Source organism: Cebidichthys violaceus, unplaced genomic scaffold (genome assembly GCF_023349555.1).
Source record: "Cebidichthys violaceus isolate CVI_PGR_0920_01 unplaced genomic scaffold, fCebVio1.0.p SCAF_31, whole genome shotgun sequence".
In the NCBI taxonomy this organism is placed as follows: Eukaryota; Metazoa; Chordata; class Actinopteri; order Perciformes; family Stichaeidae; genus Cebidichthys; species Cebidichthys violaceus.
This window is the reverse complement of record NW_027176495.1, coordinates 260,162-332,250: the sequence shown is the minus strand read 5'-3', so window position 1 is coordinate 332,250 and position 72,089 is coordinate 260,162. Positions and strand designations below refer to the sequence as shown.

Below are 72,089 nucleotides of genomic sequence, written 5' to 3'. Positions count from 1 at the left end.
TTGAAATGTCCTCCAACAGTGAGTTAACCCAGCAGCGACCCCATCACCATGAATCATGCAACTATGCAGTAATCACCCTGAGGACAAAATCAAAGGCAAAAAAAAAACTAAACAAACCAATTGATCTTTCACACAATAAGGATTCTGAGTCAGGCAGATTACATGTTTTTCTCCCTTGGTTAAAGTAATGTAGCAGTGGATGGATGAACTAGATCTGAGCTCAAAATCTCTACACCCCAAATAATATCCCACTGGTTTAATTAGTCGATGGATAACGACGAGAAAAAGAGATGAAACGAGGAAGCGTCTGCAGGACAAATGTATTCATGTTCTTAAGTGAAATAGGACGTCTAGCATTGGTTGACAGGTTCACTGTGTCGACAATTATTCTTTTACTTCTGTTCATTGATGTTGTGGTAAATAAATAAAAGTAAACAAAGATGCCTACTACATCTCTACTGAACACTAAATAACTGCATGAGAATGGATTCAATCTTCTCATCTGTGTCTATGCAAGAAAGCAAAGAAGTGTATTTCCCAAAATGAAGAACTATTTTTCTGAAGGGTTCCTCAATCCGGCACAATTTGAGATAATTTGCATAATTTGCATTAACATGGAAGCTGTACTTCTTCCACCTCCCAACTACCCTGCCAGATATACATCCAAATCACACACATGTCATGTATCACATTAGAAACATACAGACACCAATACACAAATAAACCTCTCAAGAGAAATAGACACAAGTGGAGAGGGAGATTTAGCTCGCATCGATGAACCTGCACACAGTTTTAAGTGCAGATATGTGTTCATGCACAAACAGCCAGACACACATACACACCTGATAATCCACTGGGCGTCCAGAGCTCGGCTCCATCTTAATATCTGGCTTTGATCTTAAGATACACAACACAATCAAGGATTACGTTCTCCTGTGCTCCAACATCGAAAATTGAGGTGGCACATCATTAAAACCGAGGCAGATCTCTCTACCGTGTGTGTGTGTGTGTGTGTGTGTGTGTGTGTGTGTGTGTGTGTGTGTGTGTGCGTGTGCGTGCGTGTCTCAAAGCAAAAATGAGACCTCTTATTGGAGACGTTGGTGGTGACGGCGGTGACGGAGGCCAGAGAGATGGTGTCTGGGTCCAGGGCTCCAGCAAGACGCATCGCCTTCCTATCCAGGTCCTCCATGTCCAAAACCGCCGGCTCATCTGAACGACAACATCACAATCGGTGACATCGGCAGAATCAACCACAAATGCTTTGATGGTAGGACCACAGCTGAAACTAGGTCAAGTCTTCGCTATTTTCTGTGAAAGTTGGGGGGGAAGTTAACGTTATGCAATTAAAAATACTTGGTGGATAGTTAATAGCCTAATTCCAGTATATTTTTTTATCTTAAGTGGGAAATGGGCTTCAACATGTACTTTGCCTCCAGCTAACTTGCTTGATTGCAGTATAACAGAAAGTGAAAGGATTCATTTCGGGTTGCTTTACCTCCCTTCTTGTGATCGTCCCTCGAGCTCTTGATCTTGCCGAGTTTCATGGCTGAGAAAACGCCCTTCCCTGCTCTGGTGGAGGAGACAGAGACAGCAGATGGGAGGAGAAGGAAAAGGGAATTTATACAGTATATGTAAAGTAAACTTTCTCATTCTTGTTTCATGAAGTTCGATCTCCATCAGAAGACGTCAGAGAAATTGATTCCTACTGAACTTGACTTAAGCAGAAAACTCCAAGGCTCGCTTGCGGCTATAATCAAAATGCAACCCAACACCAGACCTTATATCATGGACATCTATGTAACTCAGCTACACACTTAATTCCAATGGATTTAATCCCCCCCCCCCCTCGCTCCACACCACCAAACCCTCAATCACAAAACAAGAGTATCCAGTGTCTCCGCATTGATATTATCTGGATTAAATGTCACCACAACAACAAAGAGCTTGTGATGTCATCAGCGGGACGACAAATGAGGGGCCTTAATAATTAAAAATGAGTGTGACCGTCCAATTTGCTGCGGATATGGATACATGTCAACAAATGAATGAATAGGAAGGTTTTCCTTTTGTTTCCTCAAGCATTCAGAGTCGAGTGCATCGGAGTTCAATTTCTGCTTTGATCTTTCCCCGGTTATTCTAAAAGGCAGCCTTCAACCTCATTTGATGGAATATGGACAGCTGGCTGAGCGCCAACAGTTGTTTAAAAGTAAAAGCCTGGAGGCATGTGAATGGCAATAAAAAGAAGGACAGAGGAATCGCTCATCAATAAAAGGGGAAACGCTTTACCAGTCAAATCAAATCACGGCCAATCACACGTGAAAATGTGGTCTTTGTGTTCTCAGCCTGTGTCATGTCTACTATTGCATTATCAGCTTGGAAATACCTTTAGATGTAACATCTGTTAATTGTAACTGAAACGCTTCAGTTACAGAAACAATTCAATAATTAATTTTGTCAATCCACAGAATTTTAAAGCAATTAAAAAAGGGCGTCGGACTCTGAGATTTCATAGACTAGACAATTAAACTAACTGATTGAAAAACAATTTAGAGATAATCTAATTATAGTGAGTTGCAGCCATGGTTCGTCGCAAAATCGGATGTTTCAGTAATACAGCCCACCTCCTTGTCTTATTAAATCTATGATTCAGCAATAAGCTACCAAAACAAAAAGACACACCTGCGACAAAGTGTGAAATAATGTGTTTCATACGTACCACATGTAAGAGCCCACTGATCCTACTCAACTCCACAAAGAAGTCAGATCACCATAAATCGGCCCCAACAAAAATTCCTCCCAGAGCTTCTTTCTATTCTGAACTATATGTCCATAGTCTTCACCTGTCAGGTGCAGATCATCCAGACCAGCCAAGCAGGCAGGAAAGCAGTTCGCCAGATATATGAGAGAGAGAGAGAGAGAGAGAGAGAGAGAGAGAGAGAGAGAGAGCTGGAGATAAGAGGAGGAAGAGGGGAAGGGTGGAGTGGGTTGGGCTCTATAAACCACCAAAGAAGATAGAGTTCATGACAAACTCACTTGAACGTCATGTTATATTGATGTCAACTGATTAAAAAAACTATGAATCTTAATGGCACCAACTCGGCGTTTGGAAATATGCAAATGCAGTGAGTAACACTGCTACCAGAGTAGAACAAAGTTACCTTTAAATTAGATCAAATGGGGGAAAAAAGAAAACATTTCATTTTGTACAACAAGCAGTGCTGACGGAGTCGACAGTGTTAACAACGTTATGTATGAGCGCACTGCTGAGCGGCGGACATTAGCTAACCAGTGGGTCGCAACAGAAAGACAGCACGGCTAGCTATGTAAATAAAGCACAGCGAAGCTCGAACTACAACACACAGTGAGGCCCCAGTCCCTGCTCAGGTAGCCGTTACTTTGAAGTCTTGTTAAGTTTGTGTCACTAAAGCTATTTGGTTAAAGAAACGATCCCGGTTTAAAGGAAACCGACGTTGTATGGAGTCTTCTGTGTCAAAGTCAGTCACAGTACAAGTTTCTGGCACTATAATAATGTCGTGTTACCTCTGCCTCTTTGCTTCTGAGAGAGATTAACTACACAAGGTCACAGTAAGATGTCAGGAAAGCGTGAACAGTGATTGATGACCGGTTGTCGGCAGAAGGCCATGACGTTATGGCAGGTAAAGACAGCAGTAACAAGTACCTCTTTGGCAAAAGAACCGTGACTTTCAACCAAAAGGAGAGAGGAGATTCATAAGACAATTCAAAGTAAAAAAAAAAAACAATTGAGCCATCCGATGTTTTACTTACTTTTCTTTCTTTCACTTTCTTTTCCTTCACTTTGCTGAGCCGAATTAAGAGTGAATGCAAGGACAAACATCAGACGAGTTTAAAATGTCAGCGAGAAGGCAAAGAGAGTTTCCAATTAGAGTAATGGGAATATGCAAATTCACACAAGTTTGCGAGGTAAAAGTCACAAAATGTCAACCTTTGAAAGAAAATTTAGAGAAAAGTGAACTTGATGAGAAGCTGAAGTAGAGACTTAAAGAGGTTCTTATACCCATTGTTTTCTCTTTCCTTCTTTTCCTCTGATCTGGAATAAAAACCATAAACGCATCAGTGACTATCATATGAACAGCAACATCTCAGCGCTGCGCTTTAACCAAACACACAAACACTCAAACACCTTGAATGAGACGTGAAGATCAGAGATAATAAGCTCACTATCGTTTGCAAAGCAAGCTATTGCATATTTAAAAGAAATCTCAGGCAGCATATGTACATTTGTTCTTAAAGCTGAGAATGAGCTGTACTGTATCTGGGGGGGGGGGGGGGTTGTGTGAGAATCAATGATTTATGAGACCACGAACACATTGCCTGATTACACGTGTAAATCGCACACAGATGAATTATCAAACCGAAGCAGATTTACTCCCAAGGATATTCAGCCGGTACCTGGCAACTTAGTTTCCATCTCGTCCATAAAACTGTGCATGAAACACATTCCCCACAGTTATGAATTAATTTCTAATGTGCATGTCGAGCAGCGGGGTGCGGTGTGTAGAGGACGGGCGTGTAAATTGCAGTTAACTCCACAGACCTGGCTTTGAACTTCCTGCAGGAACATGGTCAAACGTGGACGTGTCTGTATGTGTGAAGAACTGATGTGAACTTTTACAAGAGGTCACTGTTCTGCCATCGTCAGTTGGTTTCAGCTCAATGTTGTGTTGCTGCTGTTTAGCTGACACGGTCACATCCACCATTTACCACTGCTGTAACCAAACAAGTATTGATTTTGTGACTGTTGCTCAAGATATTAAATTACAGCAAGTTTTTATTTTTATTTTTTTGCTGTCCGAGACCAATGCGCTGCTAATGCTGCATTCAGACAACATCAGAACAACAGAGCAGGGAGACAGGAACACCTTCTGTTATTCTGAATATTCACTGATTATTCCCACTGTTAGCCTGGTAGCCCCAACATTAAAAATAGCCTTAATTATCTACTTATTTTGTCACATATTTGGAGTGGTACATTAACAAGTAAACAAAAAAGTGCATAGCTCTTAAGATTGTAAATCAACAGAATCTATTCCATTACTATTGGATTAATGTTGGAATATATTTAGATGCCAGGAATGGTTTGTTGACACTCCTGTAGTTTCTTTCCGGAACGTCTCAGATCCGCAGACTCTGTTGATTGTTATGACGTGTACTCAGCACTATATAATATTATAGCATTATTACTGTTACGTATTGAATTCTTATTTGAACTTGTAATCATGTAGACTGTGTATCTTTGCCAGAAAAACGAATGTGTTCTACTTTAAATTTCATTGGTGTTTTCACTTTCACAACTGCTTGCAGTAAAAACTTTAATGTAAAACTCCGGTCTTCAACTTTGTCCTCTTAGCTGGCTTGTGTTTTGTCCTTTTGCATGCCTTTTCATAAGTATGGAAGATAAAATATAACCCACCGGCGATCAATAATTCATTGACATATACCGCCTGTGCGTTCTGCTCTAGGGGCTCTGCTTAATGGAGCTCAGTGAGATATCCTACACATGGTCATTCTGTTCCTTCTCTCCCGCTCATAGACATAGATTAGATGCATATATTTATTTACATACAGACAAGGATCGGTTTTACCTGATGACACAGTTGGGGCATGAAAACATTCACTAAAGCAGAACCCTCTGTGCTGAAACCTCATCGAATGCTCTGCAGTCACTCTCAACGCTTTCTTTCGTTGGCAGATTTCTTCCTCTGCTGCTCAAGGCATCAAGTGATGTTTTTCTAACTTTCCACTTCGACAACTTCTACGTGACCACAACAGATAAAACGGAACATCAACATTCTATATCCCTGTTATATTGGCATTTCTTCTCGAGTGCTTTTGTGTAGCTCAGGGGTATTCAATTAAAATTTCAAAAGGTCCAGATTGAGACATTCTGATGTAGCATTTCAAAATAAAAGATTATATTTTAGAGGAAATGGTGCATAGTTACAAAATCATTTCACCTCAGGTTGATAGCAGACCACCTCAAGGTGTCGCTCAGAGAGAACCAGGACATTCTGATGTAGCATTTCAAAATAAAAGATTATATTTTAGAGGAAATGGTGCATAGTTACAAAATAATTTCACCTCAGGTTGATAGGAGACCACCTCAAGGTGTCGCTCAGAGAGAACCAGGACATTCTGATGTAGCATTTCAAAATTAAAGCCCTTCAAAATCGCATGAATGAGACAATTTGTGATTTGAAGTTAGCTCATGCATGCGATTTTGAAGGGCTTTTATTTTGAAATGCTACATCAGAATGTCCTGTTTCTCTCTGAGCGACACCTTGAGGTGGTCTGCTATCAGTGACCCCTGGTGTAGATGCTTAATTTGCCTACAAAATAAGTTTACTGATACAGTAATTGATATTCTTGCCTGTGTGTGTGTGTGTGCTCATCACTCTACCCTCAGTACTGTCACATAGTTAGGAGCTAATGCAAGTTTAATGCTCTCACACCTACAAATACGAGTGCTTTGAGCTTCCATGGCCTACATAGTGCCAATAAAACATTTGAAGAAATCTTTGGGCTGATTTTGATTTTGTGTATGCGCGCATAAATAAACCTCCACATCGTTTTATGGTGCATTTGTGTGGAAAAATTCACTTTCATTCACACTACTTTAAAAGGCTTTCAGAGACAAAGTGTTCTTCTCCACATTCTTGATTGTGTCTAAAGGATTCCAAAGACATTTCCTTTTATGTAATCTCATAAATAATCATCTCTCATAAGAAGTTCAGCTCCTAACTCGCATCTGCAAAAAAAAAAAAAAACCCACAGGTGATGCAGAAACAGGGATTTATCCCAAGAGGCATGTCCTCATGTCGTCATCGACTGCTCCCACATCAGGGCTTGGAACAGAAAAATAACAAGAGAGGAGAGCTTACACACTCGTCTGCTGCGCTCAAATTTACACGCCGTACTATCATGCAGGCTGAGAATGACAACCACTGCAAACCGCAGCGAACACACAAAGAGAGAGGAGCTGACAGACACAGAGCAGTCTCTCAAGAGAATACAGCTATACGAGAAGAGACAAGGAATGTCAAAAACTCAGAAGAGATCTGCTTCAACCCAGCCTCTGCAGAAGGAAACAAAGCAGAGGAACAAATGACCAACACATCCTTTAGATAATTCACAACCTAGCACGAAGGAATGATGATGAAATTACATTTCTATTTGTGTCAGCAATGTGTCGACTCACTGATCTTAAGATCTTGAATTTGCTGACAAGGGACGTGCTGTAGCGTACATTTGAAAGCTGACAGCTATCCAAACAATAACAAATGGCACAAAATCTATATTTAAAATGCATATTTTCATACTGTACAAGAATGGCATGCTTCTGTACTAGCCGACACATCTGTTGTTATGAACGTTTCCACGGGGAGTCAGTGCTGCAGTGAGCAGACTCACTGAGACAAAGGCGAGTGAGATAAAAGGCCCGGCAGCAACACCTGCGCCACGGCGCCGAGTGAAGGCGCAGCGTCCACATGTGACGCCACAGCTGTCTTTGAAGACACAGCTATTTACGCTGACGGACAAGTGAATCGCACACTTGGCACGAAAAATCATAATAAATAAATGAACGCGTGTTTCAGTAAACGATCCTTTCAACAGAAGCGGAGTTGTCTCCTTTGAGGGCCTATTTGATGTTATGCAAATGAATCATGCATATTGAAAAGGTTTGAATAAACACAATGACTATTTACAGCAATATGTCTCAGTGAGGCAAAGCAGAAATAATTCATGAATGGTTTTCACAACGTTAGCCTGTTGCACCAGTGTTAAAGTAGGATCGCAGTCCAATGCGCGACCGCATTTCATCTCATTGTTTGTCTGTTTTTCCCAGTATTTGATGTCCACATGACAATCCTTTCTCTTCACGTCTGGCTCATTTGCTCTCCTGCATGCACACTATTCAGAAGATCCGCTTCACTGGCAGTAAAACTAGGTAGGGAGTGATTTATTTATTAGGAATAATAAAACCCCTGCAAAGCCGGCTCATTGTGGTATCGTAGATAACACAGAATGCTTCACAGGCACCGCCGTAAATCATCCTGCAGGACCAGAGACGACGTAGAAGCTGCAGAGAGGAGAGGCGGTGGCAGTGGGACGGTCAACTTCGGATGCAATTTCACTCAATTAAGGGGAGGAGGAACCAAACACCCCCTAACAAGCCACCCACACTCTCCTGCAGTCATACAGTTCAAATTAAGTGAAATTCCCACTGAAAAGAAAAGAGCACAAACTCATGTAAGCAGCATGCATGACCTTTAGGCTGCAGGTGATATAACAGAGTTAGACAGCAGTAGGTGGAGGTCCTAGAATTCATGCGTTAACTCATAACAGTGCGTGGGAATAATTAATAATAGAGGAGAGTGTGTTTGCATGTCTCTGAAGAGTTTCAGAAATATAAGTCCTGTTCTCTCAAAGTTTAAAAGACTCAGAAAGACTTCAGACAGCTACTTTCAGAAGTTTTATGATCCTAATAACACCTGAGAGAGACGAGTCATTCTCCACGACGTCGTCAGATGTTTTTTGGCTTAAAGAATAAAACAGATTGCGAAGGTGACATTGCTGAGAATTATTGCATTTGCATGAAAAAGAAGACAAAAATGTGGGAAAAAATCCGAAGGACAGGAAGGATGTAGGAAATATACCTTGAAGCTAAACTCTCCTCCTCCCCCTCCTCTTCCCTAGAGGGATGGGAGAGTCACCTCTGGTTACCATCTCCTGCCCATTTAACCCCTAATTACCAGAAAGAGACCAGTAGACACATAGTGTCAAAATTCACTACAAAGTTTAATTCTGAAAACCTCTCAAGCAGATATAAACTGAGCAGGCTGGACATTTCAGGATATAAAGGGAGTTTGGATGAGAAATGGCAAAGCTATTAAAACTTTTTTTTTATAAGCCCATCAGCCTGTCCAACACCAGTGTGAAGCAGATTAGAAGTGGATTTGTTGGCTAGGCCGGAAGCTCTAGTTGGTGTTTTTCTCAGCAGCTCTGAACCTTCTTGTTTTTTTTTCCGACTGAAAGCCCTACGGCAGCCACTACAAAGTCTGACTGACAGCTCTGTGCAACCACCGCAACTAGATGACAGAGGGCGTCCTCACCTGAAGACAGGAGAGGAAATGTAGCGAAATTTGAAAAAAAGTTTTAGCTTCATGAGTTTAGTGACTAATTCCATCCCACTTATACAGTATTTCTCCATAGCTGTACTTTTTGTTTTTCTTTGTTGACAAAAATCCAAATAGTGTATCTGTTACATAAAACCCGTGGGATGCTCCAAAAGTTAGATTAGTCAAAATGACCTCGGGCTTGTTCCGAGTCTCACAGCGGCAGACTCTGAACAACTTCGTGCTGCAAGACAGCGTAACTTTGCCATTCAGTGTCAACAAACAAGAACATGCAGCCGACAACATGGAGCCTCACACATACACAAGTTCCCACTCCATTCAACGTGCAGCACGAGGGAGGATTTAGAGGTGCAGATACTCTCAGTGGAAATCAATACCATTTCATATTCTATTCAGCGAAAACACGACAAGCAAACCACAGAAGACACGCTAACAGTGCAGTGCTGTGGGTCAGAGGGTCTTACAGTTGTTCATACTAAATCTATACATCCCAGTAAAGCTTGTCTATTATTATGAGCTAACGTATCAGTTTGTGTGTGTTTTGGTGTGACTTTGGAGAATCCGAACTAACAGAGTCACACCGTTGTCTCACGGCAAAGTAAACAGATGAATATATTCTAAATGTAGCGCACACTTCAACTGATATTGACTTCTTTCTTTTTTTGTGGCTAAAAAAAGCCTTTCGCTGACGTCCCCCGGTCACAGTAACTCCTGACTGCTTCTCCAGGCGGAGGCTTGGCGAACCATCCTTTTTGTAGGTCATAATACACTATATATATATATATATATATATATATACACACTGCTGAGCAGGCACGTGCACAGACATTTTGGGGGGCAGGTGCTCAAACCCAAAAAAAGGGCACCCATCGCCAAAATTATTCATGAAATTAAAAATAATAATAATGCATAATAATCAAGAGTGACTTACATAATCTCTATAAAGCTGACAACACAGTACACACACATTTTTTACTGTTTTCCGACTAGACAGCTAGCTAGATTAGACAGCTAGCTTACATTTTCCTTATGAATAAAGATGATTGGCTACATACTGATCAACATACTTTCGAAATTGTCTAAACGGCATTTGTACAACAACACAAAGAAGATGCCTGCCTGTATATCTCTCCCTCTCTCTCTTCAGTAAACAGCTGGACAAGGCTTTGAAATCACGGATTTCGTGAGTTTTTTGTTTGTTTATTTTTTTTAGGAAACGTCGGACCAGTTGTGACGTAATGTTTTCAGCGGCGCTAATGTTGTGGTTAATTTATCACCAAACAACGTCGGGGGATTAAACAAACACCGTCATTACCTGTTTGTCTGACGCTGCGGGTCAGAGAAGAAGTAGGCTGCACCCGTTTGGCCTGGAGCTCAGCACTGCATGAGCACTAAGTGGAGGGGGACGGAGGAGGGGGGGGGGGGGGGGCTTGTGAGTGCCGCGGAGCATGTCGGGGCGAAATTCTCACAAGAACTCAAATAAATGCCCCGTCAGATATCAAAACACATTTGGGGGGAATTGATGACAGAGAGAGTAATTTTTATTCTTAAATACTGATGAATGAAGAAGAAATTGGGCTCCAGTAGAAGGGGCACTTTTCTCATTCAGGGCAAAAGGGCAGGTGCTTGAGCACCACTAGGGGTCTATCTGTGCACGTGCCTGCTGCTGAGTAGGGATAAGTACCTCGCACGACCCCACTTCAAAAAGGACCAGAACCATCCCTTTAAGCACAGGACCCCTGCAGGTTCTCCTCCATAACGGTGACAGATGTTACATCAGCTGGACAGCGTGAAGCCCCTTTAAATGTGCGAACGCTGGATCCATCCGACGACTTCAACGCATTCCAGTTATTGTCTCGCCCATGTGTGCCGCAGTAGCACAGTTACCGTTAATGAGCTCTTAACAAACTAACGTGCATTAATTAAAACGACGCATCTTTTTTTGCTGTTGTGGAGAATCATTAAATATTCAGAGGCAAATCATCAGCATTTCACAGCTTGATTCGGTGTTTCATCAGGAAGTCGAGGAGATAGTTTTGACTCACTTCCTGAAGGTCGGTATGGATCCCTGTAAGGATCGTCCAGGAGACGTCCCCGACCCGTGGCTCTGTCCTGACAGCAGGCTGTCCGTTTCGAAGGCAAACATCCCGTCACGGTCGTCAGGAACATCGAGGAACTCCCCGTCGCTCCACACTCCCACTGTGCCATCCATCGACTGGTATCTGATCTCTATGGTAACGCTGGTCTGAAAACAGATGAGAATTGAGTATCAGCAGATTAATACGCCTTCACTTCCACAAAGGTCACAGTGTACACTAATAAAATGTGCCAACGCATTTAAAGCCACCTGTTCGGCAGATGCCGTTAGCGGCTTCCGATGAATTATCTCTGCACCAAAATCTAACACGACTATCTGACACGTCAAATCTAGAAACTCTGATTAATGTCCCTGAAACTGATCTAGCTTGTTTGTCATCACTGTCATAACTTATATTCCTTATAAAAATAATTTAAAAATAACTACGTTTTTCAGTCTTGTTATGTTTTATGTGTTATCGTCTTATCTTATAATAAGTGTGACTCTTGGGGGGGAAATATCCGTCTGTTGGTCGATTCACCACAATGAAATATCTAAACAACTGTTGGATGGATTACCATGAAATCCCCGACTCACTTTTATGTTCCCCTCAGGATAAATTGTAAAATCTTTAGTGAACCCTTGACTTTTCATGTGACACCGTTATTATCTCAAAATCTAAATCACTGTGTCCAGTACTTTGGTTTAGGACAAAATATTTGCAAAACTAATGACATTCTCATCAGTCTCAGCTGTACTTTGTGTTTAGTGCTAATTAGTAACATTCTTAAGTTTTCTGCTATTTTCATAGAGCAGCTTTGATGCTTTCTGTACGTTTTTGGGGCTGTAAATCGTGTTATCAGCGCTTCTCATCAGCTGGTCGTATAATAGTTATGTATTTGAGTTTTTAATTTAATATGACTTGATTAACATATTTCGGCATGTCTTTTACTTTTCTTTTTTTTTATCTCGCTCCGCTCCACTTTAAAAACAGCAGCAGCACAAAGTATGTATTGATGGCAACACATCACCTGTCGACTTCTTAAGTCTTTAAAAAATGTACGGTTCAGGCGGATACATTGGTCTCTAGCGGTTGGTTGGCAAAAATCGAATCACCAAACCCCCAAACCCCCCCCACTAACCTTAAAGCTCAGCCTTTGCTTATCAATAACGATTCATCTCTTCGTCATAGTATTTTGCTGTGGGATTTCAGACTGACAGTGAGTGTTAGTTTCCTCCAGGCCAGAAATATCGGTGACACTGGAGTTTGTCTTTGATGTCTTCTGGGAAGTCGTGTTTGAACAAATATTATCCTCCTGACAACGACTGCATCTTTATTATGGAGCGACCAATTTATTCTACTGACAAAGACAGACGAGGGGCTCTCCTTCCCCTTTCTCTCTCCGTGTCTCTCTCTCTCTTTCTTACGTCCTCTCAAGACTGTCCCTGTAGTCCACGAGGAGTAGATTGCAAAATGCTCCGAGTAGTACGAGCATATTGTCACTATAGCAACCACACCAGTGCGGCTGTAGGTAAAAGTGTTGTCTCTCAGGTTATGCTGGATTTAATTTCTTCCTACAGGGACGTAAGTACTAAAATTCACTTGTGTGTGTGTGTGTGTGTGTGTGTGTGTGTGTGTGTGTGTGTGTGTGTGTAAGCCCTAAAGCACGTCCATGCTGTGCGTTAGAAACATCACATCAGCACTGCCAGCTCCATTAACACAATTCTGCACCCCGGGGTGCTTTAAAACCTCAAATCATCCTCACGCTCATCGTCACCACTGAGCTGCTCCCAGTTCAGCTGTTCTAAACACAATATGTTCTAATCGATAGAGAATATCTGGATTAGAGTTAATGGCAAGAGTCCTATTGTGCTCATGTTGCTCAGATCCTTGATGATGATGAAGAGCAGATCTTAGACGCCGACGTCTTTATAGGCAAGATTTATTCCTCCATTTAATCTTCCCCTAATTGCTTGGAAATACATTTTGTTGACGAATAACATTTCATTTATATTTTACTATGCGATCATAGTGTCATTTTACTAATATAAACTGTTTGATTTCAGCATTTTTGGACTATAATTTTCCCCTTTAATTATATCTTTAATGATATTAAATATATTTTGTATCAGCTCTATATTGAAGCTATACAACTACAACATTTAAAGCCCAAATTCCATATTTTTTTTATGGATGGCCCATATTTGAGTATTCTAGATTTCCACAAATCTCATCCCAACATGTAAATGGTGTTTTCTCCTCATTTTGGATGTCCTGGCAACACACCAGCTCTAAACCTGCATTAACTGATTATTTTTTTGGCCACTGATGCGACAACCTTCACCTTTATTGAAGTGTTGTTGTCGTCGATGAGGGTGTCGGTCAGCTCTAGGTGTCCCTCCTCAGCCACCTTCTGAAGAACCATACAGAAAGTCCCCACCAGTCTGCAGGGAAACACCAGAAGAGAGCAGAAATAAATCTGTGGGATCAATACAAGGCATCACATCAATTCAAGGTCCTTTGCTTTAACCTCTGCTGCCCATCTGTTTCCCTCTGTGTGGGTCTACATTCGTTACTGTTACTTGTTCAGTTACACTCATAAAATACTGACAAATAGTACTTTTTTTGTATTCACCAAAAGCATCTGCTCAGTGTCATAGTGTGCAGCTAAGTGTGTGTCGGTACACACAGTCATGAACAGACTGCAGTGTGGTGGGCGGTGATGGATATGGGTTTTGACTGTCATTGAGAAAACGCCATACTGCATCAGCCTACTACAGTATGTCAGTCCTCAAAGCATTTTAAAGAAAGTAGGCAGCAGCTCGAATAGACACACACACACACACACACACACACACACACACACACACACACACACACACACACACACACAGTCAATCAGTCTTCCTGAATGCAAACATAACTTGTGTGTTTGATTAGGAGAAAACTCATCTGAAACATACGATCACATATTGACACATATTGATAGAAACTCGCTGCAGTGTGGACGTCTTTGATACCGTGAAGGTTGCCAATACTACTTCTGCCGCTGAGAATCTAATCTACTCCGTAGCTTTAGCTGTTTTCGTTTGACTGGTTTGGCGTGTTGCTCCGTATGGCTGCCTCCACACTGTGCTCAATGACCTGCCTGTATAAAACCACGGGAAGCCGCACCCAGCTCAGACTAACTGATTGTAAACTACCTCCCACACAAAGTGGCATTCCGTGCCATTTCCTTATAACATACAATAAGCACCGTTAAGAACACATTTGGTGTGACAATTAGCAAAACTGTTATTGTGTCCAATTATCTTGATCTGGTATCACGTTTGAGTAAATGCTAAAACATATACTGTATTCAAGAAGCTTCTATTTTGCGACTCAATTCTTCAAGCAGTTCAGACTCCAAAGCTTTCAACACATTTCAACACCAGGCAGCAATTCATCAGCCAATTAATCTCGCATTGATGCCCCCAAGGACAAGTAAACAAATGGATAAAGACTTGCACACCATTCATTCACCCAGCACACTGAATGAAAATGTTATCCCATGCTTTTATTTTATAAAGTTGCCATTTAATGAGAAGAAGAAGTTCTCTCTCTTCGTTTGCTTTATTTTTAAAGCCGAAGGCTACAGAGAGCTCAGATTTAAGTGCGGCACATTGTGCAATTAACTGTAACCTCATGACTGAATTTCATCTTGGAGGAGCTGTAATGATCAGTTTGGGGATTATCAAATAATGTTCTTATCACCATCAAATCGTAATCATGATAACTTTTGCTGAATGCTACATATAAGATCATTAGACATAGGGTTCATTTCAACGCTGCCCGAGGATCCGTCACAGAACATAACAGTGGGAAGAAACCTGGTACAGTCCCCATTCAGCTCGCCAATTAGAGCTGGTGAATAATTTAATGAGTTTCCCCCCAAAACAGCGTGTTGTCCGGAGAGCAATCAGCCACACACACAAAAAAAACATGCAGCCCGTACTCAGCCACAGCCCTGTGTTATTTCTACTGTGCCTTAATGGTCACCCACATACACACACATGCACTGAAAATCCAGCTGTGTTTTTAATTTCAATCTATAAATGACAGGACAGGATAATACATATCAAATACTTGAATAAAATGGAGCAACAGGGCAGTCATTGGAAATAGCAGACGCCACAATTACCAGGCTGGATGAGTCCACAGAGAGTAATATCATAAAACGAGAGCATACAATCAATAGCTTACCACTTGGCATGCTCTCACACACACACACACACACACACACACACACACACACACACACACACACACACACACACACACACACACACACACACACACAGAAGAAATCTGCAGGGATGGCTGCTAATGATGTGAGATTCCCAACAGTCAGACGAGAGTGAATGAGTAGAGGAAACACAAACATAGAATGTACACAAACACACCTCAATACATAAAACCATATTCCATAAACCATATTATTGAATTTAGAACCAAAGAAAAATAACAAAGGGCAGAAGTTCATTATCAGTGAGCAAATACCAAGCACACCGTTTATCACCTGCTATTATTCTACCCCCCCCTTCCCTACATAAACTGTACGGAAAGGATTTGCTCAATTACTCTATACGCCTGCAACATTTTGGGGATTAATTTCTCCTCAAGACATATGTGTGTTTTTTCCTGGGATGCCCGTCTGCTCAGTGGCTAGCTCTGTTTGCCTAATCAGGATCCTGTGTGAGGTTAGAAGGTCATGAGTTGCATCCATTCTAAAGGCAGCGGTCTTCACAGCACTGCTCTGATAATTGAAATTTGTTGATTGGATGAAATTCCCACGAGAGCTTTCATCTCCGTCTGAGGCGTCGGCTCCCTCGGTACAGCAGGCGCCTCGCTGAACGAACACTGTAAGTTTGAGTCGCTGTATTCTTGAAGCTGTCAGCAATAACACACAGATTTAGTGTCCGGAGATGTTGCCAGATCTGACATCCATTTTCTTCAGTAAACGCATTTTACACGTCTTTACCTCCATCTCTGCACTCGCCTATACTTTGTCATTCCTCTGGAGTTGGTGGCGATGAATTTAACTCACAGCTGAAAGTGAGGCTACATCTGTCAACAGCGCCTCAGAACTTAATAACGAGGTAAATTTAGAATTCCACAATTTGACTTCACTTTTGAATCTCGGTTATGAAAAAAAAGAAAGAGCGTATGCGCTTCCCTTAAGGCGCTGGCAGAGGCTTTCTCTGTGAAGGTGCGTGACTGCCAGGCTTACCACTGAATCACTCCGCGCTCAACTTTTCAGGCTTGACGTGACTCAAGAGAGTCTGTTAGGATATTAATGGTTTTCTGCAGTCAACTTTTTCTGTGAAGAGGAGCAGAAACTACTGCACCTCTGAGCAACATCACTAACAATACCAGAATACTTATTCCTACCCCAGACAGTGGTGATCAATACGTCCAGCGATTGGTCGGTCATTTCCTTTCCGCAATTGTAGCGTGTGTGTGTGTGTGTGTGTGTGTGTGTGTGTGTGTGTGCTGAATAATTGAACTGAGCAGGGCCTATCATGTTCTGGCTCACTTTTTAGCACTTCAAAGGGTGGCATTCATTATTGATCGAGGTTTTGCAAACAATTTACTTTCATCCGCTTTATAATTCAGAGCTCCCTTCCCTTTCAATTTGTACAAATTTTTTTTCTTTGTGCGCCTCAAGGTTCTCCTGAAAATTGAGGCGTGACTGTGAGAAAATCTCGGGTTCAGGTGAACTTGAGCGGAGGTGAGCACAGCTTTGAAATGTAAAATATTTTTTTGCAAATCAAATGGAGTTGTCGCACTAATCCACCACTATTGATTCACCTGGACGCCAACTACAGTCCAATCTTTCACACAGACACCATTTTAATAGACAAACTAAATAAAAAGCTATTAAGACTTGTTTTTTTTGCTAGTCAGCGTCCATCTTGCCAATCTGGGTGTGATAAAAAGCAGCAACATTGCCCTTGTTTGTTGTCGTTGCTACAAGCAGAGTGTTGCTCCAGCCACAACAGCCGTGTTACCGGACAAATTAAACATAAGAAATAAACGGGTAAACACATCATGACCCACATGTGGTTTATTTAAATGTCATTCTGTAGAAAGTGAGACTAAAAGAAGGAGGAAATAATGCGGCTGTTTGGGTTTTTTTTTAAGACATACAGCAAATGTCCATAAATATACTAAAGTATTTATATGAACCAGTGCCTGATGATGTATTAATACTATTAGGGCTAAGTGATGATGGTATATGTACTTTTAAAGATGATGTAGTCAAGTTTATGGAAAATGAATTGAGAAATAACTGGACAGGAATATCTGTTTTGGCAAATGCAAATACAAAATTTAAAAAAAAGGTATAAATCCACAGCGTTCATTCCAATGCTTAAGGCATGAGAAAAACATGTTTATGTTTTTCAGCTTGCATTTTAAGACCAAGCGATAAATTGTTGAGCCTCAGCATGGACAATACTTTTGAAGCCAGGAAACACCGGTTGCCAGGCTACGACTCTATTTCCTGTGGCTATTGCTAAATAAAAACCATAGTGATAAACAGAAACAATATAATAAATTACATGATTTATTGCTGAGATCAGGGGAAGAAAAAGACAGGGGAAGAGTAATTTGATCAAAGATCATCTATTTGAATTGTGCAAGATAATACAGAGAAAATGTCAATAAGTCTAACATATTGACTCTCAAAACTAAAAAAGAAAGTAGTTCAAAAGTGTTGCCATTTCCCATATTTTTCAAAGGAGAATACAGACCTTGTACAACATTTCAAAAACTGTTCATTACACAATTTAAAATAAAAATAAATTGTTGATGAGTTGCATCGATGCATCAGATTGAAGCCCTTGAATATACAATCATATAAGTGCTCAGAGTGCTCCACGGCATGCAGAATATAAAAGCATATCTTTCTGCCACAGGGGAAAACCAATCATAAAACAAGGTCCGTATGCCTCGACAGCACAGAGACCATCCCGCATCATCGCTTTCTCTATTTGTTGTGGTAATGTGATCGCGAGCACGACCGCAGAGTGTGACACACTGGCCTTACAGTGTGTTGGTGCAGACAGTGATGAAGCAGATCAGTTACCCTGGTAATGATGCTGCGTGTGGACATATGGAGCAGGTGTGAGAACAACACAAGCTATGACTCATCTTGAATTATTTAGCCACTTCAATGAGTGCCGGGTTGTGTGTGTGTGTGTGTGTGTGTGTGTGTGTGGGTAAGGCTCTTTGAATGCAACTTTACTTGTTTATGTGCACACGTTTGCTTTAGCATATATTTTGCTTGTGTACCTGCATGTGCATTGAGATTGTGCCGTTATCAAGCAGCCGTTAACTTTACAGTTAAAAAGCAAGTTTTGCAGGTGTTTGATCATAAATAAAAGTATTGGACAAATTGAGATTTTTGACCTGAAGAAAGATGAGAGTTAAAAGGACATGAATGCATGTAGCAACTTCCATGACAATCCATCCAATAGTCGTCGAGATATTTCACTAAAGACCCCAAATGCTGGCCAGATTTGGCAGGGTTTATCCTCTGGGGACCATGCATATCGTTGCAAAAATATTTGGCCAATCCATATATTACAGACATTTCACAGGATAAGTGAAATCCTGTGATATTCAGTCTGATAATCAGACTGAAATGGCAATTCAGTCTGATTATCAGACTACTTGAGTTGGACATTCTGAGCTATCCTCCACTTTCTGACCCTCTTTGAATTGTTATGTGTGGCTGTCCCGTTTCTGTTTTCCTCTTCCACACAATGGTAACCAGACAGAATTTATGGTGACAGTTAAAGAGTTGCCGTGACGTAGAACTGATACAACATCTGTCTGCACACCTGTCACAGCTTTTAGCTCCGAGAAACACGTGAAACACATTGATAAACGCGTCTCCACCTACACACATTAACACACAACTACGTTCACACATGGCTGACAAGATAAGGTCACACGGATAGAATCTAAAGGTCGTGGTGCACACGCACTGAGTACATGTCCACCCACAAACACACGGAGACAACCGTGCAAAGTTTTAACGACTGTGCGGGCGACATAATTTGTCCTCAGTCTGGACACATCAACCAGTGAGCCAGTTAGTTAGACGCAGCAGCTGTAGTGATCTGATTGGATTTGTTACGGACACAAGATATGGACAGACTTCCTGGCACAACCAGCCTACGTCTTATCAGATCTGGAAACACCAGAGAGAAACGCGCTTCAAGGGAAACTAAGACGTAGAAAGAAAAAAAAAAAAAAGAGGAATGAGGAGGAGCAAAATGAGTTAATTATCCAGTTTCAACCATCGACTCGGCACAAATGATTTCTTTGGAGTAATTGGAGTGCTTGGCAGATCCTTCGGGTTTGAGTATCATTGCGTCGCTCAAACACCCTTTGGTCGTTAAAGTAACAACAGTAAATAACGGAAGAACTGGAATACCTTCTCCTCAGCTTTGGATTTGGGATTTTTTTTTGGAACAATGACAGCAAAATGTGTCTAAATTGCAAATATCTAATTAACCAGTATGAGCAGTTATTCATGTTTGATACCAGTGTATCAAAAACATAAAACGACCATGTGACAATTTGCACTAAAACACCCCGTGTGTGTTTTAGTGAGTGTAAAGTGACAAATAGGCCCATTAGTGAAAATCTAATGCAGTTTCATTCCCTCCTGACGTGAAACTCATTCATGGCCAGCTCTGTGGTTTGCAGTCTGTTACACAAACAAGTGGGTCAATTTAGAGCAAGCTCTCTGGGAATACGAGCTCATTCTCCGTCATCCTGGAAACTCGCACCGCGTGTCGGTCTGAGTTGACCACAGGCTGTGACAGGAGGACGGAACGGGCACCGGGGCCACAAACCGTTTACTCTGAACTGCTGTTTGGTCTGAGACGTGTGTTTAAGGAGTAGCTGTGGGCAGCAGTGCAACCTTACCTGTTGGAAAAGACTTTGCTGTAATTGGACACTTGGATCTCCAGCATCTCGTTTCCATCCAGCCTGCTGGCAATGGGCCACCGGAATACCTGGGAAAGAAACGATAGACTTTGAATCTGTCAATTATTGTTTTAATTCAAAGTCTTGTTTTGTCCAACCAACAGTGAAGTTAAGTAACTGTGTCTCAGCCGGTGCCTGTAGTCAGGCTGCGTCCAAAATCAAACCTAATTCACTATAAAGCACACAATATTTACCAACTGCCATTTGCAAATTGTCCAAGTGTCCAAATTCTTCCAAATGAATTCATTGTACCCTCAATGGAACCGAGTCCATGACAATTAAGCCACTTTCTGCTTACAATTCTGCAATGCAATGCTGCATATCTAAAAGAGGAGAATAACCGTTGTTCTACTCATGTGTACAGGTTGTAAAGCCCTCTGAGGCAAATGTGTAAGTTGTGATTTTGGGCGATACAAAAATAAATTCAATTGAATTGAACGTAACACCATTCAGCAGTGATGATGCAAAATGATGCTGATTAGTAAGTATCCGAAATCTCCAACTACCGCTCACTATGGAGTATACTACTTCGGCGGTGTTGCAGCTGAGATGAGTCTGTCCCTTAACTTTGATCAATCCATCTCAAAAAGCCATTTTAAAAGTTAAAGCTCCTTAAGTGTAAGTTTAAAGGTAATACAGGATCACATTCAAATTTGGAGTTTAAGATTCTGGTGCAACAGAATTAAATTCAATTTAAAAACTGGCCTTTATAGTGAGGCTTGCATTTAACCTTTCATCATTTAAGATAGTTCTAAAGTTTGGTGCAACATGAGGTTTGAAAGTTAGAACCTTGTTGGTACAAGGTCCACAAACAGGGTCCACAAACAGGTCCCATGTGCTTCATGTCAGCATACACATGTTCCTCTGAAGTGTCCTTGAGTTTAAAAGAATCCCTTCCAGCTACAGAAGGGCTCTTCTTGTGGGAATAAAATGTTTTATTTATCACCGTAAACATCTCCCGGCTCTATAGCACCGACTGAGAATATTGATTAGCTTTTTTGCTTTAAAGGTAATACAGGAAAGAAACAAAAAGCAGCCACCACGCACAACGGTGTGCTATTGAATGTCTCGACTATGTCTTGGATATCCTTGAGAAAAAGTTGTGAGACATGTCGAAACAGCTTTGAAGGATAAACCCTTCTTTCATATAAATTAGAGTCAGACGTTAGCGTTTAAATAGCTTTCAGGTGGCTCATTTCAAGTATCTTTACAAGACTTTGTTTCAAATTCTTTTCAGCACAAATCTCTAATGTATTTGCTAATGGGCTTTGTCGGGCAGATCGGACACTCAGGAATGTACTTTCCTTGTTTTTCCACACCAGAAAGCACACAGTACATCATGTATAAGTCATTTATAATTTAAAAAAAAAAGTACCTTCTCCATAAAGGGTGACCACACTACTCAAAGCTAATAGAACAAGTACAAACACAACTTTAAAGACACAGGATTTGACAGCCTGAACTCATCACACAGGTTGTTGTTTTTTGTCTAGATGAGTGACCAATAGGATTCATCTTGAAGATTTTAGGCTTTAAAATGGATCCTGTGGGATTAAATGACTGTGATGTAACTCACCCAAGCTTTGTGAGTGAATTGTAAATCTAATTTAAGCCCAACTTTTCCCGTAAGTATTACTGAAACTGTATTATCTAATAATGTCATCAACTTTGTCTGCATCATCAGCAGATAAAAACTGTATATTAATGGTATGGTGGATATTAAAACGACACAAATCACGTATGCTTGTATTGACATTGTCTTCTACTGTGCTGTATTGTTGGAGGTAATTGTCTGTATGCTATTTTACTTTCATCCCAAACTGTTTGAGAATAATTTATATACTAAATTACAATTTCAATATTTCTGGAAATGGTCCACAGTTAAAGAAAACTAAAAACACACATATACAACCCTCTTAAATGTCTAATTAAAGCTCAAATTATCATGGAAATATATCCAGAACTCCCTGGAAGACAGAATTATTCATGCGCCATGAATCAGTTTAATTAAGATAGATATTTTAAAATGACTTCCCTTGGACTATAATTTGGGTATATAAAATTCTGAAATATCAAGTAGTTAAAATCAATGAGAAAAGTATGTGATAGATGTCCTAGAAGCACCGAAGTCCCACTACAGCCATTAACATCTCTCATGGGTTGATTAACTATGACAAGGTAGCTCAATGAAGTACAGAACAACAACATGTATTAATAAGGGGAGACTCTAGATGCATCATCTTCAGTAGAATCACCCCCGAGCCTTCTTATCTGTACTTTAATATCTTGGGTAAGAGGCTGTATGAGGGCAGGAGAGTTGCACAGGTGATTTAAAACTCATTCCCCCCCCCCTGCTGATGTTGGCTTCTCATTCGGGAGAACACCGCGTGCTATCAGGCAAGCGATCCATCAGGATTGTCCCATTACCAAATCCTGGGGTTCCCACCTGCTACTGGTGGACCTGCCTTCAAGGATCTATGGGCTCGTGTGTTTGCACGTGCGCACCGCATTGAACCAGAACTCTGAGCTCTCTGCCCCGAGGCCCGGCAGTCTCTGCTCTCTCTTCTCAAGCTTAAGCCGGGCATGACCAGCGCTCCTTGCCTCTTTCTTAGCTGCGTGTCACTGGCAACATTCAGCCTGCAAACACCATCGGAGTGACGGCCGATTGCTGCGATTATGGCAAACACAGCCGCGCCACATCTCATTTAGAGCTAAATCTCCTCCAATGTGTTTGAATAGTCGAGAGAGGGAAGAGTAAGAGGCCCCAGCGTGGTTTTAATGCACGGATGACAGCCCACACTGCTAGTGGAGCAAATGATGCCTAATATGCATACCAGAGGATAACACAGCAGCTAAAATGATACATACAAACACGACTGCAAACGCTGCTATGTTTCCTTTATCCAACACCGGTGACTCAGGTGAAGCCACATTCATTTCCCCAGAGGAAGAAAAGCACTCCCTTTAATCATCTCTGTGGTACATTTATGTGTCGGTGCAGGTACACACTTCCACTTTTACGACACACACACACACACACACACACAAACACAGGCGGACAAACGTCAAGCTTTGCTCGTCTTCATGCTCTGCTGGCAAGACTACTTATCTCTGAAATATGCAGGAATCCACAACGTGAAGAAGTGAGTCGTTTCTGTTGCCTAATGTCTTCACAGCCACCATGACGGACCAGAGTGCTTGAACTGGTTTGAATACCGTCACAGTGCGGAAAAATGAAGCGAGAGCGGAGGATCCATTAAGGTGAGAAAGGTTTGGCGGGCTTCAGCTGTGCACACGTTTTAAACAATCAAATGGAGTTTGGCTGCAGTGCTACAAACATCAAAACACAATACTCAATATTGACTCCTGCATTTTTAAAACGATGCAATTTTTCCTCAGAAGAAAGCAATTTCAGATGCAACATTAAGCTGCAGGATATACACATTTGTCAAGCTAAGAAGTTCTCCAATACGCTTATGTTGTCTTGCTTTCTGAAATAGAGTTATGTAAAAGCCAAGTTTAAAGATTTAAAAACCTCAAACTGTTTTGTTACTCAGAAGAGAGAAATCAGTATTGTTCCCTGGTAGAGACGCACACCCACCCAAAATGTTCTTTTCTCAGCTCTATTTCATTATTTGACAGGTACAATAGGCATGAATATGTGATGGCACTAGTTTAGCCAAACGTCTAATTTTAACCTGCTGAGCAACATTGCAATGCTATTCCAGCCTGCTAAATGGACGCAGGCACTTGGTATGAAACACGGCGAATTAAATTTATGGACCGTCATTTGATTCATTGTCGCCATGATTACCCCAATAAAAACCTTTATGGGATAGCTACAGTCAGCTGACAATACATGAGACTAAAACGCTGACAAATGAACTTTTTTACAAGGTGGACTGATAAAGATCTCAGAGATGGTTTTATTGAATACAACTATTTTGTGTCTAATATATTATTTAATGAGTTTAGTAATGCATTTAGCTATACAATGCAGCTTTCTCTTAATATTTTATGGCAAAATTAAACAATTTTCTCCTTTTGTGAGGGAGTTACATAACCTCGAGTTGTACATTCTGTGGCGGAGGACAGCAAAAAAGTATAATTTAATATTTTACTGTTACCATTGTCTGAATTCCCGGTTGGACTCACCTAATTTTACCGCCCTGTTGTCGTCCAGTAAAATGATATCTGGTTCGCCGTCTATTGTCTGCCTGATTCCATGTGAATGGAAGCATTGGGCTACAGATAACAGTGTTTATAGCTGATGAAGCATGTCATATCAGAGTGGTGCAAATGTAACAAAGTCAGTAGTCGCTGCAGTCCAGCAATAAAGCAAAAACTATTTAGAGACTTTATTCCATTTCTTGCGTTTTATATAAATTAAATATTTATGAGATAAAAAAACAGCGTGTTCTTATTCATAATGAAAAGCATGTCGACACAGATATTCATATTCATGTACTCGCCAGAAGGAAATCTGTTATTTCATCCACCTGAGGCTAGCCATACCGCCCCACTCTCTCTCTCTCGCTAAGCACCCAACCTCAATCTAAGCAGAGGTCGAATCATCAACAATAAGTGAAAACACCAGTGAGAGAGTGCAGGGCTCTCTATAAAGAACTAAAATATGGGTTTCACTGTGTTCTGGTTCTGTTTTGCACAGTTTGTAGCTCTGCACGGATCAGACTCGAAGCTGTCAAGTAGTCACTGTGCCTCGAACACCGACTGACGTAAAACTGATGCAATGCGCCTATACTCTACAATCCACTCAGACTTTGTCGAAACGTATCACAGATTATGTGGATATAGAAATGTGCAATAGTAATACAAGATTCTCCTCTCTAGTGCTAGAGCCTGTCTGAAGAACACACACATTACTATTCCAAGCTCCCCCCCCCCCCCCCCCCCCGCCCTCCAACCCTCTGTACTGTACGATGCAAAGCCTAATTAGCCGAATATTAAAAGCGACAGGTATGATCTCATGAACCAGAAGCCTGGAGGCCTAAAGAGGGGCTAAACGCTCAACTGAAGAGCAGCTATTACTGCTGTGATCCCACACTGGAGCGTTGACCGGGCCATCCTCAGTTCCCCCCCCCCAGCTCATCAAATCTCATGGCTGTTGCCATGGAAACCGAGGAGTTGAAACACCTCTATGCTTAATTATGAACAATATGATCCATCGTTCATATTCACTCACAGCAGGGGAGACGTACGCCGTATTCACAGGAGCATTCTTTGTGCAGTAGTCGTTGTGTTGAGTTTACAGGCTCGCTGTGATCTTATACGGCGACGCAGTCCTCTGCACTTTGATAGCGCAGGCTTTGGATGTGTACTTAAAAGGATCAAAAAGATAAGGGCAGACTGAGGAAAGAGGCCATGTAAGCCCAGTTTTCATTACATCTGGCTTTAGCAGCACACTCAGAAATGCCATGTAATATTTAGGATGGTGAGAAAAGCGTTTCTGGGTTTTCTCTGAATTTGTTGAAGATGATAAAAGAGAAAGTCCATCTCTGCACCAGTAAATTATTAAATGCTGGACCTTCACTCGCCTACATACAGTAACCTTTCTTTATTTTGCTTCTTTAAATCACATTTTCTCTCGTTTTTTTGACCAATGGGGGTTTGTTTTTAACTACTTAAGCCACTCATTTTGTTGTTAATCTTCTAAAAAAGGGTTGGGGTTAATTCATGCTTTTGTTCCTTTACAGTTTCTGTGTGGACTTCAAAATAAGCATTAATAAGAAAAGGAAAGTTCTCAGTTTTTCTGTCCGTTTCCCTCCTCAAAGCCGCAAACCGTGGCTTCAGACGTTCGCTCCGTATGGCCGATAACGCTGCAGGACACGCCGCTCGCTAATCGCTCCAGTAACAGCTGCTTCCTCCGCATGTCGGCGGTAGCAGAATTATAAAATGCTGAATTTAACCGCACAACAGCTGCAGAGTATAGACAACAAGGTCAGCAACGGGTGTAATCAGTTATCGATGTTGAATTAAGCGCTGGTAGTCGATCAGTAATCACGGTTTGTGTTGCAATTACAAATTTTATTTTTTACTGCATAGATTAAAATTCTACAATCAAAACATATGATCAATTCATAAAGCAGCATTACAGAAGCATTCATCTCATTGTGATGGTTTCTTTGTCTCTTTGTACAGAACGCATTCTCCAGAGTCTTTTATTCTCCGAGCCACTGGTGTTAAAAGTATTTTATGAACGTCAGCAGTTTATAAGATCCAGGTTCTGCTCCAGGGAGGGGATTTCCCATCTCTGAGCATATACTGAATAAATGATGGTCTGAGCAGAATATTTACTTTTCCTGTTTAGAGTTGAAGGGTGGCTGAAAACTGAAATTTGTGCAACAAAAATTAGCACATTAGAATTTCCAGTAATTCATGTATTGATGCATTAGTGTTGTGGATTAAGAATGGTATTTTTTTGGATTGTAGTATTGTTAGTTTTACTTGAGTAAAGCATCTATTCCACCATTGCAACACATACACTAGATGTGTACGTGTGTCTGACAGTCTGGATGAAACAGCATCTCTAATAAGCTGGGTCTGCTGAGAAACTCTATCTTATCCAGTTCACTGACATCGCTGCCCCCCCCCCCCCCCCCCCCCCTCCCAACCCAGCCTCTCAATTTATTTTTTCCAATTGGACTGTCCATCCCTGTTCTCATTTCCACCCCCGCTCCGTTTCCTCGGATGTCAGTTTATCGAGGCTACATGCGGCGATGTTTCTCAATTCGTCTCAGTCTCGTTTACAATATGTGTCAAAATTAAATGCCATGGGTGCGGACATATTGACATTAATCCAGTCAGAAGCTGTCATTCACCCACAACGCAATTTATCAATGACTGCAGCAGCTCCAAGCTCCCGTCTTCGTGTTATTAATCCTAACTGCAGTGGTGCTGTACGCAAGATCAACCAGTGACAACAGCTTGTCACGAACAATTAGAGATGAAATCATCATGTCAAGATTAAAGTGACTAACATTATTTGCATTTGAGTAATTGCGCCCAGCAGTCGATATATAGTTAGAGGACTCTTGATAAGGAGTCAACCCACGTTGCAGAACATCTGGAAACCACTGCTGCAGCTAGTTTAATCCATAAAAGAGTGGGTTTTACTCTTTTTTATAAAAGCAGGGTAGCGGTTAAACCAAATGGTCTCAATATGGAACTTAACTCCTCTTCCTCTCTTGAAATTGAGAGACAGTGCAGACAGGTATACCAGTTTTTATCCAGGTAATTAAATGAAATCCCATTTTGTTGCAAGCTGGACTCTAAAATACAACAGCAATTAGCTCACCAGTTTCAACCAGACGGTGCAGAGATAAAGAACAACACATTCGTCCAGGAAGCTGCTTCACAACTCCCTGAATAGACAGACAGTGCAGTGCTGGGTGATAGCACTCTTTTCTGCTAAATGTAAATGGACTGTACTTTTATAGCGTTTTTTTTCTAGTCGTCCGACTCAAAGCGCTTTAATACTACAAGTCCTATTTCACCCATTCATACGCATGGGTGCCACCTGCCCAGCAGGACTGACATTCATACTACATCCACACACGGCGGGCATGAACCCTTTGACTGAAGGACGACCCTGCTCCACTACTAAGCCCCGGCTGAGATGGATTTTTCCCCTCCAACTACATAACCTCTTCCTTCCGTTTATCCTGTGCTTATTTTTCCAACTATGCAAAGTTACAAATGGCTAAACAATAGCCAAAGCTGGGGGGAGAATTTCCTGTATTTATTAATTAAAAAAAACAAGTATTTGTGGAGGACAAGAAAATCTGTGAACAAGATGATAAGAGTTATTGTTAGAGCTGAGCTGAGCTATTCACAGTAATATAGCACTGGCCTCTTATAGATATACAGCGCAGTGCAGCTTACAGCTATTCACCGTATTCTTTGCCTGAACGGGCGCCTCCACATGACTTCATTTCGTAATATTACTTCTGTTTTAGAGTGTGATTACTTTGATTAGCATCGCCACCTTTATCATCCTTTACTTGCCCAAAAAAAAAAAGAAAAAACAGTTTTTCAGGCAAGAAAGGAACCACATACCAATATGTGGTCAATTTATCCAAATAACAGCTATTTGGGAATGTTTGAACTTTCACAGTAAGTGGATTACCTTGTGTACTTGTGTGTGTTTGGCACTGTCACTCTTCAGAGAGACTCATTAAAGGCAGAGGAGTTACAAGCTGATGCACACGGGCACACACAGAAGCAGCAAAAGTGAGTTTTATATATATATGCATCTTCTCCTAAGGGCTCAAAGTCAAAATACAACATTCCCTACAGAAATGATGTTTTTGTTGACACTGTGTGCATATCTGCACACTTGTTTAATTCTTCTGTTTTGTCATTCTAAATCCACGACACTGAAGTGTAAATCAGCCTAAAAACAACAAAAAGTCTTTACAATAGTTTACATACAGTAAGTACAGTAGTAGGTTCGACTGTGCTCATTTTGGTTTTCAGTTTTCAGCTTCCCTCAAACTCTAAGCGGGCAAAGAAAATATTCTTCTCAGATCATCATTTATTCAGTATACTCGAGCAGCCCTGAATCTTAAAAACCGGTGAAGTTCATAAACTATTTTTAGCACCAGCAATATTCCAGCTAGTGTCCAGAGGCGACTGCTACTCCTCCTCCTCTTCTTCTTAATTGTGGTCAAGTGGTCGTAGTATCAGTAAAGTGGTAAATAAAGTATCAGATGAAATATGACCTCCAGAGGTGGATCGCACTAATGCATGAAGTTATGTTCTTTTGTTCTCCGGGGGCTCGCTGGATGTGAATCCTGTACTGCTGGGTGTGATCTATATTAGTTTAAAAAGCTAGCCCTGATGGTGGTATGTTCTCACATAACAGACACGCCTTATGTGAGCCCACTAACTTCCCAAACCTGATTACAGAGGCAGTCGGGGAAGTTTAGGGGAAGTGACCTCGCTGTGGTCTCCTCCTACTCTCTTTGGTCTGCTGCAGCACGTTCAGAGTCCTGATCAAACTAATGAGGCTTTCTGTAGTGAAGTACTGCAAAAGCATTAACAGTGACACAGCGACTACTAAAACAGCAACCCTGTCCCCTATAAATGTGTTTTATATACACCACTCACCTAAAGGGTTAGGATGGGTGGCACACATACCACAGCTTTCTGGTGCTCTAGGCCGGGGTTCAAATCCCGAGTCCCTTGAACATATATATATATATTTATACATATACATATTTAAAAAGTCTAGTAGTAGTAGTAACGTCTCTGTGTAGTCAACAACTGTAAAATCAAATAAAGAAAGTACACATCAATTATATTTTAACAATTATTATTCTCAGTTTTCAAATTGAACTGGATGGATTATAAATAATACATAGAAATACTTAAATAAATGTTCTTCTCATTTCAAGTAAAATAAGGGCTGGATTAAAGAATAACTGACATAACTGAAAACTTTCAAAGAATTTGCATCTTAAGAGGAAATGGTGCATAGTCATAAAATCATTTCACCTCAGGTTGATAGCAGACCACCTCAAGGTGTCACTCAGAGAGAACCAGGGCATTCTGATATAGCATTTCAAAATAAAAGCCCTTCAAAATCGCATGCATGAGACAATTTGTCTAATTTCAGATGAGATTTTAGAGGAAATGGTGCATAGCTACGATATAATTTCACCTCAGGTTGATAGCAGACCACCTCAAGGTGTCTATTATTATGTATATGTTCATAAAATAACACAAAAAGAAAATGCGAACGTGTCTTTCAGGACCTGAGCCGTGCTCAGAAAACCATAAAAACACTACTTTAGGAGCAAAAGGACAATACCTAAAATAAACAATACACCAAGGTACATTAAAATAACAACATCATGCAAGACAATGTATCTTATCTTATCTTAATTTGTCAAATGTCAACCATACCACTGTTAATTAACCACTGAGTCCTTAAAAGATGAACGTTTAAATAGTGTTCATACGATGTTTCTTTCCACAGCACCAATCTCCACATCCACCGTCCGGAAACCACGACAGTCTCACAAGAGCTTTACTGCATATTTAAGAGAAAATGTCTGTGTTTGTTTATAAATACACCTCACATGCTGTAACAGGACATATTACAATACAGCATGAGCTCACCCTGTGTGTTCCATGAGCTCAGCACTTAACAAAATCACTCAACCCAATGCTCAGAGAGCTGTGTTCACTGGTTCCCTTGTAGTGAGTAAACCGCTGAGATGTTCCCCTTTCATTACTGTATTTTTCTACAACATTTATTAGGCTAGAGGATGTTCTCCCAAAAGCTTACCACCTTGCCCCGTCCTGAGATCCATTCATGGAATAATGGGCCTTCTACGGCTTTCCACTAACTTATTATTACCGCTTTACAAATCATGATGCCTGTCTGAATCCAATTTGCTCGGGGTTTAACAATATGATCAGTGGTTTTTAAGGTTCATGGTTAATGGTTTAATAACTCTTAACTTTATTAATATCATTATCTACCTCGATTTCTGTATACTTTTTTTTACAATTTCTTTGACAATGTTATGGAAGTAATGCTAAATTGGTGCAGTACTCCTTCAATGATTCCTCATTACAGCGATAAATAATGTAATCCGAGCGGCTCCCAAGTTGCAAACATAATTTGCAGGAGACAGGAGCTGAAAACAGTAAGCACAGAATTCTAAATTCAGCATTACGTAATCCCAAGTTTCTCATTAAAAAGTCAGACTGTGCACTTAGTGCACTGTAAGAATGCAGCAGCTTCAGGCCAGAGGAGAGGGAATATTCCTGCACTCATTATGTTTGCATGGTTCAAATCTCTTGACATCTTGTCTGAAAACCAAACAACCACATTCCTGACCAAATTCATCCCGACACATTGCCATAGACACATGCACATGTACAGTATCTATAGCTACAGGCCCGTAGAATGAACCCTGTGGTCACATACAGCACTTGCAAGGCTTTCTGTTCTTTGCTCCAGTTCTGTCTAACTAGTGAGGGGGAAGTCCTGGTGTGCTGCAGCTAAAAGCCAAGTCCCACCATGGTATAAATAATGAATCGAGAATACCCATCCAGTCTATCTGCAAACTAGTTCAAAGGCTTCCTGCTAGTCCATGCATGAAGCGACGAGACACACAGCTCTGTGCTAATGGTCCTCAACTTTAGGGGCTGGACTGAGCTTACTGAGCCATGCAAATGTTCCAGTGCTGAGGATGAAGATGTCAGATGAGGAGGGTGAGATGAGGAACTGCTCAAGAGTTGGTAGGGTGGGGGGGGTTGGTGGTGGCTAGGAAAACAGTACATGAATGAATGCTCAGGCACCGGCAGCATGTAACCCCCACACGCATGCTCTCTCACACACACACACACACACACACACACACAAATCCGACACGGGAACTACCGGAAGCACAAGTCGTCCCAAGGGAAGCCTGGCAGTTTTATTGATGCTGAGTGATGCTAACGACCTCGCCAGCACAACAGGACCGAGACGAGAACATCGGGTGATGCGAGTCACAAGAGATCACACATCAGTGCCAGCCACTCGGTTCTACAACTGTTACTCTAATCAGGCCACAAGAATAATATAATGCACCAGTATAGATATTTATGACACCTTTCTCACTTTTACTTTTCTCTCTTCAATTTTAACCATGCTACAAAAATACAATTATTTCTGCAGTGACCGTGAAATAAAATATGCATGCACGCATGTGTTTATGCAAGTTGCTAAAAGTGTGTGCTCATTTGGCCGTTTTCCTGATTAGACTGAAAACAACAAAACAAAAGCCTTTGTTATCAGCAAAGGAAGCAGCCTTCTGCCTGTGAGCCCATCAAAGGAAAAAATGTTTTTCTCTGTAAAAGCAGGCAGCTTAAAGAGGAAGAAAAAAAACCTCCGCTGGGAATGTACTATATGTGTTTGAGGCCCTCTTTCTTTTGCTTTTCTTATTTAATTCCCTGACTTCTGTCTCTTTTGCTTTCAGTCTGAAAGGATTTCCTCCAGCACTTCTGCCTTGATCCTCCAACCCTCATCTCTTATAGGACTCTTTGCATTTATACCCTTCAATACCGCTGGTCTCTGTGTGTGACAGGACCCTGCAGGAATCCTATGGGGGAATATTTCCCAGAATGCCACAGCAGCCACAAAAGAGATGTCCCGACCCACGAACCGGTTGGGCTGCGGTGAAATTCTTCAGGTTCTGAGAGGCTTCATCGGGTCAGTGTTCATATCCATTTAACTTACTGTTAAAGTTAAACGAACTTGAAGTTCTGGATGAAGAGCTACTTAGGGGACCGGCTCTATCTCTCTACAGTATTGGAGTGTCTAGTTTAATTAAAACAGAGCCGGTGTCTAATGTCGTGCATGAATGGAGACCACTACCTCTGCCTTGCCTCTCAGACCCTTACAGGCCATCACTGAACAGGAGAGGGTCATTAGGAGACACTTGGTAGGACATCGGCCATTTAGAGGAATAAGTTCGATTTTGAGTCGGAACATTAAGGTGATTATACGCGATCCTTAGCCGGCTCATTGTTTAACACTGTCCCCTCACAGCGTGAACGCCTGTGTGGAGTTCTTATTGTATTTTTTCTCCCTGTGTCTATGTGCAGTCAAGCATCCTGGTCAGTACATCCACATTGGAGAATTCGGCACCTTGCTTTTTACGCGCAATGCCAAATTTGAAGTGCCAACGAGGGGAAGAAGGGTGCCCTGTATGTAGCACACCAGAAGTTAAGAGAGTGGAAGTTGGGGAAGCTTTAGTTTCCTCCCACAAAACATAAAGTTGGTTAACAGATTCTGACAGTTGAAGACTCCATGTTTTAAAAACAGTGTAACATGCATATCCTCTATAAATAGACAATCTTTCGCCGCAACATTTGGTAAATACAACACAGGGGGGAGATTCGGTACCGGGTCCATCGGGCTCAAGGAGATAAAAGTAAAACCGGACTCCATTACCTATATTATGTCTCCTACTTATTGACTTAAAAAGGTCCATTAAGAAAACCTGCAGCCAGTGAAATCAGCATATCGTTATCTGTAGTGGAAATTGGAAGGTTGGGGACAATTTCAATTAAGTTGAGGGCTAATTGCTTATCAGTCATTATCAAGGTGTATGACGGGAGAACTGAAGAGACACTGACCTCATTAAAGTGGGCCACCTCCTCACAGTTCTCTGCCACACGGCTGTAGAAGGACAGACCTGGAAAGTGAGGGGGATATAAAAGTTAAAAACAGATCCATGGTTCATTGACAGCATTGCATTTGTTGTCATTTCAGTTCGAGACAGCACACACATCACGGGCAATGTATGCAGCACAAGCAAAAACTATCTATCTTGGTATTTTTTTATTTTTGTATCTGCTTCCATAATGAGACTGTGTCAGGTAGGTTGTCATTCAGAGTGTAATAAATACATGAATACAAAGTTTTGGCCGAAAATAGTTTGAACAATTTGAAGAAAATTGTGCTTTATGTGAGTATTTCCATTTTGTGCTACTTTACTTCTACTACATGTAGTACTTCTGATTTATTTCTTTACATCTCTGTATGTATGATAATCACTTGTCTTCTTTGTTTAATAGGGTCATGTCTACAATAGAAATAAAATGCAAAAATGAAATCAAACGATAAAAGTAAGAGGTTAAATGCAGGATTCTTACTTGTCATAGAGTGTTTTTACACTGTAGATTGTGGTACTCCTACTAAAGATAAGGATCAATTTGGTGAGAGATATTTATCAACGTCCCTGTCAAAAAGCTGTTTACATAAAAGACAAGTGAAAAGACAAATGAATGCCTTAAGTGTCTGATAAACACTCAAATGAGACAGGCTGTGCGGAGCCACGGGAGACAGAAAAGAAAAGCAGACAATTGAACGTCTACATTATGACTCATTATGCGACAGAATAAAAAACAAACGGAGAGAAAAAGACTCCAGCAGAACAGAAACAACACAGAAGTGAGATTATTGCCAATAACACATACTTTCCACAAGATTAAACGGTGGTGAAAAGAATAACGTCTTGGTGCAGTATGTATTCCAGGTTATACACAAGGCAGAGAGCCATTCACTGGACAGTGCACTGATGCACTGATGCACTGATGCACTGATGCGTGCTGCAGCCTGTATTCACCTGGTTGCTTTGTGACGCTCATGAATGGTGCCGGACTGCTCGCATTGGTCTTTGTTGCGGTAGTTTGCTTTGTGTATCAGAGGCTTTGTGTGGGTGTTTGTTTGGGTGCATGTGGACAGCTGATTTGAACAGATCACACATTCATACATATCTACATATAGTGACACACGCACAGGAACCTACAAAGCTGATTACAGCCTGTTTGGCTGGAATTATAATTTTGAATAGAAATTAAAAATAGATTCTTTTTGGCTCCGATGATGCGTTGTTTGTCGTTTGTGCTGATTGATTCTTTTCACGCGTTCACAGAGCAAACAACCTCTGAGTTTAGATAGAGAAAGAAAAGACGGACATGCAAAAGCGAAACTTAAAGTATATTATGCTTAAGAGTCCATTTTGACTCTAATTCATAACCACAATCTCTCTTTTCCATCACACCCAACTCTCTACAACCTTTCTTATGAAATATTTGAGAAAATAAACACCACTTATATGTGAGAGAGGGAAAGAGACAATATTCCTCCTACGTTATTCAAAACAGAAGCATCACTGTCAGAACTGTGTTTTAATCTGACCGAGACGTGGGTTTAGAAAAGCAGATCATGTGAGGCTTATGTAAGGTGCTCCACACCAAACTGAAAACTAAAATTCTGCTAATCAGGGTGCCTTTTGGCCTTGGCGGAAACGGTGAGAAATAGAAACGGAGCGGCACTGAAAGAACCAACCTGTTGTGGAAGAAAGAAAGGAAATGGAGTGTGCATTTTGATTATGGAGCAGACAGACGGGGATGAAAAGATTAAAAGAGAAGGATGCAGAACACTGTGAAAGATGGATCTATAGGGTAAACAGAAGAACTGGGATGCAATCAGTCTCCCTGTTCATCTTTGTTGTTCCACACTGTGATTTAATTTTGTCTTATTTCCTGTACAATTTACGAGCCAAAAAAAAGAGACGGTAACCATACTAAATAAGTATCACAATTCAAACTTAAGACAATGTAAATATCTGCTCCAGCAAAGGACATAAAGAAACGAGTTTCAGTGTGCTATGGAGAAGAAAGGCAATTTAATGATGTGTGTAAGATACCGCAGATACCACTAAGCTTTGTTTCAGCCCAGAAAATATGAAAGATTTGGAGTTAAAAGGATGACAAACAAGAGGAAAGTGTCGGGATGAAAGTAGCAAGCTGTAGTGGAATATCGTAAGGGTGGGAATAAAGCTTTAATTTCTAAGATAACGCTGAAGTACAGAGTGTGTGTGTGTGTGTCTGTGTGTGTGTGTGTGTGTGTGTGTGTGTGTGTGTGTGTGTGTGTGTGTGTGTGTGTGTGTGTGTGTGTGTGTGTGTGTGTGAGAGAGATCCTGCAGGCTACTGTGCAGAGACCCAGCCAATGAGCAACAAGAGCCGGAGTGTCATTCTTTGATAAATCCAAGAGCTCCAGATAACGGCAAGGATCCATCAAAGCCTTGCCACAAAATCAATTAAGTTTTCATGCCTCCCCTTTGAAGCAGACTTCATAGCCCATAGTAAGAGATAATAATGAACCATTTTGAGACTGACCGGACGGGGAACTCTACAGTCTTTTTTTTATTGCTATGTTTGTATTACACATTGAATGCAATTGATTTACTGATTTGTGGCTTTTATTTTTCTCAAAACATTGAAGACGTTTGATTCGGGTGTTTCGGTCTCTTTCTGCGTCAAATTGTTACATGCGGAGTCAGCCTTACGCAACATCGCTCCACAAGCCTTTCAAGGGGTCATATATGGTTTGATATGTTCGGGGGGGGGGGGGGGGGGGGGCTGGGACTTCCTGCCAGACCTCTTCCTCTCCAGACAGGAAGTGGTTTGAGGTGAAAGCACTTAGGAAGCGAGACTGACAGGTTAACAGTCTGAAAACACTCAAAAACCCCACCGCAATTTAAGAGACTGGGGAAGCGAGACTGATGCAAATACTGTGAGTAGAAGAAGAACGGACACATAATGTGAATCTGCATTGGGATCGGGGCCTAATATGAATATAGATTATGATGTCTTCAGTGAATGGAAGTCTTTGAGGGAAGAGGAAAGAGATACAGAGATGGAGGATGAAGAAAAGGACAAGTAGTTTATTTACAGGACGTTTAAAATGATAAACCTTTAATACTTTAACTGGAAGATACATTTTCCTAGTGTGCAGCGAAATACTGAGCATTTACTCAATAAAAAGAAATGAACCAGTATTTGTTTTAATGACACAAATGATATGGTGGGCACCGTGGTGATTCAGTGTATAATGGGCTCGATCCCAGCTCTCATCTGTTGTTGCACTGCTCTCACTCATCCATCTTCCCTGTGACTCTCTGCTCTCTCTTATCTAGTCACCCACAATAGTCTAAATGAATAACACACACTTATCATCCGACCGCTCAGACGAAGTGATTTATTCCTTTCGTTTTCTAATTAAATCTCAAAACCCTCCACCAACAAGTTTTTACCTGCAATTTGCTAAATAAAGCAGCGCTTTCATAACGCCTTAAAATATGACGTAACAGATATCACAGTCGGGCCGACGTGGAGCATAGAGCCCCTACTGTCCAGATGTGGAGAGAAGATATTATTTGACCGGACAAAGGACAATGCCTGAAGATAACAATGTGACAAAGCAATTCAATGATATACTGTATATGTATGAGGCCCTCCAGGAGCCACAGCTACAGCACGGAGACGTAAACGTGTGAGTATGAGATGAAGTAATGGGATTATACTTGTCTTATCTATGTTTCGTCTAACATTTGTGGCCCTGTCTGGTTTAACTAAACAGGTATGCAGCCCATAATGCGTCTACTTGGTATTTACGAACCTTTAATGGTAACCACTGTTTGCGAAGGAGATTACTGCTTCTTCTTTGGGAATATAGTACGCGTTTGACATAAGTGGAAATCAGTGAGAGCCATTGTGTCTTTAACTAGGCCGAATTTTAGCATTGACTGAATAAGATACAATAGGGAAAAAAATGGGAAAAAAAAAAAAAAAGCCACACACACACACACACACACACACACACACACACACACACATTGTTGCTTTGGCTAACAATTCAGAAAACAGATGAGATGCAGCTGCTGTGCTGACAGTTTGCCCAAGAGGGGGGAAGAGCTGACGACCTAATCCTTGACTTGGATGACATGGTTCATGTGATATCAAGACCCTGGTGAATTTTCTGTAGCACAACACTGAAAGCCATCTTCTATGCAGCTCTCTCTCTCACACTCACACACACACACACACACACACACACACACACACACACACACACACACACATATAGCAGGGGAGAGAGGAAGAAGGGGTGGTGGTCTTGTAACACCCCACACAAAACTGATGCTCTCAGCAGGAGTCTGATCAGAGATCAGGTGGGATTGAGTGCCTCTCATCTGTCAGATAGTGGACTGATCCATCCAAGGTGCTGAAACACACGCCTCTCTCTCTCTCTCTCTCTCTCTCTCTCTCTCTCTCTCTCTTCCTGACTCTGTTTCTCTCTCACAGGGAAATAAACCTTTGATGAATGATGAATGAATCCACTGAACTCCCTCCAAATTCCCCTCCAATCCTACAGCGATCCCTCGCTCCTCTGAACAGTAGCAGAGGCTGAGCAGATCAGGTTTTAGGCTGATGACCTCACAGGAGCTATAAAACGCCAAAGGACCAGTGGATTGGAAATTGTCCGAAGGTATGAAGGAGACCTCCAGCATCTTCTTCAGTAATCAATGCCGCCAGCAGAGTCAGTTGTTACCTACAGTACTGGCTTCTTTGGGAGTAAAATGACCTATACACATGAATCCCTGTAATTACACCATATTCACAGGGATGTACAAACAGTTACACATTGCTTTTGCTTTTTGTGGCTATAATGAATAATTTACATTTTAATAATTCATGACATCCTATGTCAAATGCAGTTTGTGTCTATAATACTTTTGAGCATTTAAGCATACATGATCTAAATATGAGAGGGGAGTATACCGAATTATTATATAACAAGTGCACAATAATTAAATAACCTCCCATGAGGGGTTGGAATTTGTGTATATCCTTTCAAATCGCATAATGAGTTAGTTTTTCGGATTGCTGTACTCTCTTTCTTTCCACATTTTAAGATCAGTCCAGTTCCCATCTTTGGATAAGAAGCGCATGAACGGTAGATGAATCAGAGCGCAGCGCGTCTCCGATGACCACCTATCCAGAAGGGGGTCCCCCCACAACTTTTTCACACAACCGGGACCGCTGATTGATCACGTCGTCAAAAACTAGAATTAAAAAAAAATCTGGCCTCACCACACAGTGCTGTATCAATGTGACAACATACGGGCTACAACTCAGAAACGTTGTCCATACCTCGGAATGTAACTTTGGCGATCCTGTCACCTTTCCCCCGAAGGTGAGCGGCCGTCTTCAGGTGAACCATTAGAGCCATCATTAGTCCACACTGGTCAGAGGAGTAATGTTACCCCACACACGGAGAACAAAAAACAAAACAACAACTTGATCCGGTTTGGTGCAATCTGTGTTTAACGATCTTTAGGTGATCCTCTCTTTGCGCCTGGACACATTAACCGTTTTCCACACGCGCAGCATGTAGAATAACGTGTGTTTTTTTTCTTAAACAAACAAAAATAGCGAATTATTAATGTGCTCCTGTTAACATTTCCTCTCGCTCCGTGCTCAGTGGCCGCTGGGTCTGTCGCGCATCTCCGGGCTACCACTTGGTTTTACTCTGCTCGTCGCGCAGGAAGGGTGGGGGTGTGCTTCAAGCTTCAGCGTGGGGATGGATGGTGGATGCTCTAATTGTAAAAGCTCCAGCTCTGGGATTTGAGGAAAATAAACTGCTTCCTTTTTTTCTTTCTTTTTTCCAGGTAGTAAAAGTCTTCTCTAGTCATTAGCCTACTGTATACCAGATTTAATATTCGTTATCTTTCTCTGCAGACTGCCTGGTCAGCTAGAAAACACTTTAGATATTTATAAAGGATAGACTGTTCCAGCAAGACACCGAGTGTAATTTTTATCGTCTTACAGAAAAGGCATTCACATGTTTTATGTGGTACTAAATACAGAGTTTGAATAGTAATGACATTGTTCTCATAAATAATGTCATGTCTCATTTAATATTGCTGAAAAGACTTCATTTAAAATGATCATTAGGTTCCATAAACTTCATATAGTAGGATATAATCGTCTTCTTTAGGAGCGTTGTAAAATACAGTTGCCAGGCAACTTCTCTCCCCCCCCCCCCCCCCCCCCCCCCCCTTTTTATGGATAAATTAAGGCCAGGGTCACATGAGCTTTGGCCATGTTTGGTCCCTGTGATGCTGGGCCATGTTGCCATGTTTTACCTGCTGACTGTAATTCATGTATCTGTTACAAGGAAAGACCAGCAGGCAGGCAGCTGTGCCAAGAGTCCTCAAAACAGAGTCCAGGTACCCGACGGGTCCTGAGAGGGTTCCCCAGGTAGAAAACCAGATGCCGGTACTACTTAAAAGACATTTAAAAGACCAACGCCCTCCCAGAGCACTGTTGCATTAGCATTTTCCATGTGTGGTAGTACTTAACATGCATATTTTAGAACAACTGCCCTAGCCTTTTTGAAATATGTTTGGTGTAAGAAAACACAGTACGCAAATCCTCAAGTAATGCAGAATTTCACCTCATAGCATATGACGAGTATAAAAGGCTGAACTGTGCTGGGACTTTTTTTTGTTTTGTTTTAGAAATGCCCCTATTAGGAGTACTATAGTTGCACTAGTGGCAGCAGGAGCCCCTCTGACAGAAATGTGATTTTTTTTTTTCCCCAGCAGACAAAGGGACAAAACCAGGCGATCCGCACCACTTATTGGTCCTGCCGAGATATGGAACTGCCTGTCAGATAGAAAACAAATTATCTGCTCACACAAAACTGCATATACCGTGTGACGCTGTTGCAGTCGATCACTTTGACATGTATATTCCACAAACGTGTCGCTGGGGTTTCCATTATTTTGCTCTCCCTCTTTGACATAAATGGGGTGGACAAAATAACAGAAACTAACAGTACAGTATAACACAATGCAGCTCAACAGCACCACAAACTGCATCCCCCAAAATGATCATATATTTGAATCAACATTGAACAGCTTCAACAACAAAAATGGAACATGAAAACCTCCATGAAGGTAGGATTTAATCCAGGACTGTTGCATTAGACTACATTCTTTTGAGCCTGGTGAACCGGATACTGAGCGCTCATCTAAAGAACGTTGAGATGCAGTTTTCCCCCAAAGCTTGGTGCTACTGAACCTCTATTTTTAGTTACTGTCTAAGACAGTTAATTAGATGTTTTTTTTTTCTTTCTCTCGACTCTTACAGAAAATAAGGGAAAAACATAGACAACAATTGTTGGACTGATGAAGCTGATTCAGCGACTAAGCATATATGAGACACTCCAAAGGAGTACGATAAGATTAAATATACCTCGCCGTTACATTACCGCCTAATGTAACACTTTTGGTTTACACAAATGACACAAGAGATCAAGTAAAACAGCTGATAGAACTGGAACACAACACTCTATAACTCAGCTAGACATGCAGTCCAACTTGATACAGTACATCAGCAGAGATGAACCATTTCATCACAAGCATCATGTCAACTCACTTGGGGGAATTAGGACTTGACATAAATAACCTCAGGCATGCATATAACAAGATTGGACACCTTGTACTTTGTATACTGTGCCGACTGAAGCCCGAGGAGCCAGTGTGTGTGTGTGTGTGTGTGTGTGTGTGTGTGTGTGCATGAATGACAGTGTCTGTGCGCAGTTATAGCAGGTTTGCAAGGAGGGAGTGGAAGAGACAACTATCTGCTTCGATACGATTTTTTTCAGTTTAAAAATGTATTCCACTTTGTGCTGACTCATGCACTATTGCAAGCCGCTGCGGTAGTGTGTGTTTGTGTCAGAGAGAGAGAGAGATAGTGTGAGAGAGAGAGAGAGAGAGAGAGAGAGAGAGAGAGAAAGAGAGAGAGAGAGATAGTGTGAGAGAGAGAGAGAGAGAGAGAGAGAAAGAGAGAGAGAGAGATAGTGTGAGAGAGAGAGAGAGAGAGAGAGAGAGAGAGAAAGAGAGAGAGAGAGATAGTGTGTGAGAGAGAGAGAGAGAGAGAGAGAGAGAGAGAGAGAGAGAGACTCAATCATTACTAGTAATTAGTTTATGATGTTGTGGTTTTGAGGGCAGAGACAACATAAAAAAGACAAACTGCAGTTACTTTACTGGCCCCTGGGGCCCCCAGAGATGCGAACTGTCACATTATTGATTTTGTGGCAATTCTGGCCCCTTTTCTCTGTAACAAATACAATACAGCCTGAAGAGATTGAGTCGTCTCCAGTAGTTTTCACAGAGCAGCTATTTGCTATATTTAAGCCCTGACCTGCTCAGAATGTGGCTTTAGAGGCAATGAATAGGTGAAATCTTTTCCCCAGTGTAGATAAAGGCTCTAACCAACAGAGGGAGATGTTGGTCTGGATTAAAACCACCTACAGGCAAAGCGATCAAAGCTGTCTTTTGTCACTTGGTGTCCAGTGAGGCGGAAGACTCTCCGACTTTAGTGTGATAGTAACTGTGGGAAAAGTGATGAGGATAAAGAGATGTTGTCGACATTTGAGATGAAACTTCAACTCTTCTGCTGCTGATTCTCACCTGTTCTAATCACAATCTTACCTTCGTTGCACACCGGCTGAACCAAAGCCAATGTTTAAGAACGTGCCTTGTTGCTCCATCTAGTGGTGGAGCGACTTCTTTGGAACGTAATTGCGCACAGATTCGATAATGTGATGAAGTCTTGGCCCACAGTCCTGTTCTAACACCTGGTGAAGCGATGACGTCATGGAAATGTTTGATCCTGCAGTGGTTCAGGTCTGCAAGAATGAGGCTGGAACAGAACAGGACAGGTGCGACTATGGGTTGCTTGAATAAAGGTTTTTATATAAGCAACGATGCTGCACCTACCTAAAAAAAAAAATAGCATTCCTGTAGTTTAAAAATAGAAAAACACACATTCCTAAAGATTATCAGGAAAAGGTGGGTTGAGCTCAAAAATGAAAAGAGCACTATAGTGGAGATATAATAAATATATATATATATATATATATATATATATATATATATATATATATATATATATATATATATGATATATAATAAACCTCAGATCTGAATAATTCTCCAGAGGTGTATGGATGTGGTATTCATTTTTATTTTATTTTTTGAAGCTTTTTGCTGAAATAGAGCAGCCGAGAGTTCACGATGAGAAGCTGCCGCCGCCGCATCGGAAGAGGGGAGGGGAGGGAGCGGCTGGAGTGTCCCAGCCCTCTGCATCCAGCTGGTGCGTCGCTCCGCAGCAGTAGCGCGCCACTCTCAATATGGCTTTAGCCGCAAGCAGGACGCTCTTGGCGCTAATCGTTACGTTTTGCGCACCAGGATGCGGATGGGCAGGTAAAAGGCACTAATATATTATTCAGTTGCTGAGGCAATGCTGCTTTCTGCTTGTGTGGTTAAATGATCACGTGTGATTGATCTTACAGCTGATGTTTACCATTGAGCACTTTTAGCTGCAATTTGTTGCTGCAAGTTTTAGTGCATTGAAATGTAGTAACTTTTTTGAAACTATTAAACTATTTTGAAAGGAAAGAAACACTAGAATGGTTAAGTGCGCTCGTGCATGTCCATTTCCATAGAACGAAATAGTTAGAATGTCGCCATTTAGAATGCTTTGACCTATGTGATTTGGAGTTTTGGATTTATCATTTGCAGTTGTGAAAGAGTTCGTTTGAGTGAGCAACTACAGCAAATGAGGACTTTGACAGTATTTTCACTGTTGTTTCTTAATGGGGGGAAAATATGATGTGGGCAGCTGGCCTCTTAGTCATGGAACAAGTCCTTACCTCATACTCTAGGCACGTGCTGGAGGTGCTGTGATCAATAATGAGAAGATCATGATAAATATCAGGCTGCGTCATTGTGCTTTCTGCTGAGCGGTATCATCCCAAACGTGTGGCTGATAAATGACCTGCCTGTAAAGTTACATTTTCAGTGGTTGGATGCTTAAGTTGTCTTTCTTGCATAAGTTGCATATCAATGAGCAGCTATTAGACAGGAGTGTGACATTTTCCTGATAGCAAAATGATTAAAACTGATTCCAAATGTTATTTTAACCGCAAAAAAAAAATAAAAGAAATATTTGTAAATGTACTTTGATTTGTTTAATCCATGTCAGCCTGGTGATATATCAAATCAATGTTCCATTTTTGACAGGAGCAGAGACCGCAGCACACATGGTTTAAAGTTTGTAAAATAATCCTCCAGACATCAAAAGTTTCTCCCTCTTCAACATACTCAGTCCTCATATATATATATATATATTGTCAGTTGATCTGTAAGTTTCTATATGTCTCCTTCTCAACTGTGAGCGCTTAGTGCACAATGCTTTCTCTGAATATAGGCAGCTCGCTATTTGTTGTGGTCTTTTCCTCTGCCTCCTTTTCTTTTCCATCTTTTAGGAAGTATTTTCAGAGCGGTCGTGCACTTTTTTTTTTTCTGCAACACCCTGCTTCTCATTCCTTCACTTACATACATTCACGCCTGGGAGCTACTCAATGCAAACACGGTTCACCGCTGCGGAGCCACTGTGCAGTTTTGCTGTTAAATGTCTTCCTCCCGGGTGTTTTGACAGTAGTTGTTACGGGAGAGGAGAGTGTTACTCGTTAACTTTCTCCACTTACGCGTCATCAGCTTGTCAGTCTAAAGTTCTTTACAAAAGTGGATGAAATTGGGCACTTGGGGATATCTGGACACCTGGCGGCAGCTGTGCAAATAGAGAGAAAAGAAACACGGTTTATTTGGCTAATAAATAGTGTCACTTCTTCCAGGCAGCCACAGTCCGTCATCTCCTGAGAGTGGAGAGTAATTGGGACTGAGAGTGAAGGGAAAAGAGGGAATCATGTCTTTGCAGGCCAGTGGAATTTAATTGCTCTGCTCCGCTTAACATGCTGGAATTCTGCAGCAGCTCCCGGTGACAGATCTCACAGAAAACGTTTAGGGTAAGGAACTTCATAACTTTGCATTGGGAAAATATGACGCAGATCAAATAGTCCTCATAGTTTCCACAATACCGGGTGTGATCACCTGACATGGCCTGACCCAGTACCCCCCCCCCCCCCCCCCCCCCATCCGCCTGCGACTTGGCTGCCTGTCAAACCTGCCAGCGATGGCGTGTCTCCTGTCATGATGTCACCTCTGGTGCGGTTCCAGTTGTTTAAACAAGTACCACCTGGGCCATGAGCACACCTGTCACAGCACACTAGATGTCAGCATACCAAAGTGTTTCTCAGGAAGATGTAGCATAAACCAACAGTGTAAGGTGTCAGTCTTCATCAGTGACGGAACATTTGAAACGTTTGGGAAGTCTGTTGGTTCAAGCATTTGACCATCAGCACTGAAATGCAAGGTATGCTTTTAGACTGTTATTGTTCTGGTCGGCTTCTGTTGGTTAATGTAATGTCGTCTATGTGTGCATGTAACCCTCCCAAGTTAAACAATTACTCACTTCAGGTTGTTGCTTCAAATATAATATGTTCTCAGTCACATGTCCCTTTTGAATAAGGCTCAACTCCCAATATCAAAATCAGAGAATCTAGTTTGACGGTCTGGTGATTGATCGCTTTATGGCAATATTGATTACTGGTAAGAGTTTACTGAAGGTCAGAGGGAGGCTGACAGAGGTGCTACAAAGAATTCTGCAGCCCCTGGCAAGCTTTGACACCAAGCCCCCCCCCCCCCCCCCCCCACCCAGATGAAATTATGTTCATAGAGGCAGCTCAAATTCATTCTTAAATGTATTCAAGTCCCATGCAGTTTACTGGATCCGAGCAGCTATTGTTAAAAGAATACTTCAACATTTATGGAAATACTTAATAGCTTTCTTGCCAAGAGTTAGATGACAAAATCTATACCACTCTCATGTCACCCATGTACAGGACACCGATAGCTTTGGTGTCAAAGCTTGCCAGAGGCTGCAGAGTTCTTTATAGACCCTCTGTCAGCCTCCCTCTGACCTCTGACCTTCAGTAAACTCTTCCCAGTAATCAATATTGTCATAAAGTCGACACACCGGGCTGAGACCATGACCACAGGCACATCAATCACCAGACGTCAACCTAGTTTCTGTCACATCCACTCATGATAATCTACAGAAGAGGCTTTTCATAAGGAACGTTTGTTGTATTGTTGTCAGTGAATTGTCCGGAGTAATATTTTTTTTCTGGAAAAGACACTTTGCTTTTGAACGTTTTCAAGACGTGAGCGCCACAATATAAATAAATACAGAATTCGGGAGAACCAGCCACTTACAATACAATGTAAGACATACGCTTGTGTTGATCCCTGGTGCCGGTCTGGTTTCTTAGAACTTACAGAATGGACTGTCTTAGCTTGACATTGCAACACTTCCTTGCCGATCCCAATGGTAGTTTGTGAAAGAAGACAGTTATTAGGAGTTAATGTTGAAACGCGTTCGGGGTGAGCTGGCGGTCAGAGTCTGTGTGCGAGGTGAGAGGGTTCTCTTGTAAAAGTGGAGCACATTGCAGGTGAACGAGTGCAAGTATTTTTGGAGTCCTTTGACCTCAGGGCTTACCTGCATATGCTACTTGTACCGAACTATACATGCACATACATGTCTGTCTGTCTGTCTCACTCTCTTTTTAACACTATTTTTTTTATTTAAAAAAAAAGACAATTACCCTCAGGCCCTGCCCTGATTCCTTACATACTTAATACTTTCCAATTTCTCACTCAAACACACTCTGTCCATCTTTTAATGTTGTATTATTGCCCGGGTTTCCCATGGCAACGCTCTGAAACCAAGCCTCCCTCCGTAAGATTGTGATGTTACAACTGCTCGGTTGCTTAACTGCTTCCCAAACTGTTTATTCTTGGACGGTAATCATGCATCTGCTGCGCTCGAAGGAGTCTTGATTTAATCAGAAATATCTGATTTGCCCTTGGGTCATAAATTTCCAGAGAGGCCAAATCACAGAATGATGTCTGGACAGAGGAGCAGATCCCTTCCTACGTAATACATGTTCTTATTGGAAACAGGCTCGGAGTGACTGAAGTTGGTTCAGACTTGTGTCAATGGAGTCTGCCACTAACAGCTGATAAAATTGACTCCACTGTAACCCGGCATTAATGAGGATATTATTTTTTTTTGGGAAACCCTCTCACACACCTTCGTGCGCTCTGGCACAATGCGATGTGCGTGTGCATCTCAGGGTCTGTGGTCTAACTGGAGTCAGCAGAAACAGCAAGGAGATGATCTTTCAGCGCTTTGCTAAGACAACAGTGAAGGCCTCTGAGGAGCAGCGACCATCTGTAAGCTGCAGCACAAGAGGCCTGAGCGAGACAATCAGTTCTAAAAGTGAAAAATGAAAGTGCAAATCCAGCTGGGCGCACACCTGCAGACACAAAGAATTCAAAGCGATAAAGTCATTTTGTGACGACTCTAAACTGAAACGGCTGCTATAAACATTTGGAGAGCATCGACAGACAGTCACAAGGACCAGCTGTTTATGATGCGGCCAGACAACACTTGCAATTATTTGTGACGGCGATTAATGACCAGCTTGCCAGTAAACTTTGAACTACATGAACTACAAGTCTCTGCTCTTCCCCTCAAACTCTTTGGAGCACTTTAGAGTTATTCATTTCATCCTTTGGTCCAAAACAATACCCTCAACGCTCTCATCAGCACCTTTTCAGCTGATATTTTCAGCAACAAAAAAAAAAAAAAGCTCTGATAAACCGACCGTACGCTACCTGCCCAGCACAAAAAGAAAGGCACACAGGAACATAAGTTAGCCTCTTGCTTTTAAACGCAATGTAAATGTTAGCTGTAACAGAGACAGATGTTTCCCCAAGGAGTCAGTGGAGACCAAAAAAAAAAAAAGCAGCACTAAATGAAGGTGAATATTGGATTTACTTCCATCAGGAGGACAGAAACAAGGCCAACGATTTTCTAACATGCTGCCATAAATTAAGCAGGAGCTATAAAATCTGTCTTGTACTGGCTGATTGGCATCGACTAGGAACATCCAATCAGATTCATGCTGGCGTACGGTCAATACTACCTGTCACTTATCATAGTTACTGTTGTTCCAACCCCTCCCTGCACCACCACAACCTCCTCCCTGTGCTATAGGCCTATGCGGTTGACTTAACTAAGATTCAATGTTCAAGTATATTATTGATTAATGCTATTAATTAGTCCTCCCAGCAGAATCATTATAACAGCATCTCTAACTGTATAACCATCTGCTAAAAATGGTCAATTCTTTGACTTTGAAGAGAGCAAGACAGTGAAATTCACATCCATTGATAATATTACGTGGGTCAGGGTTGTAAACAAGCGCTGTTCTAACTATGTGTCAGAGTTTTTACAAATGTCCCCTTTCTTATGTGGAGTCAGCTGAGTTTTTGAGGTTTTAGCATCCGTGCCAGCTCTCAGGCACGAGGCCATTATTTTGCACACGATAAATCAAGTCAGCTATTTTGAAAATCCCAAGTGGTTGTTTTTAATTTCCTCTGCATGTACGGCGGTCCCATCTTGGCAGCTTTTCTTCTTTCATGCAAGCTGAATTCATAAAATGATTATTGTGTTAAAGCCACGCTCAACGCTTTACTTTGCTATCTGTGCATACTCTTGGTCTGTTGGATAATTGTGCTGTCACCCATACTTTGCATTAGCATGCAAACCAAAAGAAGAGGAAGTTGCTGTCCAAGTCAAAGTGGTGTTAGTATTTTCTTTGTTTTGTTTCGAGTCAATCTAAGAGAGAGACTGAAGATCGCCTATTGTCCTGAGCCTTCAGCCATCCGACCAAATCCTCATATATTTATTCAACCATCAAAATGGTTTGTATTTTTCTGGGCCGCTTTACATGTAAATTTATGCTTCAGCAGAACCAGAGTTACTTTAAATGCCAAGTATAATAAATACAGAGGAAATTGCAATGGTGGCATAAAAGAAGAGGTTTAGCTTACTGAGCTTGAAAGTACAACCACGCACTGCTACAATGTGTTGGGGCTGCATGCCTTTACGATAAGGGATAAAGAGGGAGGACTGTTAAAATAAACTTTACACAGACTCAATTGATCCTGACGTCATTTGTTTTGCAGCAGAGAAGCCCCTGCGGTCACAAAATGGGAAACAGACAACTGTGGATAAGGGCCTGAGGGAGAGGTGGGAGCCTTCAATTCATCTAGATGGACGACCTGTGGACCGCTTCGTCATCAGCTCCAGCAAGCCCACGAGGTCTCACCGCTTCACTAAAGGAAAGGACAGTCGCTCGCATCTACTGGAGGATGTAGGTAAGGCAGAAACATGGAGAAAGTAAAAAAAAAAGACAGGGCGAGAGAGCAAGACAAGGATGAGAGACAAGTCTCTGTTTGAGGTGCGATGGGAACAAATCAAGCGGGAGCTGACGAGTATGTTTCTAAGAGACCTACTGCAAACCAAAAAAAGTCATTAAGAGGAAAACAAAAGCATGGAGAGCAAGAAAACGAGGTTTGGCTTAAACTATGGAGTAATTGTTCAGATCCCTGAGTTCTGCACTTTCTCAAGACAAGTGCCAAGACTACGGAGGGGGATGAGCAAAGCTGTGTACAAAGCAGAGATGCCGGGAGGTAGAGAGTACGCACACGCACGCATGTGCATGTACTATTGATTTTTATTACAGGATTACATCATCATTGGATGTGTTGTCATCCAAATTTGCCAGACAGAAAGAAAGAGCACTTGGGGGTGGTGGTGTGTGTGTGTGTGTGTGTGTGTGTGTGTGTGTGTGACCGGTGATCATCACTCCGGCTCTGCAGACAGCGGTTATTTTAAGCTTAAGAAGGACACTATTTTTAGGTCTTAACAGCTCCTTTATTCCTTATCCTGCCTCGTAAAACACAAGTCACGTCTCGTGTTTCTATACAGTTTGCAGCGTTGACACAGTCTAGCCTGCAGTTGTCATTATTCCATTTTCCTCTGTCCTTGGCATCTTTAAGCCATACTTCATCAGCAGCTCAGAGCAGTCTGCAGCCAACCCTTCTTTTCCACGTCCAAACCCAGCGCAGCTCCTTTAACCCGATCCCCTCTGTTGTGGTCACTCGCTGTGTGTTCGACACGAGTATGTTTGGTGGTGATTGTGGTAGAGGATAGGGTGGAAGTGTTGACTCATGCATTGTCTTGTACGTGTGTCAGTGCATTCAAATGAGCATAGATACTTTTGTGTTTATGTGTGTGTGTGTGTGTGTGTGTGTGTGTGTGTGTGTGTGTGTGTGGCGGCCGTGTGGTCTCTCCATGTCTGGTGCAGTTTGCCTCTCTTGCGACCGAGCAGCCGCGTCTCAGTGTTGCCTTTCCAGAAGTTCCTTGCAGATCGACTGTTGTTCCCTCAGCAGCATGAGAGCAGCGTCAGTAGTCATAAATAACAAAATGCTGTTTTGCCTCCATATCATTAATGTGACCGGCCATCCGCTGTTACAGTAAAACAACAAAATGGAGACATGACTTACCGGGAACAACATGGGGCGAGATGGGGGAAAGTTTTCTCACTGATAAGAGGGGGAAAAAAACGAATCACAAACATTTAAAGTTGACCACAGAAAATAAAAATAAAATGTTCACTTGAATACGTCTTCATCAGTTTGAAATTATTCTTTAAATCTGAGCTTCTTTTTAAATTTGTATAATGTACGGCTTGCTTACCAAGTTTCTATTGACGACATCATTTAACAGTTTTTTTGTGTTATTTTTTTAGACCCTGAATGGGTTAACCTGGACGGCTTCGCTGTGTTGGGCGGTGCACCTGTCAGGAACTCATCAGCAGGTAAACTTGATCTCAAGGCCTCTTTACCAACGTTACATAGGAGTGGTTTGTCCCAGTTAACAGCCGTGCATTTTAAATGATGTAGTTGAATCCATTAAAAGTGGTTTGTTGAAATGATCTACTGTCATCATGAATATAAAAGCAACCGCAGAAGTCCTATTCCCTCCCTTGCCAATGGCTCATGAGTTCCCATCTGATGAGCTAAGTCCGTTTTTCTCGCCGGCGATAAAAATTTTACTTTTAAGATTTTCTTTGCCGTTAGTATTGAAGGTCATTTTAATTATAACATATTCATGGTCACTGCTTTCAACAGACTGTAAAATGCAGAGGAATTATTAGCAGACAAAATTGCTTGTATCCTGATTATCCATGTAGTGAAGTGTACAGTGTTGACATATTGTTGCGCACATGTGCAAAGTCAATTCATTTGATTAATCAAGCAATAGAAACCGTGGAAATTGTTTTGATTTTTTCCGTTTTATATCATTTTAAATTGAATAGCTTTGCGTTTTGACTTGTTGAACTTTTTAATTTACAGACTAAATGAAAAAATCATCGATAATTATTTACTGCTCTTATATTTACTTATATACTCATTGGAGTGAAACACACTAAATGAAGCTAAGCTGAACCTAGGCTTCATACTAGACTTTTAGTCAACACATTATTACGTCAGCTGTTTATTCATTATCTGTTTATTTCTGTGAGGTATAATGGACATGGTCATTTGGACATTTAAGCATATGTCATGTAAACACTTACTAGTCTATCACAGGATGACACAAATAAACACTCGTGTTCGTACCGTTCCACATGGACAATTAAGTCTTGCACATGGACAATTAAGTCTCTCCAAACCACTTGATTTGGCAAGTTTTTGGGCGGCGGTGGGGACCATGGAAAAAAACCCCATCAGATTCCAGACTGAAAGCATCAGGACCAGCAATTGAACCCAGGACCTTCTTGCTCTGAGGCGACAGTGGTAACCGCTGAATCACCGTGCCACTCTCGATTTTCAGTTGTGTTTGTTTGTGGCAGAGAGACACAGCTCCAGTTTCTGGAGACACAGCTAATCACATTTGTTGAGTTTAACCTCAGTGAATGGAGCCAGAGACCCACTGTGTTTCTGACAAAGTAATCCTAAAATAACGCCCAGTGAAAAGGAAAGGGCAAAAGAAGATAGCGTGTTATGAAGCCTTAACTAGCACATTAGCACATTAGCTTAAGTTATCTAGCAAGCTACCGGCTAATGTTAATCCCTGTTGACGTTTATCGTCAGATTAGCAAATATATATATAGTCAGTGAACAACTTGCCATTGGTTTGCCAGTCAGCTAGCTAACTGTCTTAGTCAGATGAGACTTATTCCTGCCTCCAATGACGCTCGGCCGCTGCAAGTTGTTTGTATGAATTAAACTGTGGCTAAACTGAGCAATGTAACCAATCCCGCTAATTTATGTTTGCAAAGTTTACATTTGCTTTTGAAGCTGGTGAAATGTCAAAGATGGTGGATTAAAAACCTTGCTTTCTCCAGCTGTAAGCGCACACATTCTTTAGCATCCGCCTGAACACACTGAGGTGGGTCTCCGCCGCAGCAGTGGTATGTCTGTCTGTCTGTCTGTCTGTCTGTCTGGAGGCCAGCCTCACAGCACCTCCGACCATCGAGCTTCCAGGAAAAGAAAGAGAGGACTTGGCAAGTGTGAGCACTGTGGAGTCAATGGTTTAGTGGTCTGCGGCATGGTCACCGGGGCCAAACTATGTACTGTGACAGCTTTAAAGAGAGAGAAAAAGAGGAAGAAGAAAATAAGGAAAAGGAGATTTAGGCTGATTAAAACCAAATGTCTTCTTATTTAAGTCAGATACAAGGAGAGACGGTCAAACAGGCACAGTGGATTTGAGATAGAGGATTGGCCCATTGTATTGCTTTTACAGTGTTGCCTCAGTATCAGTCAAAAATGTTTTTGACTGATACTACTGTATAAGACACACAAAGTTTGCAAGTTTCAAGTTCCTGAATCTTGAGTTTCTAAATTTATTTCCAGGTAATTTTAAAACGATTGGAAAAAATAACTGGAAATACACAATTGAATTTTAAGAAATTAAGATTTAAAAGCAAGCATGCAAGCAAAACACTAAAGCAACTGTCAACAGTAAGTAGGCTATGTGATTTGTAGTAAATTAAATAAAACTGGCAAGAAGAATGGCTTGATCCTGATAAAGATGAAGTTGAAGTTTAACTGGCTCCCAATATGATGGTAAATTCAATTAACTCACGTCAAATCCACATCTTCACGTCCTCTTTGTGTCATGTTTGTATCCCCCACATACACGGTGTCGTGGTGGAAGTCCACCAACACTAAAACTCCACCTCTCCCGTTTTTAAGCCATAGCTGAAGAAAACCTTTTGGGTGTGGTGGCCTCTGTTGGAAAACGTTTCAGTTGGCCCACCCTACCTGTTTGTGCTCTTTCTTTCTGTCTGACAAAGGGAAACCACATCAAAGCATTTTTTTTTTTTTGGTCCTTATAACCACTTTGAATTTTGTCAAATCCACTTTCTTACATGAGCTGACCAAGCAGTACTTACCGAGGATGTGCATGCGGCTATTCTGATGGGAAACTTGGCAGATCCTTCTCATCTGACAGTGATTATGAGAAACAGATGAATGAGGGAAGGAGGGAAGAAGGGAGGAGAGGAAAGAAAGAAGAGTTTTTATTGTTTTATGCCAATGCTATCGCTCAACACTGCAGCCAGATGAGGGGGATTGTCTGGCTGTCTGAATCAATGTCCGAGTCGTTATCCAAGGTGGAGTCACTAATAGGGTGGAATTTAAGCAGGAACCAGGGCAAGTTGGAGCAGATAACAGGGGACATGGTGCAGTTCTGCGGCATGTCTGTTGTGTGACAACTAAGCATGTAAACTGACACTGTTGGATGAAAGTGACATGTAATTATGTGTTTATCACTTTGCGGATGTGTCTTGAGTGGAGCAATTATATTCAATGATTTTTTTTTCCATGGCAGTTAGTTTCAACAAAACCCCAAAGACAAATCCAGCACAGAACACAGACTATGATTGAACTCCAGGGTCATAAAAGGTAACATGAACTCTGGTGCCCTCTGACTTTTGCCCTCCATTATCATCCACCAACAGGTCAAGCCAGGTCTCCGCAAACTGCTGCCAGAAATCAGCTTTCAGTACAGCGGGCCACCAGGGTGAACAGAACAGCCCACCCATTGGGAGTGTCTAATACCAGGACACACAGGAGGGCCCCTCAGTCCTCCTCAGGTCCCAGGCAGCCTGAGAGAGCTTTGCCAGGAGCTCCCCCGCTGGAAAGGAGACGCCAACACCACACCAAGCCTCAATCTGACCAGAGAAACCGAAACACACCAAAACTAAGTAAGAGGACTCACATTCTACACCCTCAACCACCAGATTGAAGGGCAAACCTTTCAGTTCAAGTAAAATTAGCTAAATGTATAACTCTTTAGTGTCCATAGTGTAAACCCTGGCCATGCCTGGTATCCCTTTCTATTCATAGCATCTGAGTCCGTTCATGTGGTGTCACTGCAGGCACAGAAAGCCCCGGGCCGGAGCGCAGCCGCCAACAGAGCAGTCGCAACCAAAACAACCACACCAGGTACCTGCAGGTTTACAGAGAATCACTGCATTCCTTTACACAGTCATCTGTGTTATTTGCATTATAAATATCTCAAAACACCTCATCAATATCCATGTAGGTGCATGATTTTTGTTTGTCACGTTGACATAAATGTGAGAACCACAGGCCATCCAATAACCAAATTGAATGACCTTAGGGGTGATTTCAATACTGGTTTGGAGCTAGACATTTTTGTCTTTACGTCTTTGTGTGTGTGTGTGTGTCTATGTCTGTTGTCCAGAGCCTCCGGAGTACGAGGCCAAGGACATCAGTGTCAGGGTAATGTCTGCTCAGTCAGTCCTCATCTCCTGGGTTGATCCTGCTGTTGAGATGGGAAAGGTCGAACCTGGGGTGATCAGGTGGGAATCTGTTGAAGTGTGTGTGAAAGAAAGTGAATTAATGAAAAAAGATTGACTGAGTAAGAGAGAGCACTTGACCTTCCACTGGAGTAAAACATCCCTTTTCTTAATCCAGATCCTACACAATTAAGTACAGGGAGAAGGGTGAGTCAGCACGCTGGGAGTACAAGGACAGCAACCAGAGGAGGATGATGATAGACACCCTGTCTGCTGACGGCATGTATGAGTTCTCTGTCAGAATCTCTCAGGGAGAGAATCATGGGAAGTGGAGCGTCTCTGTCTTTCAAAGGACCCCTGAGTCAGGTATGGACATGCAGCCACTGCCTGCCGAGAACTGCTTATAGAATATCATTTTGTAGGTCAGCTTAGGAAAAGTTGTTGTGAGTCAAGAGGAAAAGCTATAGAAAGCCAAAGCCCAGCATTTTCCCTAGAATATAAAAAGAGAAAAAAAATGCAATGTTGCATAACTCTGTCAGTTAGCTCTTGTCTACTTATATCCTCAATACCACACTTCATCGCGTTCAATGCCTATTTGATATTTGAGTCCAGCTTTGGCTGCAGCTCTGTCATGATTGCAGCTTTTAAACCATAGCAGATCATGAGCTGCGGTTCATTGGAATGTCAGCATTTACTGCCTGGCTAGCAGCTCAGATATCAATCTGTAGTTCCATTCATAATCTCGAAGGAAGGTTCCTGACAACGTATGGCAACAGTACTTCTCTCAGTTAAAGCCTCTTGGCACAAACTCATTGTTTTTACATTCTTTAAGCAGCAATTTCCTCACCCTATTCCCTCTATTCTGCTCCTGGTTACTGTCCTGCTGCTCCTCCTCTCACTACTGTCTTGACATTCACTTGTTTTCCTCACTTGCTTTACTAGCACCATCTGGGCCTCCAGAGAACTTTGAGGTCAAGCCACTGAGAGGGAAAGGAACTGCTGTCATAGCAACATGGGATCCACCTGAAGAACCCAATGGGAGGATAAGAGGTCAGGCCGGGAAGAATAAATAAATTCAGTTTTGCAATGAATATAAATATATCCTTGGTATTTATTTTCTGCCATAATAGGGCACATGCAATAATGAAAATCCTGAATACTAAACATCTGGGTAACGTACAGCGAGCTGAGGTCACACGACAACTTGATGCATACCCATTGTGATATGGGTTTGCACTTTTGAAGTTTTTTTCCTGAATGGTCACACTACTTCTCTTCACAACAGCAATGTATGCTCTACCTACACACAGAGTACATCCTGTCTTATGCTCCTGCTATGAAGCCGTTTGGAATGAAAAGTGTGACGCACCGTGGCAGCACCAGCACAGCCACCGTAGATGGTCTCACACCGGGAGATCGGTACATCTTCAAGATTAGAGCCACCAACAGGAGGGGTCAGGGACCACAGAGCAAGGTCCTCAGTGTTGTCATGCCAGGATGTAAGCCCATTTCACTATAAACAGTATGTGTGGGCCTGTATGCTTCAACATTTGATTAATCCTGTATTCATGACAATTTTTGTCTACTGCCAGCCAGCAGCGCTGTCTCAAAAACCAAGGACAGCCGCAGAACTATCCACACTCCTTCCAAACAGGATACCGACCATGATGAACCTGACCTACAGTCAACAAAGGTGACAGAAGAACCAACCACACCCCCTCAGCCACGCCCTGTCGCACCTGTCGACAGGCGTGTACGCCCACTTTCCCAGTCACGCTCCTTTCACAGCGTCTTCTCTGTAAGGGGCTCAGCCAGGAACACAGTGAACAGAGGGTCGTCCAGAGGCAGAGCTCAAGATAGAGAAGATGAGGAGGAAGAAGAAGAGAACATATACACAACGGCATCTCCAGTAGAAGAGACGACAACCATGGAGGTTGTACCAGAGACAAAAGAACCGGACAATGATCTTTCCCCTGAATTTGAAGATGACGCGGGATATGATGAAGGGCCTCTGACTACTGAGCGCCCCAGCCTCAAAGTTTCGACGCCCTCCCCAATTAAACCTCGTCCCAATCCTCCGCCCAGGAGGCCCATTAAGATCAGGGTCCATCAAAAACCAGGATCCAAAGCTGATTCCTCTTCTTTGTCTAAGTCTTCATCTTCCCCCGTTTCCTCCTCTTCTTTAGATCCCTCCTTGTCTTCTACTTCCGCCTCACGTATTCATGAGTCGGCAGCAAGTAGAAAGGACTATGTGGCTTCCTCATACCCAGAGAGCAAAGACACTTACGATAAGCCCAGCACAACACATACTAAACCCTCGTCTACAGTTGTAAAAGAGACCAATTCACAGCAGACAGAGGCTACATCTGTTGGAAGAGGTTCGGTTTCAGCGGGGCGCACCAAGGGGTCTGGGTTGGGCTCTAGATATGGTTACAGTCGAAGACATCCTGGAAATGTCTTTAGAGGGAATTCAACTCGAATGCTGAATGGTTACAAACCTGCCGTTACCTCACAGTTGAATTTACCAAGCAGAACGCCAAACCAAGCAACTTCAAACACACATAGCTCAGCAACATCACAGTCCACTTTACCAGACAGGACATCACCTGAGCGTGACACAACACACAGGGAGGGAAATTCTGACAGCAATAACAAAGACACAGACGCAGAAGTAATCAAAGCTGAAGAGCCTACTTCAAGCTCTAAACCACAACCCACAGAGGAGGAGAGAGGGGAGGAAGAGGCAAGGGAGGAGAGCAGTAACGAAAAGCCTGTGGTTTCTCGTACCAGAACTAGCCCCTCATTAGCTGAAAGGTTCCCTTGGCTAGCTAGCCGTTACCCTGGCAGGTTTGGTTCAGGGACGAGAGCTTCATCACCCAGGCAGGATGGTAGGACCTCCTTGACCAGGACATCATCCTCCATGGGGGCTGGTAGACCTGTCTTGAGGGGGACACCCACTAGGGTGTCAGGGGCCACAGGTGCTGCAGGAGCATCCACGATACAGGAAACTAGTGACGATCTGAGGACTCCTGATTCACTAAAGAATGGGGTGGGCGTAGGTTCAGTAAAGCCTTCTTTGACCAATATAAATACAGCCTCTAGTCATGCTAGAAACCCAACTACCTCATCCTCTTCATCAACAGTCCCTAGAGAAACCTCTAATGACAATAATCATGATCATAATGAGGATTATCGTAAAGAAATCAGTGATAAAAATGATAAAGTTGCCATAACTTCAGCTGACCCTAACAGACATGTAGAGGACAATGACAGTGTGGATACAAAAGAAACTTCTTCCAGGACAAGACCTGGGTCACCGTCTGAAGGCACTCAATCTCATCGTCGTTCTGGTGTGGGGGTGAACGGGAGGGTACAGCCTCCTCTGCTTGCTAACCGACAGTTTGGTGGATCTCGGCTCCCCATCAGACCACAACCAGCACAGAACTCAAGGATGGGTTCTTCAACGTCCGATTCCTTCTCGTCATCATCTGACTCTTCTTCCTCAAATTTGCCACGGCCAGTTTTGACCTCAGATCGTGATGTTGGTAGTGGTACTACTGTGACAAAGACAGGGGGACTAATTGGAGGCAACTCCCAGTCTACATCGTCATCCTCAGCATCTTCATCATCATCTAGGGGCCAGGGAAGTCGGCATCGCTCTCCCATTGGCAGAGGGAAACCAACCAATGGAGGACAACCCACGCATGGAAATGGTAAAGTGCATGTGATTTAAAGTTGCTGCCAGTGCCACTGCCTGCTACTGTATTACTCAAAAGGTGCAAGGATTTGCTTGGGCAAAAACTGATCAATCATTTGAAGATGTTATGATACAGTAATGAGTTAATTATTTAGTAACAAAATAACTTTTCTTGAATCGTATAATTGTTAGGTAAAAATGGACGACCAAACCTGACAGCAACAAATGATAAAGATTCCTCTTCCTCTCGTGGAACCAGCAAGGCCGTTGGTCAAAAGTTTATCACAGGACCTGATGGAACCAAATGGGTAACTATGTTTAATGATTTAGGGATTGTAACAATAGATGGAATCGTACATTGTGATGCATATTATTCTTGAGTATTTTCTTCTGGAGTAGCATGAAATACTGATGTAATTTATCATGTTAAGGAACAGTTCAACATTTTGGGAAATGCACTTTATCACAGTTTTTTTTGCCGATTTAGGCATGTAGATGATTAGCTTAGCTTAGCATAAGGACTGGAAATGGGGAAATAGCAGGCATGGATCTGTCAAAAGGTAGTCTCCCCTGGTAGACAGAGGCTGTTTTATGCTAAGATAAGCTATTTGGCTGCTGATCTACTGATCTAACAAAACCAAAACGTTGAACTAATGTCTTTAAAATGTCACAGATCTATATTTCCCATTCTAATGGTTGACTGAATCTGTTTATAAGAATCAGTAAATAGGAGTATTACTTCACTACATTTCCCAGTCAGGATGAGGCAGTTATTAAAATTGTATCTATATGAATTGCTGTATAGATGTAGCAAACTTTTCTCTCTAGGTAGTAGACTTGGAACAGGGGGTTCTTATGAACGAAGATGGTCAAGTTCTCCAGGACTCCCAGGGCAGGCCTAAGAGAGTGGTGCTTGGTGAAGACGGACGCACGATTTTTGGTGATAAGCTTCTATCAATCTTGCATGACATTTAAACAAACAGTATACAGCTTGAATATATGAAAAACAAATGTGCTTGAATCGTTCTCATTATTCGCTTAATGTTAACAACAATGTAAGCTGCAAGAATACATTTTATGTTTACCCAACTCTTTGCTCCTCCACTCCACCTATCACCAGACCACATGGGTAGTCCTCTGTTAAACCAGGAAGGTATAGCTCTGTTTGGCCACAGCCGAGAAAGCCTGCCTGTGGTCAATCCCAAAGACAAGGTCCTCATGATTGGAGGGAAACCTGTACTTGGCTTGGACCTTCCTCACCTCAGGACCACCACCACCACCACCAGGGCTCCTACCACCACCACCACCACCACCACCACCACCAGGGCTCCTACCACCACACCTGAACCCACCACCACTGACTGGATCATAGACGAGTCTACCACTGCACCACCATTCCCAACCTGTCCACCTGGAACCTTCTCCAAAACAGATGAATACGGGTATCTAGCGCTGGATGCAGATGGAATATTGGACTGTTATCCAGAAGGTGAGACTTTGAGAAAGACATACGTGAAAGTCATTATAACGCACTGCAGACAGCATTTTAAAAGATTATTCTAGAAAGAGATTCACGCTAAAGGAATGAAACAAAAATACTGCCGTGCCCCAACTTGTAACATAAGCTTAGTAAATAGATTTTCCACATAACTGAATTCAAGTTCAGTGAATCATTTTAGAGCCAGAATAGTGACTTCACTAAATTGCTTGGTTGTATTGTTTGTCATATCCATCAAGGCCAAGGCCATGAGTGTTTCCTATCTGTGCCCACAGAGTCCTATAACTTTACAACCGTGTGCCTTAACTGTGTGATCTGGTCAGTGTGTGTGTGTGTGTGTGTGTGTGTGTGTGTGTGTAGATGTGAGACCACAGAAACCACATCCAAGTCTCCACATCTGGTGGCTCAATGCAGTCAAGAGTACTGGTGGTTTAAACACACTATGAGCTGTCATTTGTGTTATTGTACACAGACAATGAATGAAATATACTTAAAAACACATGCATCAACACACGAACCATGGCTATTATAGTTATTACATTACACATGGTGGAACATTTGAAAATAATTGAACTGAATCAAGCCTGTAAGATCAGAATTTTGGATTTGCAAACAACCAAAACACTCAAAAGGTATTTAAAACATAAAACACAAAACAATTCTCACTATGTTGGCACAGAGCTTCCATTGTTTTTTGTGTTTCATTATGAACTTAACATAATTTGTAAATGTAGAAGTATTTGGTTTGGGACAAACACGCAAGAAAATCTTGCCAAGCAATACATCGATTTCTAGTGTGTGGATCCGACAAGCACTGTTTTCTATTTGAGAAAGAAACAAAGTAATAATGATTCATATCTGCAGTGTAGTTTCTGGGATACTGTTCTTGTTTGTTGTAATCCGAAAAAAAGCTCATTATACAGCAAAACTGATACAGCTGAAGTCTAAAATAACAAAACACTTTTTTAACTCATCACACAATTAAGTTCACTGAAATCTAGCCAGAGTTACAGTAGTGCTTCGCAGGTTTGTCTATATGGAAGCTTGGGTGTACATGTCAATGTGTGTATGCTAGCTCAGAAATATACACATGGTCATGTGAGATTGATGCTACAGCTTGTTCTACTTCTCTGACAGAGGAATCCTCAGGAATGGAAATGGACTACATGCCTGATGCTTTAGTTCTTAAGAAAGGTATTGGCTGAGTTTGGCTTCGGACCGTCTTACCGCTACTGGGCTTAACTACACTACATGCTCATTGTTTGTTGACTGTTTACTGCACTGTTTGTTTGTGTCATCCCGTCTCGTCCTCTTTGCCTCGCCTGTGGTCTTAACTTTGTTTCTCGTCTTGTATGTTTGTTTGGCCTGGTCTCGGTTCATGGCCGGGGTTTTGGATATTTTTTCCATTATGGTCTGCTTTTAATCACATTTATTCCAAGAACTTGACCATATGAACTGCATTACTAAGCTGAAGAGAATGCCCTGGCTTGTGATCGAATGCAACGTATTTGCTGTTGTTAATGTTGCTTTGTAATGTGATCGATGAACCTCAGCTTCAGCTGAACACCAGCTGAGTGGAAAACTGCAGCGTTTGGTTGATGAGAGCCATTGTTCTAATTTCACTCCATGTGTTAGGATCTTTCAATGATCATTTTGCATGTGAGCAGCATCTGATATTTGCTTTCTTTTTGGGGTTCTGCTAGAGAAGACACATTGAGCATTACAATATTTTCTTAGCAGTTCCCTGCCATGGCTCAAAGCTGGTTGCATGTGTGTGGACCATGATGTAATGTCAAGGCCCACTGATGCAGCACAGGGGGGAAAAAACAGCGATGAAAGCAAAAGAAACTAATTGGATTTCCCCCATTTGTCAGCCTTGGAGACTTGTGAAATGGCCGTTGTCGTGAAGCCCCCCTCATATGGAAAATATGGGTAGCAAATCGTTACATAATAATACATTTTTGAAGGGGTTATTTCAAAGTGAGCTCACACATCTGCCCACAATTCATTAAATCTATTTGACACTCTTATTCCACAGATCATGGTGCCAATTACAAAGGATTAATGAAACACAGCAGCATGCTATAGAATTTGGATGTAAATAATGTACACTTATTTGAATCAAAAGCTCACTGACACATGTGTTGTTGCTAGATGAGCTTTTTGTCCAGACCACCCTGCCACCCACCACCACCACCACCACAACAGAGATCCCGACTCCAGAGCCAGACACCAGACCATCCAACCATGGCCCATCATCTGAGTTTGACCTCAGTGGGAAGAAGCGATTCACAGGTACCCAAAGACTGAAATGAGTGTCAATCGACAAGAGTATGTATTTGTGCCAATCTCCCTGAGATAAAAAAAATAAATAAATAAAAAGAAAGAGCAGTGGAAATCAAAAAAGTTAAGGGTGCTGACCTCAGCACTGAGAGAAGCATTTATTGGCTCAATGAAGAGCCATCCATTTTCATATTTATTAGTTTAATATAGTTTAAGTTCTCTTCAGCGTCCTGCCAGTCTACTGACATGGTTTGTATCACTCTCACTCACTAAGAGTTCCAATTCTTAGAAGTTGCATGAATCTGCTTTACAGTTAGATCCAGATGTCTGAACGTAGCCACAGTGGACTAGAAAATGAGTACCAGGATGTTTGGACTTAATAGAATGCTAATTTATGCCTTCCTGGACTGATATTAGAATCGACACTATGTGAACTGTCCTGATAATGTTTCCCAGTGTTATATGATCCACGACTAGCTCACACACTGACCATAGTCTTTGTCAGTGTTTTTGGATTTGGCTCTTCAACATGCAGAATAAGACGGACAGAAGGACACACAAACAGAGCAAAACATCTGGATCTTCTGTGCGTATGAGCCTGCACTGATCCTCGACATGTGGATGTTGTTCAGAAATGCAGCCTTACAAGCACCCTGTGTATAGACAGACACATAAATCTGCTTACCTTGACGACAGATCGTGTATTTCACTGTATGAGTGTGTAATACATAAGCCATACAAATTGCGTACACATACAGTTGGCGCTTGTGAAAGCCTGAACCCATACAGCCTCACAGACTCTGTGTTGTTGTGTAGATAGGCTACAAACATGTGTTACACTCTTGGCATGTGCAAAGAGGGACAATCATCTGTACAGTGGCTCCCTTTAAATCGCAGTCACACCAGGAATAGTGGGATAACTGAAGCATTCACAGCTGTAAGTCCAGCAGGCCTTTCCAGAGTCCTTTGAAAACAAACAAAAAAAGACAAAAGGCACAGTGGAGGAAACAAAGGAAATATAGTATTCACATGAGCCAGGTACCCACTTTTAAACCTCAAAACAGGCTATTTCAAATTGACCGTATGGGACTGAAATTGTGTGCTATTGCAAGATAAATATTGGTATTTATTATTAATTGACCTATATGAGGCAATTATAGTTAAAATAAATAACGTCTCCTTTCCACTTCATTTTTCTTGACATCAGCTCCCTATGTGAACTACATCCAGAAGGACCCGGCTTCTCCTTGCTCCTTGACGGAGGCTCTGGAGTATCTTCAGGTTGACGTCCTGGAAGAGCTGATAAAGAAGGACAGCCTTGCAGCCAATCAGAATCAGCCTCCCAAAAACAAGCCTCATAACCTCACTGTGGTCGCCATGGAGGGCTGCCACTCATTCATCATCCTGGACTGGGGTCGCCCACTGAGGGATGATATGGTGTCAGGTAGGAGATGTTTTGCCTTAACTTAAAGTCCAGGTAAAGTAAAATCTAAGATGTGTTTTGAAGCACATTTCTCCATGTGGGCCAGTGCACCGTCACACAATCCATAAAGTTTTTACCAGTCGTCTGGCCCTGTCTTTCTCCTTGCCGGCCCTCTTTGTGTTCCTGTCATATGGGGTGCACATGAGAACATGCTGCATGCGTGTTCCAGTTAAACTTGTGCTTTCGTCATAGTCTCCAGTGGAGGAATTGTTTTGAGCGTCGGAACCCACATGAAATGACTTGTTTCTAGTGCCGGGCAACGATTAACATTTTTAATTGCGATTAATCGCATGATTTTTTTTGCGATCTCTGAGTGACCACCTCAAGGTGTCACTCAGACAGAACCAGGACATTCTGATGTAGCATTTCAAAATTAAAGTCCTTCAAAATCGCATGCATGAGCTAACTTCAAATCACATTCATGAGACAATTTGTCTAATTTGAGATTATATTTTAGAGGAAAAGGCGCATAGTTACAAAATCATTTCACCTCAGGTTGATAGCAGACCACCTCAAGGTGTCACTCAGAGAGAACCAGGACATTCTGATGTAGCATTTCAAAATTAAAAGCCTTTCAAAATCTCATGCATGAGACAATAATAAAAAAGAAAAACTGCGTTAACGCGTGATAAAATAATTGTCGGCGTTAATTAATTAATGCGTTAACGCGATAATAACGCGTTAACTTGCCCAGCCCTACTTGTTTCACAATCCGAATTTAATCAATTCGGTCATTTTGAAAGTCTAGAAGAGCAGCAGAATGTTGTTATCCCAGTCAACTTAGCATAGGGCTTAACCGTGAGTTAGCTGTGGTAAACAACACACTTTTCTGTGATGTGACAAACTCATATTGATCTTCCCTTCACCTATACTTAAAAGTTGAACCATTTATGCTAAGAAATGATTACACAGTACATTCTTGGTGTTTTTTTGTGGTCAATAATGTATTAACTTATTAACTTTTATGTAGCTCTCTGCTGTGAATGCACATGAAAAGGTTGCATTGAAAACAGGGAATAGGGTTCTTAATAAGCTCCTTTAGTTTCTCAGAGAAAACCAAAATTCCTTTGACCTAAAAATAAAGGTGTGTGTGTGTGTGTGGGGTGGGGGGTGGGGGGGGGGGGGGGGGGGGGGGGGGTTCTGGGACAGAGCAGAGACTGAAGATAACAGCATAGTGTATGAGACGTGGTGGACTATCAAAGGTAGCAGCCTGGCCAGCGACAGAGGCAGTACGTTTTGTTTGGCAGGAAAACACCAGCTCCTGGTCATGCTGTGGGTCCGTCCACAGATGTGTAAAACAGATAGTTGGTCTTAACCATCACTGATGTTTTCGTCCCCACTTTCTTTCCATCTGCTCTCCCTGGTATTTCCTCTCTGCGCACACACACACACACACACACACACACACACACACACACACACACACACACACACACACACACACACACACACACACACACACACTATCTTGACGTTTTCTGTGTAACTTTAAGACATTTTTGCGCTTAATTTGTCAGGAAATTATTTGCGGCCATCACTATTTTCTCCCATTTAAAATACTTTTCTCTGTCCATTAGTTTTATCTTACGTACCATGCTACATTCCATAAAGTAATTTTAAGTGTCATGACCCTGATGTACGGTCGGTTTCTCCGCTTTTATGTGTGATAAAACAGTTTCAGTCATACTAACTTTTATGTGAATTCATCTATTGTGTATTGCAAAGATATGCACTGTAAATACAGCTGAAATGATCTGCAGGCACAGTTCACACATGCAGATACAATCACAAGGTGCTGTTTTAGTTATTAGGGCGTGTTTGCACAACCGTGTCTTACAGTAGGAGTTATGGGTCACAGCTTTCAAAACAAGTGGACGGAAACAACTATTAGCAAGCGGACTCAAGAGACGAGGGACATTGGCATACTTTTTCTTTCTTTTTTTTTAACCTAATCCCAACTTCTGGTTCCATTAACTCTGATGCATCGACGACCTTTCGCTTAAAGGTTTTGGGGCGAGACGAGCTAATTATTCACCGAGTATAAATAGTGTTGCATTCAAAGGACCGACTCTTTCGGAAACACTCAACACATGTAGACCTAAAGCAGAGAAAGAAGAGGAGGCAACGGTCCACATACGCATACATATGAAACCTCAGTTTAACAACGTAGAATGGTGAATGAATAAAAAACCAAAAGAAGAAAAAACAAAGTAGCAAGAATTTCCCTCCTCTCCTGTCAGCAGCCAGCTGTGTTGGTTTGGCTCCAGTAAAAATAGAAACTCAAACTCAAGAGTCCAATAGAAACAGTTGGTAGTTTGACGTGCGGCGGAGCTGTTATCCATCGCTTTAAAGTGAGTGATTGAGAGCTGCGTGACTTGAGGTTGCGTACCGGATTCTAAGGATTAGTCGGAGAAGAAGAAAACACACTGCCAGGCTGGAGGACAGTCAGCATGACTTGCCAGGGCAACAGTTTTTCTATCGTTAAATGTATATGGCGGACCACTTACTCTCGCAAAATAGTTGAAGGCATAAAATGAATGTTCATACTTAGGTCATGTGAGGCCAAGGTTTGCACATGCTTTCGTGGTGCTGGTGGGTTTGTTACATTTAGACAGAGCCAGAGTAGCTGTTTCCCCATTTGTGCTAAGCCAACCATACCATCTGCTGGCTTTAGCCTCATATTTACCTTACAGACATGAGAGCGCTATCGACTTTCTCATTGGTTATAAATAAAAGTCTCAAAATGTGAAAGTTTTCCTTTAACGCTGAACCTCAGGGTATTGTTTTGTTTTACATTAAAATTGATACAAACGTAAACAATGTCTTCCTAACTTATCGTCTGTAGCAGTGATTTCTTTTTCAGTTTTTTTTTCCCCCAACACCTAATGAGCGCCGCCCGTTTATTCTGCATTGTTCCCTGCAGGCTACATGGTCCACAGCGCTTCCTACGACGATGTCCTCAACAATAGATGGTCCTCTAAAGCCTCCAGCGGGACCCACCTGCCTCTGGAGAATCTCAAACCAAACTCTAGGTAACACATAACCCACCTGGTGTGTGTGTGTGTTTATATATCATCGTGTATGGTTACAATGCTTAGAGGGCGGGTGACGTTAGCACGTACACAACGCTGTCATGCTCATTGATTCACAGTATCATCTCCCACATGGGAGTCATGGAACCTGAACTCCCAAACAAAGATATGCTTCGTTAACAGACCTCTCATCCTGACCTGCATGCAATGTTTACAACGAGGTTGCTGCCTCGGGTGCAGGCGCTTTGGCTGTGGCTGAGTGTTTACATCCTTAAGCCGTCATCACATAACGTGCACAGGACATGCATTCTGTCTGGTATGTGGCTTCACGTATGCACGTCTGCTGGTATTATTCCATGTTTAAATGTTTCCAATTGTGATATTGAACCAGACTGACACTGATCAGAGCAGAGTGTGAGTTGGATACTGATACCGTAATGCTTGTATAAGATTTTGTAAAAAAAAAAAAACCTCAGAGTGAAGTAAATCCATGGAAGCAGGTTAAAAAACCCAAAATGTGACATGTTATAAAACTATGTAGAGATGTTGGAAATTCAATTGAACATGAATACAGCACACACTATCTGACACTTCCACACGGATACAGTCACCTAGGTCTGTTTCAATTATTAGAGCGTGTTTCCAGAACCCTGTTTTATGAGACATGGGTTACGGTTTTCAAAATAAATGCATGGAAACAGCTTTTAGCACTTGGGCCCATGAGAGAGGAAGGGAGAGTTGTCACCCAAAACCCCCCAGAATTCTTGTTTCATTTATAGCTGTGCATTAAGCACCTTTTTGCTTGCAAGTTGTGCATGTAAATGATGCATGTTTTAAAATCCTCTCGCTTCTTTGCAAATGTAGTTTTTTTTAGTCTAATGTATGAAGCAAGTTATGAATTGTCTTCTTCTACAAGCTCAGAACTTGCAAGCCGTATGTCACTCAAGAATCTGGTGGAAAAACAGATTCAGATGTGTGAGTTCATCAGGGATTGAAGTATCCTCTCACCCAGTGGAGACACCTCATTTGCTTGAGGTGTTATGATAAGTGTCTCACCTCGGGGCCTTAGAAAAGCAAACACCTGCTGCTGAACACAAACGGAGTTATGTTCAATGGGTAAAGTTTTCCAGGAGTCTGCAAAGAGGGATTCCCTCCTTGGCAACCGGTTTGTATTCGTTTGATAGTGTGTCTGGCGTGGTTACCGTTGATCCTGGGACGGCTTATGCGACACTGTTGGTATTTCCTTACGCTGCAGGCGCCTTCTGCCTGCCGAGCTACACTAGGCCTCGACGCACGGATGTAGATTCACTATGTGGACAAATTGGATCCACAAGTTTTCCTTTATTTAGACTTTATTTTTTAATGATTCCAGCTTTGTGAGAGAATGTCACAATGTCATAATAAAATTATTCTCTTCTTTGTTGGTCAGACGATACGAAGCGTTTCGATGATGTCGCAACCTTTGTTTTTGGTGTTTTATTGACCAAAAAGAATCCATTAGAAAATATGCACCAGATGAGGTCTCATTGATGATCATTTAATTAAATATAGCTCATTTGAAAGAACAAAGATCGATGCCCTGGATGAAGCTGAGAGCTCTCTGTATTGCACGTTTCAAATGGCTAGCTTGGCTCAATGTAGAATTTCGTGGTCCATTCTCTGTTTTTATATTATGACTCACGTTACTTTCTTTTTTTACCTTCTCCAATTTCTTCTTTCATTACATCATCTCTCTGCAGCTGCCTTCTCTCTCTCTCTCTCTCTCTGGCGATATATATATATATATTTTGGTGGCTGTTGTCACGTGGCTATGGTGATTGGATCCAGGCCTCCAGGCTGTATACGTCGTTAACGGGGGGTTTTTTTCTAGGAATTGACTGACCATGAACTTACTGTACTGCGACCTTGCCGAGCGGAAAGGGAGCACATATGCGCACAATGCTGCATTAATTAGCACGCACTTGCACAAACACACCAGCCAGCTGCAGTGGAAAAGTTTGCAAACTCTCTGTCTGTGGGTTGTTTTTAATCAGATTTTATTATTCTCCACCACCCAGAGACTAAGTGAGCTCTCTGTGATGAATGTCTCTTTGAAGGACTCTTCCTCTCTTTCAACCTCCTAACATTTATTCATTTTCTTTCAGCATATATATATATATATATATATATATATATATATCCCTCCTTTCTTCTGTCTTTCATTTGTATCGTCTATCTGTTAACCTCCACTTGTCTCGATGTCTCTTTTTCCCCCTCAGCGCCTTTCCCTCCTTCTCCCTTCAACACAAGCCAAATAGCCATTTTATTGTGCTGCGCTCACTTTGGATTCGTACGAATAAAAGACAGACTACTCTTAAATCAGCCAGACTGAAGCATGCCCAGTCATCTGCTATGGTCATTAACATTTCCCTCACTTTCACACAGTCACAACAACACAGGCAGAATTACACTTTAACTCCCTCATGTATAAATCTTCATGTCGTGTTTTTTTTGTATTTATTTTTTATTTAGGTACTACTTCAAAGTGCAGGCCAAGAATGTGTTTGGTTTGGGACCCGTCAGCGATACACTCACCTATGTCACCGAATCAGGTGTGTAACCTGTCGACGCCACACTTAGAGATGCCTCATTGACTGCAGTTCAACCCGCACTCAAGCTGGCTTTAGATTGTCCGCTGTGCTGCAGCATCCAACCGCAACGTTGTGGTGACACTCATTGTATTGCAATGCAAGCTATCCTCGCGGTAAAAGCAGACGAGCAGATTTACTCTGCATTATGTGCATTGTGGGTATTTCATCCTCAGTACCAGGAGAATGCATTAAACCCGCAGTGCTGCCCGTGTGCTTTTCCTCCCTCGTGAAATGATCGCATTCTTCTCTTTCAGACGATCCTCTTCTCATTGAAAGACCACCTGGTAAGTCAAACTCAACTAACTGTATCACCTCATCTGCTTCCCTCTTTGAATCTACCTTAAAAGGCAAAAAGTGCTCAACATGAGAAAAGACATTAAGACAAGATATGAATGGCGGTATTAAAATACACAAGTAGAACCTTTAAAACAGTTCAATGAGATAGAAGAGAAGGTTAATAGGTTAATTGATATTAATAAATGATCCCAAATTGATATTGTCAAACAGAAAAGTTTTAAACCTTGATTTTAAAGAACTTCTCTGGAGTTTGTTTGTTTTAAACATGTTTAGTTTTGCCTCTGGAGACAGTGAACCAATAATCCCCCAGATGTCTAGATGGTTTAGAAAGGATTAACAAATCAAACATATTTTGGCTCTAAACCATTCAGCGCTTTGTAAACCAATAGTTTTATAAATCATCATCTAGGTTACAAGATATGCAGAATTTAGCTCTATGTTTAAAACACATGACTGGCCATTTAATATCTGACCATAACAGTAACAACTGTTATTGATATCCTGTTAAATATTATCTTCATTGTTCAGCTTTACAAACTTTGGTTTCATTCTCTCTCTCTCTATCGTCTCGTCCTCCTCAGTGTGTACATGATGTGTCTATTCATAGGACGCACATTCTTTGCCACAACGCGATGCATCTCCTCCTCTGCTCCTCAGGTGGAGAACCAATCTGGATTCCCTTTACCTTCAAGTATAACTCGGCCCACAGCAGCTGTAAGGGCAGCCAGTACGTCAAGCGGACGTGGTACAGGAAGTTTGTGGGCGTGGTTTTGTGCAACTCTCTGCGATACAAGATCTTCATGGGAGATGGTCTGAGAGGTAACGTATGACATCACCTATATTTAAAACCTGTTATGGTCAGTACTTTTCCCTGTGCAATTCTAAAAAAAAAAAAAAGCTGAATGATGATCCCCGCTTCCCTTTCTCTACCGACAGAGCCCTTTTACAGCATAGGGGACACATTTGGCCAGGGAGAAGACCATTGCCAGTTTGTGGACTCCTACAGGGACGGAAGGACCGGTCCGGAATACCTCTCAAATTATCTGCCTTCAGCACAAGGTAAACAAGTTGCACATTTGTGGGCTTGATATTTAGACCTAACCTATTATGTTTGGGTTTTTTTTTCCATGCAGTCTGGCTCTCTGGCTCCTTAGTGGACCAGATGCATTGATGGTATCTATGCAGAATACAGATGTGTTGTATTGTCTAAATGAATACTTTTTTAAAAAAAAAGGACCTTAAAGAGTTTGGACATGCGTTTGCCCAAATGTCACCTGCTTTTCATTACTGCAGATCAGTTTCCTCATAATACGTTAACTTCTTAAATGAATGCCATAGCTTCCTAGCCATTATTTGTTTCAGGTCATATCAGTACACGATGGGAATATTTGAAACTTGACCGTCATCCAGACATGCGCACTCTTTTTTTTTTTGCTCTCAATACATCTCTGTAAATGGCTATGAGCAGCATTATCATTTCTTTCTTTTCGCAGGATTTTATCGCGCCTACAGACAGGAGCCGGTTTCATTCGGAGTTATTGGTCGACGCACGCCCCATCCATTCGTGGGCTGGTACGAATGCGGGGTGCCTATCCCCGGGAAGTGGTAAACCACAGGAGGACTGGGAGACATCGTCACCGTGGGCTTCTGTATCCGGCCGCAGGTTCTTACCGTCTCTGGTCCTGCCATCGAATACAGACTTTTGCCACAATGAAATGACACCACTACGACTTCATAACAGCGTCACAGAAAGAGAATATAGTACTTTTTAAACAACTCAATGTATATCATTACAATGCACTTTTTTATATAAAGCAGTCTGTATATGAGGGGGAAAAAAAAAAAAATAAGCATGTGTGCTTTTGCTTAGTGTAACTCTGGCCTTAAAGTGTCCTTGTACTATTCCCAATTATCCTAAAGACAGGTCCTCACCCAGTGTTATTTATCTCATCACTTATGCACTCACACAGTCAAACCAGTGACATTGGACCAAAGCACAAGCTCCGAAGCGAACTGTAAGAATGGGCACTTAAGGTGTGTATAGGTCTGTTGATTTTCAATCGTGAGATTTGTATTTCATAATGTAAAGGCTTCTGACAGCTACTTTTTGTTTGTTTATTTGTGTTCCTAAACCATCATACTGTTTTTTTTTACATCCTTTTTTGAATTCACCAGAATTCAGTAAAAGTTACTGTGTAAGTTTTGTATGTATACAGACAAAGAATAAAAGACCAAATATTTGCTCAGGAATTGTGAGAGACTGAATAAACGGTTATGGAAACCACAGCAATCCAAAATCATGAATCATATCGTATATTCTCCTGCTGCCGCATTCTTTTCTAGCAAAATCTTCCAAACGTGAACCAGATCTCCTTAATCAGCCGAATGAAAGATTGGAGTAACAGAGAAAGTTTGGTCGAGCCAGCTGGAGCAGCAATCGTTCAAATGTGGTGAAATGTCAAAAACAACATATTGTAGACAGAACCAGGTGAGGCGGAAGGAGAGAATACCGGTTAACACATCGCCCCATAAATATCCAAATCGTTGGTTTAATGCATACCTTTTGTACCGTGATAAGATTTAGCTTGAAATCAGTGGTGGAACATAACAGAATAAATTTACTCTTTAAGTGTTCTTCAAATTTCTGTGAGGAACTTTTAACTGGTTATGAAACGGTCTCAGTTACTGATGCCTCTATATGACCTACATAAATAAACGAGAAGAAATCATAATAAATATTTATTCCCATCGCTCGTCATTGGCGCCACCAGGTCGGATTCGGCACGAAATCAGGCAAAATCAAGCACGTTCACCAGAAACTCTTTCAGCTCAGACTCCGG

The 72,089-nt window shown here is 41.8% G+C and overlaps 2 protein-coding genes across 16 annotated transcripts in view; one reads left to right on the top strand and one right to left on the bottom strand.

Moving 5' to 3' along the window:
• Nucleotides 1-39,151, bottom strand: part of otofa (otoferlin a) — an 80,179-nt gene extending 41,028 nt beyond the window's left edge. For all 15 annotated transcript variants that reach the window (XR_011103940.1, XM_068724561.1, XM_068724568.1 and 12 more), the window contains exons 1-8: nucleotides 38,822-39,151; nucleotides 33,455-33,513; nucleotides 20,237-20,325; nucleotides 13,599-13,698; nucleotides 11,222-11,421; nucleotides 1,496-1,569; nucleotides 1,083-1,209; nucleotides 843-897 (exon numbers count right to left, since the gene is read on the bottom strand). Coding sequence is in view for 14 of the 15 variants with exons in the window: in XM_068724561.1 (XP_068580662.1) it covers nucleotides 843-897; nucleotides 1,083-1,209; nucleotides 1,496-1,569; nucleotides 11,222-11,421; nucleotides 13,599-13,698; nucleotides 20,237-20,325; nucleotides 33,455-33,513; nucleotides 38,822-38,903 (786 nt within the window). In the remaining variant the exon portion in view is untranslated. The remainder of the gene's footprint in view (nucleotides 1-842; nucleotides 898-1,082; nucleotides 1,210-1,495; nucleotides 1,570-11,221; nucleotides 11,422-13,598; nucleotides 13,699-20,236; nucleotides 20,326-33,454; nucleotides 33,514-38,821) is intronic.
• Nucleotides 39,152-42,872: 3,721 nt separating this feature from the next.
• On the top strand, nucleotides 42,873-71,535 carry fndc1 (fibronectin type III domain containing 1). The gene is made up of 22 exons (XM_068724703.1): nucleotides 42,873-42,945; nucleotides 48,679-48,870; nucleotides 50,307-50,375; nucleotides 53,526-53,771; nucleotides 53,914-54,012; nucleotides 54,275-54,392; nucleotides 54,508-54,695; nucleotides 55,272-55,379; nucleotides 55,640-55,828; nucleotides 55,922-58,042; nucleotides 58,219-58,334; nucleotides 58,855-58,966; nucleotides 59,147-59,515; nucleotides 60,662-60,718; nucleotides 61,679-61,819; nucleotides 63,015-63,251; nucleotides 66,214-66,322; nucleotides 68,834-68,913; nucleotides 69,207-69,236; nucleotides 69,907-70,068; nucleotides 70,186-70,308; nucleotides 70,743-71,535. The coding sequence occupies exons 1-22, from the start codon at nucleotides 42,873-42,875 to the stop codon at nucleotides 70,856-70,858; spliced, it is 5,055 nt and encodes a 1,684-aa protein (XP_068580804.1). The 3' UTR covers nucleotides 70,859-71,535.
• Nucleotides 71,536-72,089: the final 554 nt, after the last annotated feature.

Excerpts from the sequence above, each read along its gene's own strand:
- fndc1 (XM_068724703.1), top strand. The coding sequence starts at position 42,873 with ATGGCTTTAGCCGCAAGCAGGACGCTCTTGGCGCTAATCGTTACGTTT. Across the intron at positions 55,829-55,921 it reads CAGTGTTGTCATGCCAGGAT|CCAGCAGCGCTGTCTCAAAA; the intron begins GTAAGCCCATTT and ends GTCTACTGCCAG. Across the intron at positions 58,967-59,146 it reads AGACGGACGCACGATTTTTG|ACCACATGGGTAGTCCTCTG; the intron begins GTGATAAGCTTC and ends ACCTATCACCAG.